This window comes from Centroberyx gerrardi, chromosome 9, assembly GCF_048128805.1.
Source record: "Centroberyx gerrardi isolate f3 chromosome 9, fCenGer3.hap1.cur.20231027, whole genome shotgun sequence".
Taxonomy (NCBI): domain Eukaryota; kingdom Metazoa; phylum Chordata; class Actinopteri; order Beryciformes; family Berycidae; genus Centroberyx; species Centroberyx gerrardi.
In genome coordinates this window covers 23,542,113-23,614,201 of record NC_136005.1, presented here as the reverse complement: position 1 = coordinate 23,614,201, position 72,089 = coordinate 23,542,113, and the positions used below count along the sequence as shown (strand labels likewise).

General features: G+C 42.5%; 2 protein-coding genes across 2 annotated transcripts in view; one reads left to right on the top strand and one right to left on the bottom strand.

Moving 5' to 3' along the window:
* Window positions 1-13,507: 13,507 nt before the first annotated feature.
* Window positions 13,508-44,312, top strand: lepr (leptin receptor). The gene is made up of 21 exons (XM_071905289.2): window positions 13,508-13,757; window positions 16,892-16,948; window positions 17,987-18,039; window positions 20,118-20,351; window positions 22,404-22,533; window positions 23,351-23,541; window positions 25,735-25,883; window positions 28,375-28,516; window positions 31,245-31,405; window positions 31,553-31,652; window positions 32,659-32,758; window positions 33,515-33,729; window positions 34,916-35,070; window positions 35,644-35,797; window positions 36,075-36,157; window positions 36,257-36,470; window positions 39,580-39,786; window positions 39,887-39,970; window positions 40,354-40,447; window positions 40,972-41,047; window positions 41,684-44,312. Exons 2-21 carry the CDS (start codon window positions 16,935-16,937, stop codon window positions 42,569-42,571), a joined length of 3,444 nt encoding a protein of 1,147 aa, XP_071761390.2. The 5' UTR covers window positions 13,508-13,757; window positions 16,892-16,934; the 3' UTR covers window positions 42,572-44,312.
* Window positions 44,313-66,232: 21,920 nt separating this feature from the next.
* lurap1 (leucine rich adaptor protein 1) overlaps window positions 66,233-72,089 on the bottom strand; it is a 13,172-nt gene continuing 7,315 nt past the window's right edge. Inside the window, exons 2-3 of the mRNA XM_071905303.2 lie at window positions 66,812-67,174; window positions 66,233-66,589 (exon numbers count right to left, since the gene is read on the bottom strand). Of these exons, the coding sequence (XP_071761404.2) occupies window positions 66,233-66,589; window positions 66,812-67,174 (720 nt within the window). The remainder of the gene's footprint in view (window positions 66,590-66,811; window positions 67,175-72,089) is intronic.

Here is a 72,089-nt window from a genome sequence, read left to right as displayed (position 1 = left end):
GCTCCTTCACTCACTTTGCTAAAACTCTCCTAACTTTCCTTCTGTCGTAAAGAAACAGCAATTCTCTCTCCCTCTCTCTCTTTCTTTCTAGCAGATGAATTGCCCTGAACTCTTTGTTATGATAAAGTGCTGTCTGTCGGCTGCTCTCTTCTCCATTGTTCCTGCAGCAGCGTCACACATTTCTTCAATTTTTAATGAGTCAGTCTGACAGCAGCCGCAGAAACCAGAACAGCATTGCATCTTTTTTTGTCATCAGAAATCAAAGGTGTAGGGACGGTGAGATTTTTTATTATAGTTGTATTGGTTTAACTTTGAAGCCAATACAAATCCATACTTAAAAGTCTGTACTTTCCCCTAAAATTCCATCTTATACTGTGGATAAGTTAGCTGCATATCTTACTGTATGTTGATGTCAGAAACACTTCGTAACTTACTTACATTAAAGTTGGCGCCAACATTTTTCAGTGTTGCATCTTAGTTCAGAAGAGTCCAGTTGTTGCACAACCGCTGCAGCCATAATCCATTGTAATGCTGCAGTGAAAACACAGCCTCCGTGCACAAACTGGTGTCCAAGGCTCGGCTGATCTCATTGACAGGCAGGAAGCTGTGATCAGGCGCTGTGGCCACTGAGACAGACAAGTCAAGCCCCAGGCAAAACCAGGCTGGACTAGATCAATAATCCAGTGCTAGATTCACACAGAAATCGAAACTCTTGTTTTTAACCCATGTCACAGCTGCAGCTATGGTCATTTTGCTGCCCATTTGACCGTTTGGTTTATTTGAATTGGGGATGCAAAAGGTGAAATCTTGGTCACAGAGATCTCCATGGTGATGGAGAGTTTCTGCACTGTGTTGTTTGCTCAGCCAGACCCCGTTGGCTGAATTTACACAGGAGCAAAAGGAGAAAGTGATTTTTTAACCCTACGCTGTCCCAGTTGATCTCCAAGATCAGATACTGGCTTGGATAAACGGGTCTTCATCCTGTCAAATTCAATTCTTCTGGCATAGAGGAAAGAAGCTTCCATAACTGAGTGCTGTACATGATCCCAAACAACAGCTAGTATTTATTGCCAGTATGCTGGTGCCCATGTGCTACAATCCCCTGTCTGACTCTCTCATGCCTGTCTGCTGTAGTGTGAATCATCAGCTCCACAGCAGCCACAAGAAACACTTACCCTCTTAAAGAGCCTCTGCTACAACTCATCACTGTAGAATTAGCACCAAATGACCAAATGCCCTGAAAATGGAGCTGTGAGCTGAGCAGCAACATTGCCAACGTTGCCTCAGCTGTTGTTGATAATAATGATGCTGTTAGCTGCAGGTCGAAATGTCCAATGGCAAATGTTCCAGGAAGACTTATACTGATTTGCTCTTATTGGTAATTACCTAATTGCTGAATCATGGCATTTCAGTGAAACGAAACATCCTGCTATGACTTGTTTTGTGGCTTTTTCTCCACTTTTTTCCTTTTGTGTCTTTATTGGTGTCTCTTTAATTTCCCCTCTACACATAAGCACATTATCTCTGTCTGTTCTGTCTGTCACAGTTCCTGTTTCTCACACACTTATTCTCTCTCTCTCTCTCTCTCTCTCTCTCTCACTCACCCTCTCTTTCTCACACACCTTTCTGACTGAGTGCTCTTGTGTTTGTCGATGGATCTGTGTAGGTAGTTTGAATGGTCACGGGTTTAAGCTGAGACAAATTGTTTTCATGCCATTAGCATCTGTCTATTTCTCCTTCTTTCTATCCATCTGTCTAGCTGTCTGTCTACCTGCCAGTCCTTCAGTCCCCCAAGTCAATGTTTCAGTAGCTAGCAAACTTTTTCACTGAGAAATCTGAAATGTTCGTGTAGCAACAGCTTGATTAGAAAAAGAAAAAAACACACTACACTGTATTTATGGGCTTGATATGCCAAATAAACAATTCATTCAGAACGCAATCAAACCACATTTTATTCAGGAAACATTAGAATGAAAAAACCCCAAAACAAAACAATATGAGACATCCTATGGCCCGAGCCAGGGGAGTTTGATTCATAAAGTATAAACAGTTTGTGCCGACGGAGCACTTTTAGTCAGAAAACAAAAACAAAAAAACATAGCTTCTAGACACTCAGCTGAATTGAGACGCTGTCGGCATTCATGATTCAAGCCGCTCAAATGACACTTCAGCCTCAGCCTGCGCGACCTGAGGACTTTCATTCAGAAAAATAAAGAGCAGTTGAATGACTCAAGGGGCCTATAATGACACTTTCTCCACTGCTGAGAGAGTGACTCAGGGAGAGAGCTGCCTGTGGATATTGCCAGGTGCTTGACTGATGCAAACTGCGTTATTATGAGTGGGCGGGCGCTGAATGAAAACATCATGAGCTCCTGCGCAGACATGGGAGGGCGGTTGGGGAGCGGTGGTACATTGGGGGGGAAAGTGGTGGGTGGGGATTACCAAGAAATGTGAATGCCTCGGAGCCTTGAAAGAGCTGCATGGTGCTTTTACCCCTTTAATCACCTGCCCCTGTGTGGAACCCATCTCCTGTGGTATCCCTCTGTTCTCCTCACTCTCCCTTATTACCTCCTCCAAGGAGGTTCTGTTTTCGGTGCCGTTTGTTTGTCTGTTAGCAGGATTACGGAAAAACTACTGGCCCGATTTTCATGAAACTTCGAAGGAAGAAGGGTGAAGGGGAAGGGTGTAGCATGGGCCAAGGAAGAACCCATTCAATTTTGGAGCGGATCAGGATCCGACTCACAAACAAGCAATGATAGCACGAACCTTGGCGGAGGTCTGCGCTCTCCGAGTGCCCTTCTAGTTGTGAAAGAGAATTCCCGGCCTCTTACGCTTTGTAAGCATACGGTGTGACCGCATGGTGGTTTTTCTCAATGGACGCCACTCTATCCCTTTTTTATTAATCAGTGCACGTTCTTATGCTGTCATAGTTGTTTATGCATATTTCTGTGTGTTTGCACTATAGGGTTTGGCTAATATGGGTTTTTGAAGGCTGATACCGATGCCAATATTTTTGCATTGAGGCTGTATAATACTGAAGATTATATTTTGTGCTGGAATCTTTAAATTTGATCATTTTCATCCACCAAAAATTTCCCAAAAACATTTCACGAGACACTAAAACTCTCCACTGATACCCATACAAATAGAATTCTTGGCAGCTCATTTGTCCATGTAATCTACTTTTTTTCTTGTGTTTTTCTATCAAAATCACATTATTTGTACTTCCTGGGGGAAAAAAAGTATATTTTTACTTTCTTCATGCCGTACCAGTAGGTGTATATAAAATGTCCAACCAATTACACCCCACAACCCTCCCCTCTGCCTCTCCCATCATATAAAACCTGCAACTTCACAACTCTGGCATGTCATGTTACAGTGGTGCATCTTTGGGTGTTCAACCCTGAAAACCCTGTTTCCTTTTCCCAAGACACCATATTATTGCTTGAATTATGTATTTCCTAACTTGCTACTGACTCCAGGAATAGTGATCAACTCAGTGGGTTGTCTATTAGAACAAATGAACACATGACAAAGAGTCAAGTCAACCATTCCCATACCTTCAAACTGCATGTAGAGGCATAAAAAAGGCATCCATGAGTTTGTCTGGTAAAAACAGCCAAATTCCCCCAAAACCAAACTATCCCTTTAAGTTCATTAATGGGATCAGGGAGGGGCGATTTGTTGAAATTGTTCAAATTTTGTCACACAACCCTGCAATATGTTTCAAAGCAGTTCCACAGCTGTTTCAGTGTGACAGTGTAAACGCAGCCCGGGTCTGTCGTCAGTCCCCTCGACTCCCTAGCTGCTACTTTAATGTGCCGGCTGGATGGGGATGGCTCACTAAGTCGGGACGATAAAACCTGATGACGCAAAAGCTGGGTATGGATCGCTCAAGCACTTTCTCTTCCTCTCTTTCAGCCTCTCTCTCTCTCTCTTTCAGCCTCTCTCTCTGTCTGTCTATCTCTTTCTCTCTCTTTCTGTCTCCCTCCCTCTGATTTGTTCATTCTTTCCATATTTCTTTTCTCCACGGGCTGGGAAGATGGAAAAAGAGAGAGAGAGAGAGAGAGGTACTCCTGTGTTAATTCTACATTTTCTGTACTCCGCTGTCAAGGGAGAGAAGTGAACGAGGGAAATTGTGTGTGTATGTGTGTGTGTGCGCCTGTGTGTGTGTGTGTGTGTATAAACAAGGTGGAGGTTGCGTCCCAGGGAGAGGCCATAATGACTGTGTTTTTATGAGTGACTCCATCATGCTTTAATGGTGCAGTTATGGCAGTGCAGAGAGCAAGCAGACGCTCAATACGGGGTTATCATTTCATCACAGCTTCTTTCACACACTGCTCCGGAGTGTGCTGATGTGTGTTTACAGAGAAAGACAGAGAGAGGGAGAAGGGTGTGAAAAAGAAGCAGAGAGGTAGAAAGACAGTAAAAGAAAGAAAGAAGGGACAGCAGGATGAGTGCTCATGTTGCCCCTCAAGCCCTTTTCTCTGGCCCGTTTCAAGTGTTGCATCACAGGCCTTCAGCCCGCAGCCTTGCGGTTGTCGATACCAGATGTTGTTCACAACACCCACACATCCCAACAAGCCGGCTCTTTGTGTCTTGCAGGACTGTGTTTTGTGCCAGTCGACGAGTCTTGTCCCTAATAACACCCATTAAATCTATTAGCTACCGCTGTCTTGTTAACCGCTCTGAAGCCTCTGGGTTGCACACTCAGACACACACACACACACACACACACACACACACACACTCCGTCTCTCTCTCAGTTGTGTCTTCGGTTGCGTTGGTTGGGTGGGTTTACTGGAGGGCGCTGCGTTGTACGTACGCACATGACCGTTGGCTCAGCTCCACTGGTGTTGCGACACTCAGGCGTTCCTCCATGAGAGAGCGAGAGGGAGGATGGGAAGAGGGAAAGAAGTGAGAGAAAACAATAGAGAGACTAGAAGAGGAGGGAGAAAGAGCAGGATAGTGAGAGGAAGAGTGAGGGAGAGGGCAGAGTGGTGGAGGGTTTGTGTGTCATGTACAGTAATAGGACATTTCTAAATGTCAGTGCATGGGGAAAATGAACTGGACACGTGGCTTTAGTGTTGTTTTACCATATGGTGATTTGAGCACACGCTACCTTGACTCACTCTCTCACTTCTCTCCCTTTTTCTCTCTCTTTCCCTCTGCGTCTCTGGCACTCCCTCCCTCCCTCGTCTTTCTCTCTCTCTCCCAGGAGTTGATATTTGGCAGGTGCTGCGTCTCATCTGCAGCTTTTGAATATGAGAGCGTTTCTGTTAATTTGATTAAGCAGCCATTGAAAAGTGGAAAACTACTACCTGGTTTCCCGAAATTTTGTGGAATGGGTCCAGTGTCTTAAAATGCAAATACGTTGTTTCATGCGCAAAGAAGTGAGAGACGTGTTTTCCCAGCAGGGAAGGATTACTTGGAGGAGACACGACTACAAACAGGTAGTACTTAAATAGCGTGGTGTAAAGTAAGGGTGCATTTGCGACCTGGGTTCCAGTCTCAACTCATGCACAGAACTTTTCTATTGTGAGTGAAGTTTTGATTTTCAGCCATTTTTTCTTATTTAAACCCTAACCTTGACCAAATTGCTTCAATTGCCAAACCTAATCCTAACCTTAAGTAAGGGATAATGCCCGACGAGGTGTCCTTTATCAGGAATTAATGGACGATGGGGAGGCGGGGAGGGGATGCCTCCGCGGAATACTGAATTTAGTAGGTGTCCATTATCAGGAATTAATGGACACCCTGCAGCCAATCAGAATCGAGTATTCACCCAGACCATGGTATAACCAAAGTTGTTTTGCTTGCCTAACCCTGACCGTTAGCCGAGCTTTTCATGAACTTTCATGAAGCTTTTAGTGACAAACAGGTGAAAAAGGTCCAATTCGTGCTTTTACATCTGATTTGTGGTAGAGGAATGAAATGTCCACAACACGTAATCTGCGTTTCAGAGTTCATGCTCATTTCATGAACTTTTATGACACTGTGTTGGATTATCCCAATAACGTTTCACAAATGTCAGCACGGCACACATCAGCAGGTTTTTATTGTTCTCTGGCTCCCAATCCATCGGCCTGTTTCATTTCATAGGTTTGGGCGGCATTAACCGAAATTCATGTCAGCTAGTATTTTAGCAGGCTTGGCTTTTTTGAGGTGACATCTGATCCGGTTGTGCTCTGGAAAAGAGATCAAACTTCATCAGCACACGCTGCTAATATGATTATGTAGTTGATGCACGATATAAACACACATGCACTCAAATTCAGGCTCATCCCCAGGAATTACGTCACCTTTTGTCAAAAAAATTAAAAATTGGAAAGCTGAGATGAGAGAAGCACTTTTGTAAACAGGCAGGCATATTTCCACAGAGTTGCTAGTTTGGTCCACTTTCACACCCATCCACATTAATAAAGTTTTCCCCATGCTCGACAGGCCTTGGTGTGAACAGTTGTTTCAGTGTGGCCGGAGGTTGCTGTAACCGTCTCAGTATGGCCGTGGCACACAGGGATACTCATAGTTGTGACCATGGACACGGCGCCAATGGAAACAAGAAAGATGTCTAGCACACCGACCTTCCACAAACACGAAAACACACAGAAATTACTAATACAAACCTTTTTTTTCGTATTTGCGGGAAACATGATGGAAAAAAAATCAACGTGCATGTGTTTTGAAGTGGAAAGCAGAAAAACGTGACACTCGATCTCTTGCACCTTGGAAAGTAGAAAATGAAGGCAGTAAAACAACAACCGAGCTTAGAGAGCTGTGAGGCTTATGTGGGTCAGTGTCTCACCTGCCACAACACATCCAACAAGTCTGAGGAACTCTGTAGCTTGTTCAGCCTGATAGAAGACTGCCAAGAGACTGCCAAGAGTCTGAGCGGTCAGTTTCACTAAAAGACATAAGTGGAGGGTCATTTGACTGAAGTTACACCATGAGACACAAAAGACCTACAGTATACAGAAGCGTATTGGTCCTCTCTTGCGTGTGGAAGTTGGGCTATCAGTGGGAAACTGTGGCAAACAGTCAGGTGCCGTCTACTTGAGGTGAGGAAGAACCGGGAAAAAAAACAAAGCTAGCTTAATACAGACTTGGTTTTGATTCAAGTAGTTTAGCTAGCAAGCTAGAAATATTAACGGAAACATCTTGAATCTATCAGAAGTATAAATATCCTAGTTTTAAAACGATATCACACAACTCATCCATGTTCATACTGGGTAAAAGGTGGAAACTGATCATGATGAATTCTGTCCTGGCTGTGCTACAGCATTTTTAGCTAGGTCAGCTATATAAAGACAGCTTCAAAGTCAGAAAAATATCTCTGAAATGTGATGCTCTCCATTTGTTATATCTGTTTCAGTTCAAGTACGGTTAGGTTTGATTTAAGGTAGGGTTAGGTTTGTTGTCTTTTTATTTATTTTTTTTGGTGAGGAGTTTTGGCATTTCATCCTGGCCAGGAGGTGACAACCTTTTATAGCCACACCTGCTGTCTCTCCATCACAGGTGTTGGAGCAGAGAGGTGTAGTTCTGAAATAACACACATCTACTAGCTACTTGCACAGATTTATAGCTGTGCAAACTCATGGATGCCAGAGGACAGTCTGCCTCTGGTCAGGTGGTAAATCTTCTGTGTTGTGTCTCACAGAAACCTCTTTTGACAACTAATAATTTTCCCACCTCTATGGAAGGTTTTCACCCATGGTCCATAACTAACCATTAGTCATGCATTCTGATGTCAAAATGCATGGGTGTTGAAGCAAAATGTGCTTTTCCTCCTTTTCTCCTTTGCTGAAAAGGAGAAAAGGAAACAAGATTTTTGTAGAGCAATGGTACTAATATGTTTTAATTTTTTGTTTTGTTTTTGTTTTTAAATCATGGTTGTAATATAATAAACTGTAAGAGCATATGTGTCATTGCAACAAAACCTAATGACCATCACCAGCCATAATGTCTCATCACATTATGGCCATTACTTGACATCAAAATTCAAAGCTGCTGCAGAATGTGGGCAGGGTCAAGGCAGCGATACCAAAAGAAAGTCTGATATACACGATGATGATATACAGTAAGTGTGTACTGTGTTGCCAGCACAGTAAAAGTGTTTGCCCTTTTTCAGAGGAACATCATGTATGAGGCATCCCAGGCTAAGATGTGTATCATACAATTGAGACAAGGGTTGAAATCTAGGTCAGAACCTCGCTTGAGTCGTCTTCACTCTCCCATCTCTCCTGACACTCTTCACTAGAAAAAACAATTCCATGTTTTTTCAGAGGGACTATTGAGCCAGGAGATTGAAATTCCTTTAAAATCAATCATTGTTTTCTACCTCTTGTTTGCAGTTCTCTGCCCAGTAGCATCATGATGTTATCTGCAGATGTATTCTATCATGACTTTCAACCACTGCCCTTGCTGTGCTTTCTTCTGTGTGTTGTCTTGCTTGTGGTGTCCAGTAATGAAGGAAGACAGAGACATGCATCCTTACACACTGCTGTGATAGCACAGTGTTCTACAAGCAGCCGTGTTCAGTCACATGCTGAAGGCTATGTCTCTCAATTTCCTCCCAGACAATATTCATAGGATTCATAGGATTATTTTTTTTGTGGGCTATGTCCTCATTGCCTAGAGAGATAATGTGACAGCTTGGCTATCACCTTAACTAACTGAATCAAGCTTTTGTTTCTGTATCAACATTGTGAGTAGGCTCTTTCTGAGAAATCCCCCTGGGCCCTGCCGTGTAAAAATGGCTCTCCTTGGCTCTGCACTTCAAACGGGGGAAGCCGCTCATGAATAATTAATCAGATCATGTGTGCACCCACCATCCTCATGGGAGGATTACATACCAAGAGGATGATGTCATCCTCGCAGACAGGGTGGGGTGATGTCAGCGGAGGGAATGATGTCACCTCTTCATTTTAAATGCATGGCTGATGCCGCTGCAATGTGCTTCACCTCTCTGATCACTGGAGCGTGCATTTTAACCTGAGTTCAGGCGGTGCATCTCACGTTTTCCCATCTCTTCAGTGTTGTGCTGTACAGGAGTGGGTCATATTTAGTGAGGGGGGTTTTAAGAGGAGATGAAGGAGCATTGTTGAAGGCCATGGATTGCAGGAATTTCCTTATGAGCCTTGAGTACCGGTTTTAAGTGCACATTAGTGTTTTCAAAAGACCTTTTTTAGAATCCACAGTATGTTGACTTTGTGAGTAAGGTCGGTTATTAGTGTGAGTGAAAGTGTCTGCCTGCTGAGTTTTTACACTGTAAAAAAATAAATAGCTCCTATCAAAAAATATGACATCAATGATTTTCTGCAGGTTTTTCAGTAAATCCAACATTATGTTTTGTGATTGGACTAGATGATAATTATTTGTTTTTTTCTCATCATCCCACAAAAATCTTATATTTCAAGTGTCCATCATTCATGCTGGCATAGCCTATGTCCTAGTTTTCAAAAGCAAAATAGATGACCATTCTACCAACTGAGAGAATTCAAAAGCATGGTCTTGAATTAGAGCGTAGCGTTTCTACCATTAGTCTTTTACAAGACGGGATGTTAGAAAAAGCTTTTAAATGCTGACGCAAATGGTTTTTCATTTGACTGAAGTGAGCATTCTTGCTGGCATCACACCTTTCTGAGTGTACCTGTCCCTCGCCTGGCTGTGTGTGCACACCTACACACTGCAGACCTTGGGAGGTTGTGTGGGATAGCTGATTACCCATAGAAAAGGAGAGATATATCCATTCAAAGATATAATACTTAATTGTCATGTCATCAGAGGTGATTCAGTGTAGACAAAGTTAAAAGCCGACATTTGTCACACAATAACATTCACTACATACAGTCCCACACTCCTCAATCATGCTTGATCGTCTCTTTTGCGGTTGCCCTCTGTTCCTGTGAAGAGATTCTGGATGTGATTGAATCAAACGAATGGCCAAATGCTAATAAACCCCAACAGTCACTGCGGCATACTCAGAGGATGCCATGCCAGGCTGCTGACAATAAGGAGCCAAATCCATCACTATAAAAACCAGTGGGCTGTGGAAGTGTAACGATGTGCCTCCATGATGACGCAGGTGAGGGAATCTATATGGAAATAAATCTCCTCCTTCTCCACGCACGCAAAGACGCAAATCCTTTCTACGTCATAAAGTTTGGTAGTGACGGTGAACATTCTCTCTCTCTCTCTCTCTCTCTCTCTCTCTCTCTCTCTCTCACACACACACACACACAGACATAGTTTAAATGTGACACACACAAAAATGTTTTGGGTGCAAGATCAAACTCAGGCAGTGTAAGTAGGCATTTGCGGCTAAATCAGCGATTCTATTACACTACATTATGTACTTTAAGGAATATAGCCTTTGTAAACATTAAGTAATGCTTAGGGGCGATCTGTGGAGCTTAGGGAAAAGACACATACACTATAACAAACACTTCCAATGGCATGAGACAAAGACCTATATCACGTTGGCTTGTTGGCCCGTCATTCGTTTCCATTTTTCCTGTCACTTTACACTGTGTATTATCCGATGATAGCATAAAAATAAAGCAGTAAGCAGAATTAGATATGTGGGATATTATATTGCTGCTAGAGTAAATTAACACCCCCAGTTAATTAAGATTCACACCCACAGATAGACTAGTCACTTACTTGTCATCATGATATTCACTCACATTAACGCTCATTCACTGTGAGAAAGAGAGGTAGAGAGAGAGAGAGAGATAGAGAGAGAGAGCAAATTGTCAATATCCCCATCTGAATTTTGCAGTTTAGCTTTGTTGCAATGCTAAAAATGTCAAGTGGTTCCAGTCCTTCAACATCTTTCATCAAGGTGATGAGAATTGTGCTCCTCTGAAAGGCTTCTCTTTTCCTAACCGGTGGCTAAAACTGTACTTTTTACTGTATTTTTTCTCAACCATTATTTACCAAGGCTAGGTCTAATGAGCTTACTCTCTCCACCATGCTAGCACAGAAATGAACCGTGTCTATTTCATACTGACATTCCCAGGAGCTTAGACGAGTATGAGGCTCTTATATTAAGGATGAAGAACTATTGTGTCACTATTGTGTATTGTTAACTGTCCACAAATTGAACAGAATAATCTGAAAGAAAACATTGGAGGAATGTAAAGGAATCCAGCCAAGATTAATAAAGCATGCATTTTTGGAGGAAAAGAATTGTCTGTCAGTGTTTATCATGCAACTTTCTTCAATGGTCTTTCCCAAACAGCACATCTTGGACCAAGCCAGCCTTGCTAGGATTAATGTTATCGTAATTGCAGTTTGTGCCGCCCACTGAAACACTCTCACCCCAATACTGGCTTTGTTTACATAGGGATTTATTGGCTTGAAGAGAGTTTTTCACTGATTAATGTATTGTCTGAGCTTTTGATTAATTATACAAGCAAACATGAGTTTGAGGATGTAAAAGGTTTGTTTTTATGTGTTATGTTTGTATACCCTGGTTCACAATATACCTGTGTTTTGAGTTATGATGGATGGGGCTTATTTTTGATATACTGTTCAGTATGAGCAAAACCCTTCTAGAACATGTAAATATACCCAAAATGTTGATGATCAAATAAATTGCAGATTGTATCTTTAATTCTGTTTTAATTCTGATTGGTGACTCACACTGGTGCAGGAAGCAAAGACACATTCAGCTTCTAGATGCACTTGACGACAGGGGCTGACAGGCTGAATGTATTTATTTATATGTATCAGCCGTTACATGTCAGCACTGCACATTCTGTTGCCGCAGTCTTCATTCAAATAACTGATTAATAGCCCGAGTAACTGTTTGCATTTGGAAAAGGAGGAAAGGAGGTAGGCTCGGCGGCATGGGCAGGGATCCATCATCTGGAATGAGCCAATTAGTTTTGTTCAGGACTGGAACATTTAGGTGAACTTTCATTTGGCAAAAAACAAACAAACACAGCCGTCTCTGACTTGAATGTCAGCAGTAGCCTGAGTGAGATCGGTAGACTCGTGTGTGTAGCCTACCTACAGACTCCAGTTTGCCATATGTTTGGCAAGGAATGTTTATGTGATGGACTTCTGGAACATTACTGTGTGGCTGAAGTGGGTTTCTCACAGATAATGGCATTTCCGTAGTTCCTCAGTAGTCAGCTTTTTTTTAGCACTATGGAGAGACAGAGAGAGGAGGAGAGAGAAAAACAGCCTGACGGAGAGAGAGGATGTATGTAAGAGAGGGGCTTGGAGCTTTTACTATCGTGTTGTTTTTCCTGATTCAGCATTCTTGCCAGCATTCTATTTACCATCAACAGAGAGCATGAGAGCCAACCCCCAAGAGTAATGTAAAAGAAATGATAGGTAAACAGCACATTTACATCAGCCTGTTTTTTAAAAAGTACATACCAGTGACTCTTTAGTGTATGTGTAAGTGACATAAGTGTAATGTAAGTGGATATGTGTAATTAGGCTAGGTGTCCTTACATCACTACATCAGTGATTCTGTGAGCCACTTATCCATGTGACTGTACATGTCTATAAATGTTCTGTCATGCTCTCTCTGTGCACTTATTGCATTACATGACATCATTGTTGGTGAGATCACTGCCTCCGCTTCGTGTTAGATAGCCTCGCATCATGACTATCATAATCAATACATTAAGTAAGACTCCTGAAATGGTGAAATATATAAAGGGGAAAAGAGACTCAAAAATTCGGCTTCAATACCAATAATGTAAAATTCTTGAGTAGCCGAATTTATATTGTCGGTGCCATTTTTAAAGTGATTCAGACCATAGAATATGTTATAGGCTACTAGAGAGTGCACGTGTAGCAAGGAGAGGTTAATCTTACTTGAAATGGAAGAACAGGTAACAAACCTGACGAGCTCGGGGTCACACTAGTCGACTGTCACGCTGATATTATGCTGCGTTCAAGTGCTGTTGAACATCTCGCAATTACAAGTTGTGCGCACGAGGGACCTATCAATGGTAAGTACGATTGAGAAAGTGGGAATTTCCTGATACACAAGTTCCCGAGATGTGACATTGAGGGGGTAAATAGCATGGAAGCCGTACTGATGGTAAAATCAGCGTATTTTATTATTATGTTATTATTATGCATTCTCTGTAAATAATCAGCATTATTGTATGTTTCTGTAAATTTTAGTTGTCACGTATATAACCTACTTTTGGCTAATAAATAATCAGTTACTTGCCCGATAGGCTACTTGTTTTGTCCCTTTCATTCTGCCGCTGTAAAGTAGCCTTGTGCCTATGGATTTTTTTTTTATATTGTGGAATGTTGAATGCTGGGACAAGAAGTGGCATTATATCAAGTAGGCTACGACTTGCACATTAAGGAGTAGGAGTTTACGAGGAGTCCTTGAATGCAGCATTAGCGCCTGGTGGGCTGGTCGCTGTCTGCGGAGCGGACACTCCCTCCCTCCCCATTCAGCTCTGTACTCAGCCTCAGTTCCCATGCCGAGAGCCTCACACGAGCTGAGCTTTACGTCAGGGAAACTGCAGTAACGTGTGCGTGTGTGACAGGAAAAACAACTTATTTCAGTGAGAACAGATCTCTCCGATATCACTATACCGGTAGAGCCTCAGCCATGGACACGCTTCCCTGAGAAAAGCGCGCGCGCGCACACACACACACACACCCACCCAAAGGAGTATTCAATGAGGATTCAAACTTACCTGAACTGTGTAGTTGCGCGACTTGGACAAAAGAGCTGGGACAGAAAACCACAGGAGACCTGCCGGAGCGAAGTAAGGATGCAGTCATATTCCAGATCAGTCTGTTCCCTGTTCTCGTAGTTAATCTTACCTTGTGTAATATTCTCAGATGAAGCGCTGCCAAGCTCAGGGGGCAGCATTCCTTAGATATTTCTTACAGAGGTGCGAAATGACCCTGTCCTGACGGGCTGGCAGCTTGAATGTTTTTCTTGGTACTGATAGTTTCCTTCATTTTTTTTATTTGGGTGCCACAAATGAGTTTCTATCTCACTTTACATGTTTGTTCTGTAACTGGTTCTTCTCCTTTCAGTCAAATTTTCCTGCCGCTTACTGTGCATCAACTGTAATATTCATATAGGGACTTATAGTGTGTCTGTGGTACTCATAGTGAGTTTATAGTGGTCATCTTACTTAATGGTATTTTCCGTGTCTAATGCTTTCATTATAATAATCCTATAACATTCTTATAGGGAAATGTCGTTCTGCGTTTTGATATTTGTAGGCTATAACAGCCATTCTAATTTATTATAGCATTTCTTCTTTTCATGGGGACACTTTCCCCTCACTTCTTGAAAGTGAAACTTGTCACGATGGGGATCCCCACTGGTGGGTTAAGTCATCAAACGACATGTCTCGCATTTTTGCTGTTTCTCCGTGCAGAAACTAGTGAAAAACAACTAAGAGAGCAACTAGTCAGACGTCAGGAGTATCCTGCAGCTGCAAGCCCCGGCGCGCCTGCAGTGTAGCGGGGCTGGCAGAGAGTGAGTCAGACCGGGATGAATAGTTGGGCTGGAGTCCCGTGGGCCACAGTAGAGGGGCAGAGCTTCCCCTGTACATGGAAAAACAATGGAGTTTAAGATAGTTCAGCTGATCAAGGATGTTATTGTTTCCAAAGGAGACAAGGAAATAGGGGCCAATAAGGCAGTCACACAGACATTAGCCATTCCAAAAATGCAGCACTTTAAATAGGAGACAGAAAGGTTCTTTCTGGGAAGAGCAGATCTGAGACATTTCAAACACTTGACATCCCAGCTGGCAAAGCTGTTATTGAGGCTGGTGAAATCTATCATTATAGCTCAACAAGCCTGCACCCTGATGACACTTTGAATACAAAATATCAAAATCCTAGCACTGTAGGAAATTGGATCATCATTAAAAAAATAATTAAAGATATAAGCTACACATCTTGGTTAAACCCATCTTTGGAGCTGCTGTTTCTGATAGGAATTCAACATCCAACTGGCTAACTTAATACTCTTGTGTTAACTGGGATGGTAAACATTAGATTGGTTACATCCATACATACTGTCAGCAGACAAAGAAAAATAACCTATTAGGATACAATACTGATTATAGGCTATGTAGCTAGACTTGGCTAGCTAGTGCCAGCTATAGCGCATCAGAAAGCTAATCTCGCAAGTTGGATTTTAATATTACCATATTCATATTAAATTATTTTTTATTAAATCCTGGCTTCACTCTGGGTTATGAGAATGTCGGAAAGCTAATGATTTAGTTGGTAAACCAGCAAGTAGCCTAAGCCTATAATCCTAACCTAACCATTATTATCATGAAAAAGTGGAGTGATATTATCAAAATAACACCTCACAAGCATAAAGTAACATTATATATAGATAATTCTTGATTTAAAAAAAAAAAAAAAATGTCAGATAGAACCTTTCCATTCCAAGCTCATGATGATGCTTTACAGTCGCTTAATCATAAATGTTCCTGTTCCAGTTAATGGGCATCACAGATGTTTTCTATCATTTTTCTCCCCTTTGAATATTTCTAGAGAAGTGATACACATGGCACCCTTGCTGCACAATGGGTCATCATTACGTCTCTGTGTGTTCTGTCATGGAGAGAGGGTAAATCAGTAAGGCTTGTTTTGCACACCTGGATTTGAGGACAGGTGTGTATGTGGGAAAAGACTTCATGCCCTCACCCATGCAGTCAGTCCTCATGCTGATATGGCTGCTTGACATGATGTTGTTGTTTCCAGTGGATATGCCATGGGTCACACACACACACACACACACACTACACACCACATTCACATGCATGCACACATCTACACGTGCTCACCTCACACACTCACTGACACACACACACACACACACACACACACACACACACACACTACTCAGCACATTCACATGCATGTACATGTTCGGATGTACACACACTGCAGGTGTCACCATGGCAGCGGTCCATCGTTCTGTTTTTCACTGCATGCTGTGTTTGTTGTGATCCAGCATATCAATTAATTAATAGCTGTGGTCACTGGCCTGTTTTAAACTGCAACACATCCACTACTGGGCCTTTCTGCTCTTGTTCTTTGGTGAAAATCAGAAAAACATTATCAACAGTAGTTAATACTCTTAATTGAGGCACCTTTCTAAACAACAATAGAAAAAAAGAGAAAGCACTTCACAGTGAATAAAAACATGGGCAGGAAAAGCTAGATGGAAAAAATATAATGAAGAACAATCAAGTGTAAAACAAACAAAAAAAGAAAAAAGAAGGGCAATGTTACCAAAATAAAGCGCACAATCTCTTAATTAAAGAAATGCTGGTTGGTTGGATCAGACATTCATGGTCAGACATGTTCTAGAAGAAAATACATGGTGCGTCTTTGAAGTAGCGGTGCCTCTCAGGTGGGAGAACAAAGCAAATAGCTTGTTGTTATCTAACTGAAGGCCTTGGAAATGACACACATGGTGCTGACCTGCAGACAGCAGAGGCATGGAGGAGATGGAGAAGTGATTTCACTACGATATTCCAAAGTCCCATCGCTGTGCTGCGCGCCAGAATTTGGTTTCCTTAGCCATGAATGAACAGCTGGAGTATTTTACCAGTGAAAGGATGAGAGAGTGGGAGGCGCTCTTATCAGTGAAGGACCTGCCTCTGAAATACAATTCGTCTGAGAAACCCTTTGTTGTCTAATAATGTCTCTGCTGGAAAATTGCCTCTGCCACCCTTTTATTTCCTTGCAGGTTTTAGATGGAGCGCTGTAAGTCCTCACTCCTGCTGGGGTCAGAACACAATATTGCCTCAAATCCTTGTGTGTCATCATCTCAAGCATTCCCTGAAGGCTTTTTTTTGCTTCTCTCTCTCTCTCTCTCTCTCTCTCTCTCTCTCTCTCTCTCTCTCTCTCTCCTCAGTGAGATTCATCCCAGCCAAGCCCCAGGCCATGCTCACTAAGCCATGAACACTATAATGTAAGTACTGCAGTACAACTTAAGATAAATAAGGCACAAGCCTGAATTGGCATGTATAGCTTGTAGTTATACACCACCAGTCAAAAGTTTGGACACATTTTTTCTTTATTTTTACTATTTTTCACGTTAGAATAATAGTAAAGACATCAAAACTATGTGTTGAACAAAAAGTGTTAAATCAAAACCGTCTTCTATTTTTTATTCTTTTTTAGATTCTTTAAAGTAGCCGCCCTTTGCCTTGATAGAAAGTCAAAGGCTTTGGAAAGAAATTCATACATAGACGTCAACTTTACTATTTATATTTGTCTAAGAAACAAATTTCAAGCATTTAAACATAAGCCTTTAGATCAAAATGGCTTTAAGATAATGAAAAACATAGTACATTCAATCAGGTGTGTCCAAACTTTTGACTGGTAGTGTACCTGAAAGTGTATATACATGTATGTGTGTGTGTGTGTGTGTGTGTGTGTGTTTTACAGCCCATTAGCACATGAAGACTGGTGTCAATGCAAACTAGTGTCTTCTGTCCTGTGTTGCAACGCTTCACAGGGGACATTGTATGGCAGATGAGTCATTAGGCCTGTAAAGAAGTTGGTCCACCAGTTCTTCCACTGTACTGTGGAACTGTGACTAAAGTCCCTGGCACTGGATCGCTGACAGTGGCATGTGTACCGACCGCAACTTCCACCGCTGCTTTCCCACCATATCAGCTCTCTGCAGCTCTTTAATTCACTCGACTGAAAAAATGGAGAGAGTGAGTGATTGAGAGAAAAGAGAGACAGTATCAGACAATAGCTGAGGGAGTCAAATGTTGAGGGAAGGAGTGATGGTGGGAGAGAGTGAGAGAGAGTTTGTGCTTTATACTTTTCTGTCTATGCCTACTTACTCTTTCTGTTTTTCTGTCCTTCTGTCTTTACATTTTTCTTTTGCCTCTCTCTTTCTCTCCTCTCCCTCCTCTTTTCCTCTCTCCCTGTCCATCCCTCCATATCCTGTCCTCTCTCTCTCTCTCTCTCTCTCTCTCTCTCTCTCTCTCTCCAGGGTTCGGTCCACAATGCTGACATTCCTGGTGCATATTTTCCTCGTTTCCCATGGTGAGTCCCAGCTCCGACACAGCAACCTCTATCATCTCTCAGCCGTCTGCGATGGCTTCCCCCAGGCTCTGCTAGTTTTCCGGCCTTTATAGATTAAAAAAAAAAAAAAAAACTCATTCACTGCTGCAAATAATAGATAAGCTTTCCTTACGTGGGTTTGCTTCAAAAAAACTTTCCCTTTTTTGGTGAAAATGACCATGATAGAACATAATTCTAAGAGTGAACTAAAAGCAGCATGGGGCAAATGTCCAACTCCTCTAATTTGAACAGCTCAGTGTGATATAATAAGCCTCCAATGCTCTTTCAGTTATTGTTTATTAAATGCGGTCGTGAACTGACATTTCATTACATGACATTTATTTGATACTAGGGTTTTGAAGAGGTGATACTGTACATGATGTGTAAGTCCATATAATCTCCCAGTACTGTAGAGTGAAGACCAACATGACGCATACAACAAATACCAGCTTGATTCCTTGAGATCATATAGACACACCTTATAGTAGATAGTAAAGTATATAGTAGACAGATTTTCCCTGTGTACAGCTCAGGAGGCGATAGCTGCCAATATAACAACCACAGTACACTTTAATGACAATATGGTTTATCCACCGCCAAATGTCAAACATGCAAGATGCTTCTCAGCTGGGATCAAGTCAGTAAACATCACCCATGCACAACAATGTCTTTCTGTGTCTGCCTCCCTCCCACTCTGACTCCTGTAGACAGATACAGATAGACTGTCAGCGCCTTTCAGATTGCAGCTTAACGTCTCTCAAACAGTCGTTGACATTGTGAAACTGTTTTAGGGAACAGAAAATACACATATAAAGGAGAAAGCAGAATTTTACTATCAGTGACTGGGTTCACACCACAATCATTCATCATTCTCTGGGAGTACAGGATGTCCCAACAGCCTTCATCTAAACCTTGTTCCTTCCTTTAACTCTATGAATTCACCTGGGTGTAGTAATTCAGGATTCATCTTTGATTCATGATAGAACATTGAGTGACATGTTAATAAGGGGATTGAGACATTTTTTTTACCAATTTAGGAGGAGCTGAGACAAAAAAAAGTTTCATATTTTGATTTAATTTACAACACATTTCTACTAACAGGTTTTTGTAGCATACTGTATACCAGACTGTATGGTAGAATTGGACTGAAGCTGAACATAACTCATATCTCCAAAACTAATTTAATCTCAAAGCATCATCCTTGCCATGGCTTTGTCCCAAAAACATTCTACAGAAATTTTCCTCATGTGGGACGCAATTTCGGCAATCAATCACGCCTTGCAGAAACACGTTGACATTGAACACAATTGAAGTGCTTGCAGAACAACATTCAGTATTCAAATCCACAGTGTTCTGAGTGAAAGGAGGTTGTGATACAAAGGCTGTAGGAGAGAGAAGACTTTGCTTCAGCGACCTCAGTTTAATAGGAAAGTTATTGTTGTTGCTCATCAAACATCAAACACTGATAGATCTTGCCAGCAGGATGGACTCAAACACGGCTTCAACAGCTGAAATATGTTTAGTGTAATAAGTAAGGAAACTGATGCCCTTGTTTGTGTCTGCTACATTATGTTTTTGCTTGTTCATTTTTCTCGTGTTGATCGTAAGTCAAATTATGTCAAACCTCTTTCATGCCAGTTTTTCAGACTAAATGCAAAAATAATATTATGGAGATGCAGCCAAATATTGCAGCCGGGGTTATTGCTCAAAATCCACTCCCTGGATGTTCCATTCCTGAATTTACATATGAATATACTGTATATGTGATCGACTGTAGAGCTATGGTTTCAGTGATTTCATCAAAAAGCCATCCAAATTGGTTTCTATGCTGGCACAAAGGGAGACCTTGGCATCTTGAAATTTAAGTATTTTTGTTCAACTGACACTTGTTACAATCTGGGGAAATAGTTTTTGTATCAGTTCTTCAGTCAAATCAAAACATATTTCCCATAATGTGACTATGCCTGGTGAAGAGAAATAAAACACAGAATTCAAGATGTAAAGATACCCTGTCAATATGTGTAAAGCCTAAGTTAACTTCCCTGCGTCTGTGTGACCAGGTACTGTGTGTTCGGAGCCTGTGGATGGAGGCTCTCTCCAAGGAGGCGGCCTGGACGTCCCATGGCAGGATGAGCTGTGCTGTGACTCACCTACAGCCCACCTTACTGTGGAGGGAGACGGCACACGCAGACTGGAGAGGAACCGCTCTGAATCAGACCACCCACACCCTCACTGCACCTTCAGGAGCTTGACAAGCGCATCACATTCTCATATAATTGATGAGCCCTCTGGCGGTAAGTGTCTAATTAAGTTTCACCTTATTCATTTTCTCCAACTACAACAGTGTGGATTTGAACCAAGATAATCTGGAGTGAATAGATGGTAAAATAACAGTCTACTCAATACCGAGCCTCACAAGCCAGACTATCTTGCAGCTATATTGACTTGAACAGTCAGACACTTTGACCTGCTGGTCCCTTCTAGTGGTTTAATCCTTGCCATTGTTGCCTTACAGATGATCAGTGTCTCATCCCTCCAAGATGAACATTGTAAAAAAAAAGTAAAAAAAGAAATAAACTTAAATAAACTAGACCAGCTTGTACATGTCAGTCAAAGATTCTTACCATATTTGCAAGAAGGATCTATGTGTCCATTTGTCATTTTTTGTGATGCATTAAGACTTCCGCTTCTCCCATAACAGATACTATGGCAGTAGTGACACTTCTACTGTAACAGTAATGTAAAAGCTCACCAGGAGCTCCATAGCAGCCATTGTTAATAATATAGGCTCATTCGTACTAGTGGAACACATCCGCATCAGTCCATTACTGTCCGCAAATGGTAAGCTGGATGCATCCAGTAGAATGTTTATCTCTATATTAACTATAGTTTAAAAAAATCAACACCTTTGGCCCATTTTCAAATCGCAACTAATGCTGAAAGGGGTTGTGCAAGGATTGACAAAGAAACCCTCATATTACATGAGATTTGGGGGGAGGAAACCATTCAGAAACAGCTGAGAGGTTGTGTGAAAAACAGGCACATATGCAGCTCAGTTGGTTACATAGTGCAGGTCAAGCCCATGGTTTCTGCAATTCAAGTGATAAGCCTCCTATGTGGAATTCACCAGGAACATAGTGTGACTGAGCCTTATGATTCTGCCTGCAGCACCTGTCACTTGTCACCGATAGAGACACCTACCAAGCTTATGAGACTTTAATGGCTTCTCATCTGGCCCCCCTTCCTCCAAGCCTCCAATCAGACAGGATGACCGTACGAGTCTCGTACTGCGATCAATCCACAAGATAGTCTGGCTCCTGAGGAATACCCCGCTCCATTTATCACTCCACCAGAATCAAACCAGGTGGTCTAGGAAACACCACTGTGTGTTTTGATTTAACACACAGCATCCCAGTCAAACAGCGCAGCACCACTTAATTCTAGCAAGGCTGGAAGCAGTGAAAGAAAGAGAGAAGAAGAGTTTAAAAAGCGAACGGGGGCCAGTTACAGTGAGCTACAGTCATAGTTATGAAGCGCTCACTTGATGTCAGTGTGGAGGTGGGCCGTGTTGAGGCAGCAGGGAGGAGAGGAAGATGTGTTTGTTGGATCAATTTGCAAGGCACTATGACGCATCCTAATCAATGGTCATTAGCTGAGCCCTTCCAGGTTCACATCTACACTGATAATTAACCAGGGAGGCTAAGGGGCTGCTCTGGCCCTGCTGATCTATGTGCTCTATGTGGCATTAGACAGACAGAGGTGTGACTCAGCTCTCTGTTACACACACGCACCAGGGTTGAATGGGCTAAATTTGAACAAATCACTTACTGAGTACATGAATACTGATGTAGGATCAGTGGAAGTTTCAAATGTCTTTATGAGTTTTACCCAGATTTGATATGCAAACTGGTCTCAAATCAGCACTTCTAAGGCACTTTATAGGAGTGCAAACCCTGTAGTGTGTGTAGAGATTAGTGTAAACATACAGTCCAAAGTATAAGGGAAGAGACAGTGTGCTACATTTGCCATTTGTTTAACATGACAGCCAGAATGAACAAGATGACAAGATGTTCTTTTGCCTTAAAGTGATTTTTTTATGGGAACTCCATTAAAACATTGTACATGAGCTAAAAGCAAAATGCTGACTTTGGCTCAGTGTCCCACTTCCTTTTTTTTTTTTATTCATTCTGTGTAATTCATTCACAGTTTGCAAGCAAGGCTTTTAGTTCTCAGAATATCCAGACAGGGCGTTTTCTCAGAAGTCCTCATTATGTGTGTAGGTGATAGTCGCTGGTGTAAATGAGTGCAGCTGGCACTGCTAACATGCAAACTGAATTTCTTTCCAGGCACCTGTTTGGACATCCTGTGCAGAATTGATGAGAATTGGGAAAATGTAATTTGCGATCTTAAGTCTCGCACCACGCCGTCAGACATGTTGGATGCTGGCTTGATGGCAATTAGCTTGCAGCGCCTGGTGTGAGTATGAAGCTATACTCTGGCTCTGTTTGAAGTCTCTCTCATGTCTCATCATCCTGCTTGTTATGCCTAGCTTTTTTTTCCCAAGAGACATGCTTCAGGCACCAAGGGCAAAGATGGGAGTGTGTGAGTGAGTCAGTGTGTGTGTGCACTCCGTCCTTGTTTGTGTGTGTGTGTGTGTGTGTGTGTGTGTGATCTGAATGGCAACCCTTTCATTCTGCACAGCGGGGTTTAGTGTGTGTTAGTACATGGTTCAGCAGAGGGGAGGCTGTGTGATAACACACTGACAGACAAACTGACTCCAGGCCCACCGTGTCAGGGATAAAGAGGCCAATTCACAGCTCATCTAACACACACTTCATAACAGACACAAGGACAGTCACACATTAGTTGCCGTTTTTAGGTAAATGTAATAATTCTCAACTACAGTAAGATACTAACATCATCATTTTAATGGGTAATTGTCTTGATGGAAAATGGCAACTATTACAAAATTGACACCTAAAGCCTAGCCAACTGAAAAAATGTGTTAAATATTTTCCATCAAATATGACACTCAAAATAAATTCAACAGGTACACATTACAATTACATGATCTTATTTCATACTCACTGTAATATAATAAAACGTAATACATTAATACATTATCTGCCAAAAGATTATTATGTTATGAGTCCAGCTTTTACTACATTATGGACACTTAATTACATTATGAGTTTTGATTACATTGTTTTTTATCCCGATATTACAAGTTGCAATACACTTTATATCCACTGAGAGGTCAGAGTGAGTGAAGTCTTTCCCCATCCACTCTCAGGTCTCAGAAAGAGAACACAGATGTGAACGATGGAGATGCTGCGGCTGATAATCCTGTTGTGTGCGCAGCAGAAGATTCCCTCATGTGTTCTGTCGCTCTCGACGGTACCACAAGCTCTGTCGCCGTGGTAACCGTCAGCATCTCCAACGCCACGTCGCCACCCGTCCTGCTCAGCATTCCTGCCCGACCTGGTGAGAGACGGGTGTTTTCACTCATTCTTTGTTTTTTATTCATTATGCTGTCCTATTTAAAGTTCTTAATTGTACTAGTGGCTGGTTTCTTTAACTAAGAGTATGTGTCCCAGGGCAAAACCAAAATTTGTCATTTCTTGGTTCCAAGGTGGAAAAATATGTTCAATATGCCAGGAACATTACATCAAAGTTGGTAATTGCTTTAGAGATAACATTTTCATTCATTGACTTATTGGCTACATTATCTGTCTAAAGGCCTCCAGATTTCTAGTTTTAGCAATTTGTTTGAATTTTTAAATGCTGACACATACAGGCACGGCAACACCCACACATACGTATTGTAAAGACATACTTACTTTCTTTGGGAAAACAGGATAGTTAGCGTTTCAGTTCCAGTCCAGTAGGTCAAGACCTAAGTTACTGGCATTCACTTTTTTCTAAAGTTATTCAATTACTGGCATTAGAGCCCTAAGAGTAAAGTCAGCCCTGTATGCTTTGAAGATGATGTAGGGCTCCTCAATTTTTAATTTTTCATGTTTAAATCCAGATATTTTCCAAGGTCCAATGCTATAGTGATGGATCTGGACAGATAAAGTGATAGTGGTACATTCACTTCTCTAACTCTTAGTCTTATTCAGCTGACAAGGGCAGGCGTGACTGGAGTACAGCTGAGAGCAGTTGGGCTATGGCCTGATGTGTGTGTGTGTGTGTCTGTGTGTGTGTGTGTGTGTGTTTGTGTCTGTGTGTGTGTGTTGGTGTGCACGCAAGCACATCCAAGCTGTGAGATCTCCACAGTGATAGAGAAGGACTTTCCATACTGTGCTGTTTGCTCAACCAAACCTCTGGCTGCATTGACACAAGAGCGGAAGCTGATCTGTAACCCTGTGTTACCCAAATATGTTTCCCCTTGTTCACTCTGCAACTACAATCCAGATCTTTTGTTCCTATGTAAATCCAGTACTGGCCTTCATCATTCCAAATGTAAAGCTTCCACAACTTTTTTCCCTGTGTGAATCCAACCTTCCTAATGAAGGATAATACTAAATAGCTTTGATGAATTTTGCAGCACTTCCCAATCATCCTAATAATTTTTTAATCAAAGGAGGTTACAGCATAGTGCAACTTGCTACCACTTGCATGCTGAATTGCCTTCTGCTATATCATGTTAGGAATGCAATCACTGTTGTCTCTCCTCTCTCTCAGAACTGAATTAAAAGCCTTTCTTTTCCATGGAGTAATCTCTAAGGCTTTGTTAAAGAATTACTGATAATGCTTATTAATCTCCTCTCGCCCAGCAGACAATGTTGATGTTATTATGAGACTCAGTTATCTCTTGCTGTCTCCACCATAACTAAGTACCATAATGAGACATCTCTGTTTATTTTCTGGGCTACCAAACTAAGCATGTCTCATTTCAGTGAATGACAGTAAATATAAAGACGCTTCATAGAAAAATGAAAAACTCCAAGCTACACGGCATGATGCAAAAGTCACTCAGTTCATTGACATTTCAGTGCAGAGACTTCATATAAATCTAAAGACCAACAGGTAAAGTGAATTTGGCTATACAGCCAGCAGAGAAATGGGATTATGTGCCCCTTATGCTATTCATCAACTGTATGCTCAAGGTGTGATTGATTCAGTTATGAAATATTGATGATCCTGGCATGAGGGCCAGACAAATATTGATCTTCATTGCATCATGACAAGCTTAACGACAACAACTGTCACTATTAGATGTACTGTTATGTCATATATTGAGGCAGTAAATCACTGGCCCTGCTGTAAATACTAACAGAGAACAAACAGAAGGGTTTGATGAGTGACCTCAAGGCCACACAATGGATCTTCAAATCCCACATACTGTAGATGGAGCCTTCATCAACTATTGTAAATGAATGGGTCTTACAGTAAGCTTAATCCTCTGATCCTTTTGCGGCTGTTGTAATATTCCATAGGATTCAGCAACCTTTTGAAAATACTAACCGATATTACAGCAGGCTCAAGATATGGAGTGGCTTTATGATTGTTATGACGTGTATTGTGTGTAATTTGTCTGATGCCACTTGTATATTGATTTGGCTGTGGGATATGTTTGTGTATGCATGTGTTTTTATGTTTGTGCGTTTGTTTTTGAGAGTATCTTTACTTAATCTATGTTTTTGTGCATGTGTCTGTGTGTGTATTCTGCAGTGAAACCAGGTCCTCCAGTCAATCTGACACACACCCAGACCATTGAGGCTGAGCTGATTGTAAACTGGAATGACCCATCAGAGTCTGGCACTGGTCCGCTGAGCTATGAGGTCCGATACTCTTCCAACAGCACTCATCCAGTCTGGCAGGTAAATACTAACCAGTTAAAAACTAAGCAGTAATAGGAGATGATGCATCGTAGGATTCTCACTTGCCACTACACCCACTGGCAGTCACGTAATTTGATGTTCTTTAGATATCTAATTCTAGCTACAATCTAAAAAGTGAGTCATATTGTACAAACAGTAGCCTCAATAATGCGCTTCATGCTTTTGTTTGGTCTATAGTTTGCCTAGAAAGCCTTTCCACTAGATGCAAATTATGCGTAGAAAGTAACGAGGGGAAATAATGCAATCCGCTGAGAAACAGAAAGCACCTCAAACGTGCTACAGAATATAAGTTTGTTATGACATTCATAAATATTATAGAGAATTCTACACAGATTATGTTTAATCATGTCACATTCAATATTTACCTCTCCCAGTAGAAGTATTCCTTTGACGCAATACAGTTGGTAAGGATTTTATAGTCTCATTCAGCTTCATGATGCAACCAGAAGTAAGACTATAGACCAGGGGTCTCAAACTCAATTTACCTGGGGGCCGCTGGAGGCAGAGTCTGGGTGAGGCTGGGCCGCATCAGGTATTCCACAAGAAAAGCTTTGTTAAAAAAATTCCAATCTTCTCAAATGTCTTTATTTTTATTTTTTAACACAAAATAAGATTTAAACGTCTTTATTAACAGTTCTTTGACCTCAATGGGTTCTTCTGAATATGAATTGTCCTGAACATGAATGGAACATTGAAGAACATGAACTGTTCTTCTGAACATGGCTTCTCTTGCCTACTCCTTGCTGCTAGAGACCTGGCAGTAGTCATAGAAACAAAAAAAACAAATGACATCATATAGAAATATATGTAGTGTTCATCGTGTGAGGCAATGCAAATAGCGCGATGCAAATAAAAAATAATGACCCACAAATAACGGTGCGACCCTATAATTGGTCCGGGTTACCGGGGATTGTTATCGCCGACGGACAGGTGTCGCTATGTGACTGCAGACTACATTAGGCTACATTGAGTTCCTTACTTTTCTTTTATCCCGCCGCGTACGCATCACTTTGATTTATTTTGTCAGAGAGAGACATATATACGTATAATGTCCCGCTGGGCAGCAACTTTAAAAACTTTTTTTTGGAAGTGTTGTGAACGCAGCGCGCTGGGACGAATGTCCGCGTGTGCCCAATAGAAACGAGGCAGCCAGCCAGGCACGGAAGAAAACTCTCCATGGCAACGCTGCTGTAACTTTCACTCATTGAGAAATGTTTCTCTGCTTGCATCAAGCCCGGTCGATGTCCCACCCCCGAGAGCCATATACCCCACCGTGATTGGTAGGTTCGTTCAGCTCCGCACACAATACTGTAAAGTGCCATCCATATAAAACTCGCGGGCCGCACTAACATTAAACTTTCATATTAAGGTGGGGACCACAAAATATCGTCTCGCGGGCCGCAATTGGCCCGCGGGCCGCGAGTTTGAGACCCATGCTATAGACCTATAGAATCTACAAGACACCTATCTAACTATTAATTAGAACCTTATTAATCACAATTCCTTGGGAAACAAGACTATTTGACTGAAATATTTAGATTGATTATTCAGTGAGAGAAGATCCTGCAGCAACCAATAAATAAATAAATAAATATAAATATATATATGTATATATAAGTTGGGGTGCTCACCCGAAGAACGAAGAAGTCACTAGATGTATCAGGTTTCGGCAAAAGCTGTAGATGAATTATTCAAAATATGAAACATGCTGTAGACAGGCAGATATTCCATACATATCTGTTTATTATGGGTTGCCATGTACAGTTTGTTATGTCTATTCAATTAGTTTGAATGTGAAGTTTGGAATAGTGAGATTCTACTGTATATCATTCATCTGTTTTTAACAATTTTTAAACTTATTGTTATCCACATCCACTGTCTCCTTCAGGAACATCATCCAAGTAACACTGACAACACCACTAGTGTAGCTGAACATTTACTGTATATGCATTTAAGGTGGGATCACAGTTTTACTCACCTCTGCTGAGCAGAACAGAAACACCCTCATCTAGCACTACATCACTGCACCATGTATCACTGCCCTTGTATGGCCAAAGAATCAGCTTTTGTATACGATGCCTGTAAGGGGTTTTGAATGATTTTCCCAAGGGTCATTTAACTTTCTCAAAAAACCTACGCTTTTTGCCAAAAACTGAAATCACGACAGCAGTAATATTCAGTTAGTGTGCACATAGTGTATTAGAAGTAGATAAAGATTATGGCTGGAGGCTGGTTTTGAACTGAGGCCATCAAGGTGTCAGTTATGGCTGCAGAGACAAGAGGCCAAACCACCGCAGCGTCCTCCGTCAGCCACACTCATGCGGCGATGATGGATTTCAATTGAGTCATCTTTTCCAGGCTCATAACAACTTGCCCAATTATCCTCAAGTCAATATGATGTATTTGTGTGTGTGTTTGTTTGTTTGTGTCTGTGTGTGCCTGTGTGTGTGTGCCTCTCTGCTTTCCTCAGATTGTGTCTGTGTCTGGAGAACCCAGGGTGTCTCTGGACCTGAAGCCCAGGCTGAACTACACCATCCAGGCCCGCTGCTCTGGCCCCGGCCAGCCTCCTCTCTGGAGCGCCTGGAGCCAACCGCACCACATCTACCTGGACAGTAAGAACATTTCCCTTCCAACTGCTTACACAGAGATAGATGTATGGTAATATTAAAGTTTTGTCTGTTGTTCTCCAGGAGTGTGGAGGACAGAATAGGCCATAATTAAAAGTAAATTAATAAATAAACAAATCTATTAATAACTACAAAGGACATACAAGAGCGGCTGGATTTTTTCATTCTTTCAGTTCTTTCTGTTTCATGCACCTTGGAGGAGCTGCAAGGTTGCGACAGATTTTTTTACTCCCTTACATAGAGATATGAAAGTCCCACTTGTTGTACTGCTACTGCGCTACAGACAAGGATTGAATATATACAGAACCAAAGGCAGTAACAGGGTAACTGTGCCCATAGTGCTGCCTCAGCATTATGGCTTCAGTCCCATTGAAACATCTCGTTGCCAAGAAACATTTGAACAGGTTTTTACTGTGTCTCACTTTGATGTCTGTATCTGGGAGCATTACCCATCCAGAAATTGTCTTGTGTATCAACCACCCTGATATGCTAAGGGCAACTCCTTTGTAATATAAACGTCATGTGCAATTGCGCAGTAATTGCAATTGCAATAGTAAAATTGTCGACAGCACACTTGCTGTGATAAAAGTGACCGATGATGAGTACGGGATAATGTACAGTGAGCCGGACATTATTGCAAAATAAGCCCCAGTAGGGTGAATCAAGTAAAGCCACTGAAGGAGCTTATTTTGCAATAATGAGCATCTCCCTGTACATTGTCCTGCTTATTCCACAGCTACACACAGCTGTTTACATAGAGGAGTCTGCTGTAATTGATTCTTAAGTGAATGCAGCTTTTTTGGTCAGTGGGTTTAGGCTTTTCACTGGCTGAGATGTGAAGGCCCTTGGTGAATAGAAGACAACAGTACTTGTAGTTCAGTTTATTAACTTGCCTGAGTACAGATTCACTCTCAAAATGTGTCGTGTCTGGCTAACATAGCCTACTTCAACAGTCCCAACTGCTACCAGTGTAGTACCATTTTATCTGAATCAGTCTGCAGACAAGATTTATTTACTGACTGTGGCGGATTCAACCATTGACCTCTATTACCTCCCAGGTAGATTTAATGGGGTGTCGGTGCTAAACTATGAAACAGGCCCTACCAGCCCACACACATTAGCCTGAGCCATTAACAAAAAACTCATTCCAGCATGGCTGACCTCAATAGAGTCTGAATCAGGGGTCAGTCTCAAGGTTAATGACCACCTACAAATTATAAAACACAATGGCTTCAAAGCAGAGGAGCCTGTCATCAGCAGCGTATCTGTCCATGGAGCCAGGCTCTTTAAGTAGAAATTCCTCTGCAGCGGCAAACAAAGCAACCGTCCATACAGACATCAGACCTTAACAGCAGTGTTTAAAAATAATGAGACCGGTGAGACTGAGACTGAGAATCATTATCACACACGTTCCCACACGTGACCCTTTTTAACACCATTCGAGACTTGTTCATGTAGACTGGTTGTTAGGCTGCTTTGGAACACCAGACTGTTTTCTGGCTGACTTATCACCTCATGTCAGCCTCAGGGCTTTCAAACAACAGAAGGGAGTATCCCTGTCTGTGGGTCTCTGACGCAGGACTGATTGGCATCCTGCCTTGATTTGTGTTTGCCGTTACAATAGGGGTGTGTGTGTGTGGGTGTGTGTGGGTGTGTGAGTGTTCATGTGTTGTATGTGTGTAAGTACATCTGTGTTTCTGTATTTTGCAGATACTTGTTTATATAAAGTATATCTGCATCGTATGAGGAACCTTTTAACTCATGGAATTTGTAAAGGAACAGTCTTGATCACGTTGAGTCACCCTGGGGCAAATGGCAGTGTGTGTTTGTGTGTGTGTGTGTGTGTGTGTGTGTGTGTCATGATGACTAATCAATGCAGAGGTTGCGATCTTACTGAGGTGAGACACAGCTTCACTGAGTCTACTGCCTCATTTGATGGTAGCAAGCCTTCCAAAGACAGCAAAGCTAATTAATGTTATGTGGGAAAGATAAAAATAATAATATGAGAGTGTTTTTTAATGGTGTGTTTTTGGCTGGGAAGTGTTTAGTTGTTGTTAAGTTTGTCCAATGAGGCAACATGAAAAGGCATTTCACTTTCTTTGAATGTTTTCTCTTCTTGAAAGTGATTCATAGAATTTCTCCCATGACATTGAGTTTTTCCCCGTTTTGCTGATTAGTCATATTCCTTTTCATGGTGCAGACTCTGCGCTGATGTTTCTATGGCAACCAATTGGTGGGCTACAGGTTGACGAGGTGGTGAGGCGTCGGCCCTCGCGTTCAAACCGTTTGACAATCTGACAGCAGTCAAACCGCACGATAAACAATAGCAAAATAGACGGATTAGTCACCCAAAATCCCTGGCAAAGTTCCCTCCAAAAAAACAAAAAACAAACAAAACTTTGTCATCTTTTGTGAAACTTCAGATTGACACTGAGGATGAATGGGAGTGACTCAGGTGCGGTTTGATCGAATGCGTTCGTTTTCTTCCCCTTTTGTTACCATTGTCATTTGGTTGTTTCTTCATCCCTCTCCTGCTTTGTCTTATCTGTAGGCTACATGGAAAGAAATTATGTAAAACTTAATGAAAAAACTGTAGATTTCAAGTTAAAGTATGATTCATAAAAGAACGAGATACTGCCAACTGCAATAAAATATATCAAAAAAAGTTACGTTGCAGTTACATGTCATGACTGGGTTTTGTACTTGTTTGCAGCGGTGAGCTACATCCCTGAGAAAGTGGTGGTGCGCCCCGGGGAGAACGTAACGGTGTATTGCGTGTTCAACAACCGCAGCACCAACGCCAGCACCGCCGTCTGGATGCTCAACTTCAACCACCAGCTGCACCACAGCCAGTACAGGCCCGTCAACCAATGGGTAAAATAGCACTCCTTCCAGGGCTTTGCTCAGTTCCTCTGTGTGTTCCTCTCTGGGACGTCTTAGAAAAAGCACGGTACATGTACATGAGCGCACAGTTGCAGTACACAGCATGTGGATCAGACCAGTTCCTTTCAAACCCACCAGGTGAGCCAGATCACGGTGCGTCCATCAGAGAAGAGGATGTATGATCTGCTGCAGTGCACCCAGGAGTGGAACATCCCCTACAGCCAGATCTATGTGGAAGGTGAGGTCTGATGCACCAGTGATGGTGTATTATATATCTAAATATTATACACTGATGGTTATATGTCAGGTTGGGAGAAAAGAAAACAATGTTCACTTCAAAATGTAATGTACGGTTTGACTTTATATTTATTTGACTTTGTTACTTGTAATTTTATTTTGAGCCATACATTTTTTTTTACATTGTGCATTGATGATGGTTACCCATTTTAACTGAAGTTGTTTTGAACCATGTTGTTTTATATTTTGTCAGAGGAGTGACCAAGTCAACGTTTCTTGAGTCCCAAGTCAGTCTCAAGTCTTGAGGCACAAGTCTCAAGTCAAGTCTAAATGTAGATTACCAAGTCAAGTCAGAACAAATCAAAAGTCCAGTATCAATTTAATATCTTAAAGAAAACTAGATATCTAGGACTTTTCAATGCAATATGATTTTAATAGGATAAAAACTTGGTAAGAGCATCATGAGTTGATTTCTATAATGAGTTTCAACTTCTTTAAATTCAGTCATCTGGTGGAACAAATCTCATCACTTTCAAGTCATTTACACAAACACAAGATCTTTTGTCAAGACTTTAGAAACCTTTTCAAGTCAAAGTCAAGTCCCAAGTCACCAGAACCCAAGTCAAGTCTCAAGTCTTCTCTTCATGCATCAAGTCAAGTCTCAAGCAATTAGTCTGATTTGAGTCTAAGTCATGTGACTCGAGTTCCCACCACTGTATTTTGTTCATAGTGCATCATATCATATCATGCTCTATACTAGTGGTCGTCAAACATCAGTGCTGGAGTTCTGATTTTCTTGCAGGAAGCAGCTTGAAGTCCACCTCCCATTTTTGTATTTGCATACATTTTTAGCACACTACAGTGGAGAAACGCAGGAAAGAGAGGAGAGATGTGGCACAGCAACAGTCACAATGTGAACCAAAATAATCCCAGCACAAGTAAACTCAGGAACCCCATGCTGTGGTTGTGTTTTCCTGACCGTGGGTGTTTGTCACTCTGTCTTCCAGGAGCTGCCATTGATATAAGCTGCAAGACCAATGGAGACATTAACGCTATGGCCTGCAGCTGGAGAAACATGCAGTGGACTAAGCTCAATTTCTTATCCAGGTAAACACACCTTACAGAAATATTTTACTTAGATACCCCGTTTGGTACAGCTTATTTCAATTCACTCAACACACTGAAAACTTTGAATTAACTGAACATACCAGTGAACACATTCATTGGACACACCCAGGAAACCGTAGTATCCAGCGCAGCAGTGTTGAAGTGATGCCAGAAAATGTCTAACCTAAGTTTAATTGAAAATTGAACTATATAAGTGAGTGTGATATATTTATATGACTGTATGTTTGTGATATTTTTTCTGTAAGGATTTCACAAAGGACAAAATATGGCGCTGGAACTTGGAACTTATTTTGTATAAAACTCTTTTGCCAGTCTCTTAATCATCTTTGAAGGGCATTACTTCTACTTTTCCAGGCCTCATTATCATTGTTTGCCTGTCTCTGTTTGCTTTTGTTCAAAAAATGGGATGATTCATACATCTTTCTGCTCCTTGAACAATAGAAATTTAAACCCCCGCTTGAAAATCTTGAATTAAATAACACACTGATGACCAAACTGTAAGGCAGAGAAGGAATGAGATAATGTTTAGACATGTTTGATAGCTCATTTTTACTAAGTGACGTGTCCCGCTGAGGCTTCTTGTGCAACACCCCCCCTTGACATTCTTTCACTCACTCTCCTCCTTCTCTCCCCCTCATTTTTTTCCCTCTTCAAATCTCCATCTCTTGCATAGAGATGGGGAATTTGGCATTTCAACCATATCGATTAGACTTTTCACATTTCTTCTTACCGCAGGTGGGCGGACCTGCCATGCGATGTGATGGAGGCGCGGGAGAGGGCGGGGGAGGAGGTGGGGGAGATGGGGCAGGCGGCATGCCAGTCGGTGGAGAGGGTTTGGACCTGCACCATTCAGCCGCTGAGGATGAACTGCTACAAGCTGTGGCTGGAGGTGCCGTCCCGCCTGGGCCCCATCAAGTCCAGACCCGTCTACCTCTCACCCACGGATCACGGTGAGCCGGGAGGAATCACTGTGTGAAACAGAGAGAGACAGAGAGAGAAACAGAATGTGATGATTTGTCATGCTGATTTCAGTCTGATGGGACGGAGAGCTTGCTGAAATGTGGGAACCCGGCCTTTTGTCTATCCTTTACATAAACATTCAGCAATAGGATTTACAGGGCAGGATGTCCTGGGGGTTGGAGAGACTGTCCCTTAGCTAGAGGGTCATAGACTCAGTTCCCACAAAAGCCAATGTGTCCTGTCAAGTGTACTTGAGCAAGACCCTGAACCCCGGCCTGCTCACTCACTGTAAGTCACTCTAGAATGGAGAATCAGCTTAATGTGTGAAATGAACGGGTTCAGACATTCTCTCCACTACACCATTCTTCAAGAATGGTATTTAAACATATGGGTTTTGTTTTAAAAAAGTCAATATGTCATTCACAATGCATTGATAATTTTAATGTCGCTCAAAAGAAACACTTTCAACTATTGATTGTGAAAATATTGGTTACTTTCCCCACAGAAGTTGAATGGCCAGAAAGGGAAACTGTAGTAATCACCAATGGTGACTGTCATAGAACTGTGATCATGAGTTGCCATGGAAGTTATGATTGCTTCATGTGTGAGTCTTAAAATTAGATTACCACCTGGAGACACCTAAAGAATTTGTTTGCCTAGATCAATTTCCTGCTGTATTCCAAAGGATTTAAGATTTGAGCTGTGAGTTGAGATATTCTGGAGAATCTGTGAAAACTGAATGGTATATTTTGAGAATTGTAATTCTAATGGCCAAAGCGCAATTTTTAAGACAAATGGGTATTGATCTTTAAAAAGAACCATTACCACTTTGTTAGTCATTCATAGGGACAGGCTTGTATGTTTCAAGGGCACCTTCAACTATTGATTGTGAAGATATTGATTACTTTCTTGACGGAAGTCTAATGGGTAGAAAGGACATTTCTGGCACTATCATGATAATCTCCTTTGTTACAACTGTTATGTCTGTCATGCAATTTTCATGATTTGCCATAGAAGTTAGCAGAAAGTTGGGACTTATTTCCATGGTAATGCTCATCTGAAGTTCCACAGCAGCTAACTGTACTGACTAAACTAGTATTTAAGTATGGGGATTTGTGCGATTGTGTGACACTGACTCTAACTCTTTGGTTTTCTCCGATGCTGTTTCCCCTTTAGTGAAACCCCACCCACCGACTAATGTGAAGGCAGTGAGCCAGACCAGTGGGGTCCTGCTGGTGACATGGGAGCGTCCGGATCTGCCCATCGAAGGACTCCAGTGTCAGTTTCATTACCACTCGCCCTCCACCGTGAGAGCCCAGCCAGAGTGGAAGGTAAGCTTGTCTGTTATTAACAACCAGAGCTTTGATAGGAAGGGTTTGGCCAGATGTCATTTAGCTGACCCTTCTCTAAAACCAAAAAGTGTGGGCTGTAAATACATGATGACCTCCATAATATTGATGGCATGGAATCATTTGTTATTTGACAGTGCAGTGCCAAGTTGAAAGCTTTCTAAAATGTTCCTCTGCCACTGATATTGACCTTTTTAAGAACGAAAGGAACAAACAAGTAAGCGAGCACAAGGGTCCAGGACTCAGCTGCTATAGTTAAATGATTCTCCCGTCTCCTAAATGTACGGAGTATGCTTCGACATGACCTGTTCAGTCTGACATGAGCTGACATGAGCTGGTATGAGATTGCACTTCTATCCTCTGATTAAATCATTTTCTAGGAAATTGGAAGCACACTATCAACAACCTCCTCTTGTCTGTATTTACTCTAAATGATTCCGTTGTGATTGGGTAAATTGGACAGACGGATGGAACAGATGTGTATGCCAATTTTTTTATTTTCCCTCGTCTGATTTGGCCCCAAACGAGATTCTGAGAAAAATGTCATGCTTGCAGGTCCAGAGTCCAACGCGGGATTCCTGGGCGGAGGTTGCGGTGCCGGACATGTGCCGTGTGTATGTGGTGCAAGTCCGCTGCATGCACACCGACGGCACTGGCTACTGGAGTGACTGGAGCGAATCTGTCTACTCCACACCCCAAAACAGCAGAGGTAGACTACCGTTCGTTTCAGTCCAGCACAACCTTTTCACTTGTGAAAAGTCCTTGATTCTATGTGAAAACACTGAGGAGATGCAGGTTACGGCTGATGTAACCTTTTGACGGTGGCTATGATCATATCTGACCTTCTCCTGGCTTTAGCTCTTATGGCAAAGGATACACACATTTATACACACTCTCCCATACCATCACCTCCACCATCGTCTCTAAGGTCAGTTAACACGGAAGTAAAAGCTGTTGTGTAATGTGATTGTGTGTTTCCCCCTCAGTTCCTGAGCATGGTCCCGATTTCTGGAGAGTTCTTCAGGACGATCCGTACAGAAACCAGACCAATGTCACTCTGCTATTTGAGGTACACAAAATGAAATGTGAAATATACATTTTCAGTTTCAGCCATGAATGTCCATAAAAATATTTATAATGTGTTGGTCTCCCCCTTCTTTCCCCAAAGCGTCTCGCAGTAGCGGGGCATTCCTACTGTGTGGATGGATTTGTAGTTCAGCACCAGGCCTCTGGTGGCGCTGTGACCAGGGAGCGGATAGAGCTGGCAACCTCCTACAGCTTTGAGTGGAGCCAGGAAGTCCACACCGTGACCGTGGAGGCCTACAACAGTCTGGGCAGCTCCGCTAACAACATCAACATGACACTGGAGAGGAGGCCCAAGCGTGAGTCAGCTCTTGTAGGATGGGTGGGGGAAAGTGAAGAAACATTATGCATCTCTCTGCAGCATCATCCAAACAATTTCTCTTGGTGCTGGAGCAACAGGGCAGCTGTGCAGCAAGTATGTCCTCAGTCTAATCTCTACAAGAACTACATCTGCAGTAATTAATACAATAGCCAACCATCTGATCTGATCTGTAGCATGTAGACCCAGGGTGGGATGAGACAGTGAGGGGACAATAGTCCACAATAGCACTGTCTAGTTATTTGCCCAGTTTAGGTGGATTATGGCTCAGAGGACACTTTTAAAAATAGTTAGACAGGCTCTAACATCATGTCATTTTCCTAAGAAAGAAAATAAGGTGAACAGTATTAGAGCTGGAGGTAAAATGTGCAAAATATATATATATATATTTTATTAAAGTAGGTGAAACTGCCACTGCACATGTGATAGACATAAGTGAACTGAACTGAACCCCTACATCCGACTGGACATAAAGTTCAAGTTTTTATTTAACACTCATATGGCAGTTTTACATCTAGAAAACTGAAATGCATGACCATTTACAATGCACACGTCAAAATAAAAGCATGGTAATTGAACCTTATTTTATAGTTTTTCTTTTAAGAGTCTTATTAAAAAAGGGATGGGTGACTTCCTGTATCTTTCAGTGCACGTCTTGGGAATCAGTAATTGTGTGCTTTGTCTGGTCTGTCGGTTGGATATTTGGGCTCTGGTGGGGGGGGGGGCAGTTCCTGAAGGAGGAGTCCAGAAGGCTCTGTGCAAAGTCCCTACACAGTGTAGTTCTTCTGTCTTGGAGAGTGGGTAGTGAAAGACCACAAAGTCCACTCATTTTGTGGTCCACTTTTTTCCTTTCTGTCAGTGTCCTCCTATTTCTCAGAAAGGCCTTTTTGGCAAGCATTGTTGAGGTTGATGAACCTCTCCATGTATTAGACTTATTTTTTTTTAACATTTGTCATTTTTTTTAGTTTAGTTTTTAGTCATCATATTAGCCACTGTGAGAAATCTAATGCTACAGTGCCTAATGGAACGAACAGGAGAATATGTGCTTCGAAGGTAGGCTGCCATTCAATGAGAGCCAATAGCAGCCACATATTAAGGCATGACACTAAAAACATGTGTCATGGGCAGCCCATAAAAGCCCAGATAGTAGAGGAGCCATTAGCTTCAGTGCAGTAAGTTGTTAGAAGCACTCTAATAACACTAGCTGAGCTCTTAATGACAGTACTCCATGTAATACACTGAGGTGCTTGTGTGTTTGGGCTGTGTGTGTGTGTGTGTGTGTGTGTGTGTGTGTGTGTGTGCATGCATGTGGGTGTATGTGTGTGTCTCTCTCCCATCACTCATAATGCAGAGATATTTTCATTAAACAGCTAATTGGCAGAGGTAAATTGTTTATGGGTTTTCCATAAAAAGGCCAGTTTTGTCATCTTTTGTCGGGAAAGCTGTTTGTTGAATTAAGGCATTTGATTCTGCCGACCATGAGCTGCTGTTAGGCAGACTCAGTGATGTCGGTATGGGTGACAAGGCTATAGAGTGGTTCAGGAACTACTTTGCAGATAGAACCCAGTGTGTATATACAGATGGTCACAAGCCAAGCTTCATGGAGATATCTAAGGGAGTCCCCCAAGGTTCAATTTTAGCCCCTGTCTTATTTTCTATTTTTACAAATAACATTGGGAAGGACATGCTTACAGCGAAGGTGCATCTTTATGCAGATGATACAATAGTTTACTCAGTTGCCTCTTCTCTGAGTCAGGCTGTTGATGAGCTCCAGACTGCCTTTCAACAGCTGCAGGCCTCATTGTATGGTCTAAAGTTGGTTCTTAATGCTAAGAAAACCAAATTCATGATCTTTTCCAGAGCTCGCTCCCAGATCTCAGATAATGTTGGCATTCATACCTTAGGAGGGGACTCAACTGAAAGAGTATCATCCTTCAAGTACTTGGGTATTTGGGTGGATAACAGGCTCTCTTTTAGAGTGCATATTGAGAACCTAGTGAAGAAACTGAAGGTTAGGCTGGGTTTTTATTATCGAAATAGGGCCTGCCTTAATTTAGCAGTTAGGAAAACACTTGTACAGGCTACGTTCTTAAGTGTTCTAGACTATGGGGACATTATTTACATGCATGCTGCCTCCTCTACACTTCGCTGCCTAGACTCTGTGTATCACAGTTCTCTACGTTTTATATCCAGCTCATTGTCCCGTACACATCACTGTGTATTTTATGATCTGGTCTCCTGGTCTTCATTAAGCCTAAGGAGACAGCAGCATTGGTATATTTTTATTTACAAAGCCATACTGGGTAAACTCCCTTCATATCTGTGTAATCTCCTATCACTCACCAACAGCTATTATGATTTTCACTCCACTAGATGGCTGCTCTACCAGGTACCCAGGATTTGCTCAGAACTTGGTAGAGCAGCTTTCTCCTATTTTGCGCCCTGGTCATGGAATAACCTTCAGAACACACTACAGCTTAATGATTTTGTCTCCCTGGGAGAGTTCAAAGCTCTGATAAAAAACTGTAACTGAAGAGTGCAATTGCTATTCCTAAACTGGATTTTGTATTATGTATCTGTTGTCCCTTGTCTGTTTTTAACGTGTTCCATTTTTTAATTTTTGTAACCTTGTAATGGTGTGCTATCTTGGCCAGGTCTCCCTCGAAAAAGAGATTTTAATCTCAAGGGACTTCCTGGTTAAATAAAGGTTAAATAAATAAATAAAATAAAAATAAAAATGTTTTTCCATCAATATTGTGAGATTTTTTGGGGGAAGGGAGGGGCTCTCAGTCAGAAAAAAAAGAGATAAAGAAAAGTTCCCCTCTTAACTTTTCTATCTCTCAAATTTGGCACCATGATGGAGGTCCATTGGAGAATTCCCTCTACACAAATAATGACTAAATATATAAACAACCAAAGAGATGAAAAAGATTGTTGTGGTGTGGGTGTCAAATATTTGGCGTAGATGTTTAAAGATGAAGGTTAATGTGACACAATAACCTGAGTTGTAGCTTGAGAAGAGTCTGCTAAGCTACGTAAACAATTCTGGTCTATTCAGTCCACTCTACTCCTTTCCATCTGCACTGCAGGTCACTGTGTGCGGTCGTTCCGTGTGTTGGTCATCAACGGTACCTGTGTGTCTCTGTCCTGGAGCCTGCTGGACAACAGCTCTGTCCCTGTGGCCATGGTGGTCCAGTGGGCGGCCCAGAGGCAGCAGGACCCTGACCGCCGGCAGAGCCAAAGTGGGGAAACCTGGGCCAGGCTTCCCTACACCGACCGCACCGTCTATCTGAGGGGTAACTGGCTCTGAAGTGTCATTCACATCAGCCCCATCTCCTTTCTGTCTTTCCTGAAATGCCATAAAAAGAAATCTTATTCCTTTGTATCATCTCACAGGTGATTTCTTTGGCTCGGAGGAGTATGAGTTCTACTTGTACCCTGTGTTTGCTGATGGAGAAGGGGAGCCAGCGTTCACTATGGGTACGTTTTTCTAACAAAGTTGAGCAACATTGCAGCACTGCCTGTATATTACCTCATATGATTAATTGGAAAAAGTCCAGCAGAAACATTGAATCTCCACAAGGAAATAAGTGTCATGACACTCCAATATATTTTTAATGTTTTTTGTCCTGGTGGTAGGGTTCTGAAAAATGCAAATAAACCAGCAAACATTTCACAGAAAACAATTTTGGCGCTATATTTACGCAGGTTATGTGCACGCTGTCGTATCAATATCTATTCAACATCAAAATGTTTGCTGGCACAATATCAGCATACAGTTGCAATGAATCAACAGAAATGGCTGAATTGGAGATAGTCTTTCTGCAAGACACTTGTTAATGTGTATTCTTCTCTTCTTATAGCCACCAGAGGAGACCCTGCAGCCTACATGCTGCTGATGATCATCACCTTCCTCTCCATCGTTCTGTTCGTCACTCTGGTCCTCTCCCAAAACCAGTAAGAGTACACAGAATGATGCTCATTAAAGTTATATCATGTGTTTGAATGGGTTTCATGAGCAGTAAGGTCAGAAAACTTGGTCAGCTCAGAAAACCATGTAAACCTTCAATTCAGGTGAATATACAAATATCTTAGTAACAGTAGTAATAAGGGTACTTACAAGGGATACGTTCTGACATGCAGATGTGTAATATGTAGTGTTCTTTCAAATTCAAAAATGTCATCTGTCCCTGATAGAAATTCTGTCAGTGTATAGTAAAATTATTTTTTACCCCGACACCTGCAAGAGATGATAAATGATGTTAATCACTGAGGTGGATCGTGACGATCTAATTTAGGGAACAGGGAGATATTGACCATGCAAAATTAGGAGTGTGACATTTAACAAGCCACAAGGGTCTAATTACACTTGACCTCGGCTGATGGGAGACGAGGAGATAAGAGGAGAAAGAAAAGGGAAAAGAAGAGGAGCTTTAAGATGGAGGGATGCAAACTGAAAATCTGCTGTGTCTGGTTCCCAGGATGAAGAAGTTTGTGTGGAAGGATGTTCCCAACCCCAACAACTGCTCCTGGGCCAAAGGGCTGGACTTCAAAAAGGTACAACACAGTGACACTACAGAGAGCCTTCTTACATTATGGATCAGGGTCAACTACATTTCTGATTTGCCCTTGAGTTTGAGTAAAATACAATATTCACTCAATTCATTCAGATTTGCTATTTAATGTGATTGATTTAATTTGAGTGAAACTTTACAGCATATGCCTATTCATATTAGACCTAGAGTAATTTTACAGAATATATAATAATATAATAAGTTACCTTTTAATATTTTATGTCTGCCAATTTGCTCATTATTGAGATGGAATCCTAATGTACAAACTCTTCTCTGTGCCTACACAACATGCTGTAGTCCAGCAAATATGTAAATATGTAAATCTAGCAAGCATTTCCTTATCTACATCTGTATAATGCAAGCAGTTTGCAATGCTGCCCTCAGGTGGTAATAGCATAAAATTGGCAGTTCATCCTTTGAGGGGAAAAAAGGGGAGAATGTCAGTTTACCTGCCAACCATCCCTCTTGCCAGGTTTTAGCAAAATGGACACAGTGATGATTACAGACATTACTGAAATCTGTCCTGTTGTTGATATCTTATTGAATCTTTTATCAGTACACAGACTGCACACTCCTGTTAGGACTTGCCCTTTACATGTGTGTTTGTGTCTCTCTCTAGGCCGATGCCTTTGACCACCTGTTCAGACTCCCAGAGGGCCTGCCAGCCTGGCCGCTGCTGCTGCCCTCTGAGAACATTTCAGAAGCCGTCATAGTGGACAAGGCTGACCTCCCAGCTCTGACCACCGCCTTGGTCCAAACCCCAGCCGTGTCCCTAGCTCCAGACCCGGCCACCGCCTTAGCCGTCTCCCTAGCTCCAGGCCAGTCCAGGGACAGCGAGGGGCTCCTGGGTGGGGACACCTTGGCAGCCTCAGACCCAGAGCTAGGTGAGGTACAGCCGGTCGATCCCCCACCTGGCACCGCCGACAGCTCTGCCCAGTCATCGGTCACCTACGCCACTGTGCTGCTCTCCGATCCAGAGCGGGACCAGCAGCCCGTTCGCCTCCGCTACAAGGACGGCAGCGGCAGCAGCTCCAGCGACGAGGGAAACTTCTCCGCCAACAACTCGGACATTTCCGGATCTTTCCCCGGAGGCCTGTGGGAGCTGGACAGTTGCCGGGGCGGGGAGGCGGACGACCCGCGGCGCTCCTGCTCCTACAACTCTGTGGAGGAGTTCTCCGAAACGTCCGAACAAGAGGAGGACGAGGGGGTGCGAGAAGAGAAGGACTTGTATTATCTAGGGATGGACTATCCGGCAGAGGATGGGGAGAGCGACGGAGAGGAGGAGGAGACAGAAGAGGAAACGACGACTGAGCTGCTTAAAAATGTGGTTGTGAACAGAGAGGACTGTTCTGTGGAATCGCACCCTTTACTTGGGCCTGGGGACTCGAGCGAGCCGCTGCCAGCGTCAGCATGTGGCTTTTCCCCGTTGTACATGCCTCAGTTCAGAACTGCTCCGTGCACGAGGCAACTCACAGCTAAGCTACACGAAAGCGCCCCCCAGCTGTGAGCTTTGGCACTGCCGCACAAAACGACAGATACATAGACAGATATAGATAGTTGCGGATTATGCCGTGATTCAGTTGACAGAACGGGTTCCTTCAGTTTGAGGTGTAACGCCAAAAAATGTTAAATACCCCGACTGATTTATATGACTCCAACTGTAGCTATTCAATGATGCTGCTATTTTGTTCTATGGGAAGGGGAGAGCAAGGAAGACAGGAGGGCACAAGCCTATATCATGTATAGGCATTTATTTATTTCTTTACGGGGCTTTAAAGACCCAGTTTCTACTGTGCCTCACTGCTCCTCTGGAATAGTGTAGCAGTGGTTGAGAAGGTGAGTGTAGCTGCTGACAGGGTGTGAGAAAAATGAGCTTACACTTCTGTATATTTCAGTGGAGAATCTGCTGATATATATATATACTCTGTCAATACTTTTAATGTCCATAGAAAGCAGAAGGCGTACTCTGTATACAAGTGGTGTAATGGTGGTGAAGGAAGCAGCTATACTGTTGAGGGGAGCTAAGCATCCTGTGACCTCAAACATCCTACACATATATTTCAAAAGGACTGATAGGTGGGCATATCTTAGATACACAAAGCTTTTGGGATGCTCAGTATACAGTATACGACCTGCGTTTACCCATCACCACCCTGCTGCTCCAACTTAGAGCTGAAAACAAGCCTCCATTAATGCTGAACTCTCCCAGGAACGTGTCAGCCTAAACATGAAAGAAGAGGTTCAAAAAGAATAAATGAAAACGGAGAAAGAGAGAAAAGGCCTATCAGCTGGACAGGTTTGTTTTTCTCAGCGCACATTAGACTGAAGTTGAGGCTCACCTGGGGTTTCACTTCAAAGCCACCGGTGTGACTGACTGATTGAAACATAAACCGACGGACAAATGGCAGGTGCTTTTTGGACACTTTATTTACTGCATCTGTGGAGGAGAGCTTACACATCGGCATTTACATCGACGAACTCACCCACCAAACCCAAAGAATGTTTTCTTTTCCATTGTGCTGTACTGTATTTGAAACTTTGTTACAATTTGTGAGAAATGTGCTAATCTATTTTTCTGTGTCTGCCATTTTCAATGGAAAGCTGTTGAACAGTGTAAACAAAAGACGGACGAATGTACATTTGAATCCAGTGGATGACAGACATTAAAAAGTTCTGAGAATATTGAAATATGGATCGACAAATTGTTATTGTATATTGAGATCTCGTCTATTTTTCATGGTGAAATAAAGTATTTATTGTGAGTGGTTGTGATTTGTAGAGCAGGGACCAATGTTACCAGTGAGCTGATTTACTGTATGTAGTAGTGTATTTGACAGTGACCATGCGCAGCAAAGCATCGCACCAGACTTTGGTAAAACTAATGGAGCAGATGTGTAAAGATGGCGGCCACCTTGTGTGATGTCAGTATATTTTTCATTTTCAGAATGACATCACTCCCAGAGGCTGCCATCTTTATATGTTTGGTCAATTTTGAGTATCAAGGCGTTCCTTCATTTAAGTTCATTGTAGCTTTTCTTGACCAAGTATAATGTGTTTTTTTATCATTCTTAAAACAGACATATGGAAAGAAGAGAAAGAGTGATAAGAAAATTTTGTGCCTAGTCGTTCTGGTGTTATGAGAAAATAAGTACGCCTGATGAAACTCTGACGACCAAAACGTCATATTAAAAGTTTTAACTGCAAATCTGAAGCCGTGTGCGGGAGTCTCTTCATCAAAAAAATAAATAGTGCATATACAGCGTACTTCTCTTAATGTGTGTGTGTGTGTGTGTGTGAGAATGTGTCTGTTTGTGTGCCAGCCTGTCATCAAACTACTGACATCACACAAGTGATTTTTGAAAATGCAATAACTTTAAATTTAACCACTCGAACACATTCAAATTTTAACAATGTCTTCATTAACCCTCTTTGATCATACGTGTAAATAAATAGAGAAATTTGGAATTTCTATAAAATGGGACATTCAAAAGACTGGCTCAACAATAAAACATAAAACAATTTACAGATGAGTTCAAAATATATTTTTATTGGATTTTTACTCAGGAGCTCCACCTCCTCTCTCCCTCCTCGCTGATGTAATTCACAAGCTGAACGAAGGAAATCTGAGTTGCTTGCACAGAAAAAAACTGAAAAAAACAGTGTAGAATTTCTTAACATTTTGATCACAAACTTGGATACGCCTCGGTGTTTGTACGAATGTAAAGAATCAAACTTTGTTGTGTTCAACAACTGTCACATGAAGTGTTGTTTACCTTGTTGTTTAGCTCTGCCAGGCCACTAAGAATCATCTTCCCAGCTACAGTGAGGTAGTTGGTGAGCCTGGCATCCTCTCCCTGGGAGGAGAAGACAACAGCATTACTTTTAGAAGATCCTATTTCAATCAAAGAAGAAACAATGAGTAGGAGATATGAAAGAATTACAACTCCTTTATCTGGAATGCAAAGTGCAAAGCAGCAACTTTGGCAGCGAGGTTAATGGTCCCTCTGTACTGTTGGTGCGCACTGTAATAGATGAGATTTAGTTAAGAGCTCAGTCATCTGGAAGTAAATGCAAATCCACTGATTGGAGAGAAGTTTCAGTTATTTTGAGGTTGTAGTTTGATTGAGCTGAAGCCATGAAGGAGACTTACTGGATCTCAGGAAGCTCAGCAACCACAGCCGCCTCTGCAGCCCTCGCCCTCTCAAGCGCTCGCCACTGTACAACAAAAGTAATCATTAGTCAAATAAATCCTTGACTATGTGCAAACTAAATATAGACAATAATGAGGTAGACAGGTGATGTGAGGCTAGAGAGCCATATACCTGTCCAGGTGGAGGTGGAGGAGAAGGGCCTGAAGGAGGACAGGGAACCGTGAATGCAGATCGATCAGGCTTCGGCTGATCCTCTGCACCGACTGGTAGCTATCTGGCCAGTTGTCAAAGTCCAGGTGCATCCCAGACTGCTCCAATCCCCAGAACATCTGCTAGCTGTTAACATACAGCACGTCAGCACAGCACAAGACAAGGTAACAGGTAGTAAAAGGGAGGTACTCAAAGTCAGTCCTCATCTCACAGCGGAAGCACTTCAGCTTCTGGACGGCATTGTTACGCATCTACACAGAACAGTAGAACAAATCATTGTGAATAACACATTAACAGATAACATCAAAATGAAAAAAAAAAATGAGGCACTATGAACAACAACATGTCACCTAACTGGTTGAATGAGTATAAAGTTGTTGTAAGTTTAAAAATGTAAAGGAGGTAAAGGTCCAGCCTGCTGCTGCACTGACAGGGCCGGATTCACCAAGGTCTTCTTACAGTAAGATAGATCTTAAGAAATGACATAAGAGGACATTTTAGGAAGTTCTTAAGAAGGAGTTCCTCAATATTTTCTTAGTAAAAGTCTAATTTCTTACGAATTTCTTTAATTTTCCTACTTCCAACTTCTCAAAATAGGGCCTGAATTAATTATGGTTAATAGACTTTAGGCTTACTACCATTGAGGCTAGGAGGCAACACAAAGTGCTTCCATCGACAAAACAATTGGGGAAAAACCAATTTAGGGCAACTACAACTGATGAAGTATATGAAAAGATTTAAACATTGGTTGCTGTTGGTAACTGTAAAATTTGCTAGCTTATTTTCAATAAACATGAGACAGAGGCCTACTTGGCCCTACACTAAATAAAGCTTTACAATGAATGTTAATCTTAATGTTAATTGTAAGGGAACCTACGGAGACTTTGAACTATAACCTAATTGTCTAAAATTAGTTTAAAAGTATGAAATTAGAAGCTTACCTTTTCACTGTAGGAATTTTAAGACAGGTGAAGGGTTGTCTTACAGTTAAGAAAAAAATCAAGAACAAATTTGAGAACATTCATCTCAAGAATACCATTTATTCGTAAGTGTTTTCTTATGAAGAAACATAAGATGAAAGTTAAGAAAATTTCTAAGAACTGCTTTTGAGAATATCATTTTTTCCTATTTTTTTTAATTAAGACTAAAGTTAAGAAAAAAATGGCACTTGAGAAGATTTTTTTTCTGAAGGTTTTGTGAATCCGGCCCCTGAATCCCAGTCACGTCCTCTAACATTATCGATGCCAGAAGAGCCGGTGAAGGGAAAACATTTAACAAGAGGAAGATTAACAACTTCTGGGAAGGCTGACAAGACAATCAAAGAGCCATTTTACATTAGAAGACACACTACATTAAATGGAATGAGATAAATAAAACACACAGACACTCACATTGGCTCCCAACAGTTCCAGGTGAATGACATGGCTTCACTTGTAAGAGAGGACAGCTACTGGCCTGAGTTTGTAGCAAGGAAGCAGGGTCTCAATCTAAAAACACAGCTAGAGAGGGAGACAGACAGACAGACAGACAGACGGACAGACAGGCAGACAGATAGAGAGAGAGAGCTTTTAAAACATGCGTTTTACAACCAACATAAACTTTGAGTAACTCACTTGTGAGAGAGGACAGCTACTGGCCTGAGTTTGCAGCAAGGAAGCAGGGTCTCAATCTAAAAACACAGCTAGAGAGGGAGACAGACAGACAGACAGACAGACAGACAGACAAACAGACAGACAGGCAGGCAGGCAGGCAGACAGACAGGGTTTAAAACGTGCGTCTTACAACCAACATAAACTTTGAGTAACTCACTTGTGAGAGAGGACAGCTACTGGCCTGAGTTTGCAGCAAGGAAGCAGGGTCTCAATCTAAAAACACAGCTAGAGAGGGAGACAGACAGACAGACAGACAGACAGACAGACAGACAGACAACAGGCAGACAGACAGACAGGCAGACAGACAGAGAGATAGACAGGCAGACAGAGAGAGAGAGAGAGAGAGAGAGAGAGAGAGAGAGAGAGAGAGAGAGAGAGAGAGCTTTTAAAACGTGCGTCTTACAACCAACATAAAATTTGAGTAACTCACTTGTGAGAGAGGACAGCTACTGGCCTGAGTTTGCAGCAAGGAAGCAGGGTCTCAATCTAAAAAGGTAGCTAGAGGGGGAGACAGACAGACAGACAGACAGACAGACAGACAGACAGACAGACAGGCAGACAGACAAACAAACGGACAGGCAGGCAGGCAGACAGACAGGGTTTAAAACGTGCGTCTTACAACCAACAAACTTTGAGTAACTCACTTGTGAGAGAGGACAGCTACTGGCCTGATTTTGCAGCAAGGAAGCAGGGTCTCAATCTAAAAAGGTAGCTAGAGGGGGAGACAGACAGACAGACAGACAGACAGACAGACAGACAGACAGACAGACAGACAGACAAACGGACAGACAGACAGAGAGACAGAGAGACAGACAGGCAGACAGGGAGACAGGGAGATAGAGAGAGAGAGAGAGAGCTTTTAAAAAGTGCGTTTTACAACCAACATAAACTTTGAGTAACTCACTTGTAAGAGAGGACAGCTACTGGCCTGATTTTGCAGCAAGGAAGCAGGGTCTCAATCTAAAACACAGCTAGAGAGGGAGACAGACAGACAGACAGACAGACAGACAGACAACAGGCAGACAGGCAGACAGACAGAGAGACAGACAGGCAGACAGAGAGAGAGAGAGAGAGAGAGCTTTTAAAACGTGCGTCTTACAACCAACATAAAATTTGAGTAACTCACTTGTGAGAGAGGACAGCTACTGGCCTGAGTTTGCAGCAAGGAAGCAGGGTCTCAATCTAAAAAGGTAGCTAGAGGGGGAGACAGACAGACAGACAGACAGACAGAGACACAGACAGAGAGACAGAGAGCTTTTAAAACGTGCGTTTTACAACCAACATATAAACTTTGAGTAAATCACTTGTAAGAGAGGACAGCTACTGGCCTGATTTTGCAGCAAGGAAGCAGGGTCTCAATCTAAAACACAGCTAGAGAGGGAGACAGACAGACAGACAGACAGACAGACAGACAACAGGCAGACAGACAGAGAGAGAGAGAGAGAGAGAGAGAGAGAGAGAGAGAGAGAGAGAGAGAGAGAGAGAGAGAGAGCTTTTAAAACGTGTGTCTTACAACCAACATAAACTTTGAGTAACTCACTTGTAAGAGAGGACAGCTACTGGCCTGAGTTTGCAGCAAGGAAGCAGGGTCTCAATCTAAAAAGGTAGCTAGAGGGGGAGACAGACAGACAGACAGACAGACAGACAGAAAGACAAACAAACGGACAGACAGACAGACAGAGAGACAGACAGGCAGACAGGGAGAGAGACAGACAGGCAGATAGAGAGAGAGAGCTTTTAAAACGTGCGTCTTACAACCAACATAAACTTTGAGTAACTCACTTGTAAGAGAGGACAGCTACTGGCCTGATTTTGCAGCAAGGAAGCAGGGTCTCAATCTAAAAAGGTAGCTAGAGGGGGAGACAGACAGACAGACAGACAGAGAGAGAGAGAGAGAGAGAGAGAGAGAGAGAGAGAGAGAGAGAGAGAGAGAGCTTTTAAAACGTGCGTTTTACAACCAACATAAACTTGGGGTAACTCACTTGTAAGAGAGGACAGCTACTGGCCTGAGTTTGCAGCAAGGAAGACAGGCAGACAGGCAGACAGGCAGGGTTTAAATCTTATGTCTTACAACCAACTAGAATTCGCTGACTTGTGCGACCAAAATTTGTACTTGAATCTAACCTAGCTAGCTCAAACCAATATCCAAGTTAGCCAACGATAGCTCGAATTATAACAAATTGATACAGAACACGATAATTTAGCAGTTGGTCCAGCGTCGGTTTGGCCAAATGTAGTAACGTTAGTAGTGGTAACGTTAGCTAGTAGTAGTAGTAATAGTAGTAGTAGTTTTTGTAGTAGAAGTAGTAGTAATAGTAGTAGTAGTAGTAGTAACAGTAGTCTGACATATTGAACCAAATGAAGTTGAAGCTCACCATCATGACTGTCCTGTCTGCTCCAGTCTGCTGCTGCTCTCTGTAAAATCTGTTAGACCACCGAGGCCGATCCTACGCAAAGCAGCGGTCGCTCCCGAATAAAATGTACCGGGGCTAGTAGGCTATCAAGACATTTCCAGGTGTTCATTTTACTCTACTTTCTCTGTACAGTGTAGGTCTCCAGCTAGCTGAAACCGCAACCGCAAACTGTCTCACCTGGACAACATTCTGTCTTCTAGAATGATCCGTCTTATGACGGTATAAAGCCATGCAGGCTGGTGGAGATTGATTATCTTTTTTGTTTTTGTTTTTAATATGCAAAATATTGCAAAATATAAATACGACATACAACATATAACAATACAGATTGGCTAAGTAATACAAACAGGAATGAACAGGAACCTGTAAATCTGCCCTTTTTATCCTTGGTGTCCTTTTCAGATTGAAACACCGAGATAGTCTACAGTACATCTAATGGGCCATCACTTACACTGTGAATACCTGAGGAGCTATATGCTGAAATGAGGCAGATGACCCCCCCAAACCACCACCACCACCCCAATTTAAACCACAATAACACTTCTACCATAATGCTGTATCAAAAGTACCCAGTCAAAGTATTGCAATCTACAGCAGCAAACTCATTTGCACTTTTGGGAATGTGTGTGTAAATTGCCTAATGCTAATGCTGGCATGTATAGTAAACATGCCTTACCTCTCTTCAACATTCATTACAGTTACAACCCTATGCCTAAACAACAGTGACGCTTCTGTCACCTTGTGGCTGTGAGAAGCAAATACATCTGAATGACATGTGACTCTAGGTATGTACCAGGTAGGTACATACCAGGTACAAAGCAATATGAACATAAGTCAAAAAAAATAATCAGAAAACCCTTAATTTATGTTTGTTTTTCTCTCATAGTAACATAACTTACATCAGTTTGATACTCCTTACTATGATTTTATAGCCTACAATGAATTTACATCAGCCTGAAAAGGTGGATAAAACTGTACTGTATGCATGTGTGTATTAATGTGCCATTCAGATGTATTAGCATCTTTCAGCCACAAGGTGACAGACAAGCAGCAGTCCTGGCTGTTGGAGCTTGTTGGGCTGGTTGTATGAGTGATGTCAGGGACGTTGTATCCTCAAAGGCCCTCTGTGCTTGGACTCTTATGCTTGCCATAGAAGGGCATGGTGGTGCACAGTGCTGCTGGCCATGGCACAGAGGTTTGAAAAGCGCAGAGGCCTGTCGCCATGCCAGGTTCAGATATGGTAATGAAAGGAAAGGGAAAGACGGAGAGAGAGGGAGAAGTTATTTTTATGGTCATAAGGGATTACGTTTGGAAACTGAAGCTTGACTTTACTGAACTTTGCTGAAAGTGCTACACAGAGTGATGATGATTTGGGGGTTCCCAGGATAAAACGGTCACACTTTGCTAGACATCTGACACAAATCTGTTAAATGAAAGCAAAATGATAGCCCACATATGAGGAAAAAAAGAGATGAAAACAAAAACAAGCTTTCCAGAGTGATGCGACCTGGATTTCCCAGCAGCCCTCAGCACTAGACCTCAGTACCTGTCTCCTGGTGTATAAACTGCCGGCTTAGCGAAGGGTCGTGAGATAAGGCAGGCCCGCAGAAGAAATGCTGCACATGTGAAAGCTCTTTGGTGCTTTGCAGATATAGAGCTTTCAGCTGTGACAAATTAGCATCCACTGACGTCAATATATATCCACTAAGGCCATGCTGAGTTTAAATCTAAAAAGCCATTTGAAGAGTGTCAGTCGCCTTCCTAGAGAGATACACTACCGATTAGAAGGAATTAAAGTTTTTTTTTACGCAAAATGTGTGTTCTTTATTGTTACTTTAGCTTGGTTTGGAACATGAAAGAAAGAAAGGGGATTTAGTGAGCTGATTAGGTTTTTAAAATCCTTACCACACTTTGCCAGTTGGGAAGTGTAAACAAATGAAGTATCTGTGAAATGCAGTAATCTTGTTCTTGAGACCAGGATTGTGTTCATTATTGCAAACTGACTCCAGTGATGATGAAAAATCAGATTATACATATTAACTTGGATTTCCCTTTTGAAGACATTATGAACTATTCAATGCTCTCTGTTCCTCCCTCCTTCAAAAATAGTTTTTTGTTTTTTTTTAAATTTTAAAATACTAACATATGAAATATATGAATATGAAACTGGTTCCAATTAGAGATTTTTCCTGTTGTAAATCTATTTTCTTTAGTGGCCAAACATGATTGGATTCTGTTTGTCTAATGAATCAATATCAAGCTGGGAAACAGCAACAACACACACACACACGCACACACGCACGCACGCACACACACACGCACACACACACACACACACACACACCTTGTTGTGAGATGTCATTTATGAACATCAAAACGTCAAGTCTCCCTCCCCACACACTGTCAATTTCTCTCTCTCTCTCCCTCTCTCTCTCTCTCTCTCTCCCTCTGTCCTCTTCGCTGACCTCATCTCTGTCTCTGCCTGGATCCATCCATCTGGAAATTCGCCCCCACGGACCCGGAGCGGCGCAGCCTTGGCCTGCACAAACATTTCCACAGAAGGCATCCTCACCTCCCAGGAAATATCTCTCTAGGTATTGCAACAATCTCAAAAAACAAACCTAGGTATCCTATCTGATAAATCTTTTGGGCTGGATGTTATTGTCATCTGGAAGTGATTGAATGACCTCTAACTTGAAGGGAAAAAAAGGAAGAGGAAGAGGAGGAGACAACGGGAGGTGGAAAAAGAGGAGGCGGTTGTAGAGGAGGAAAGGAAAATAGACACATCTTTGCTCTGGTGACTGAGAGTGAGCCAGAGGTTAAAGGTAAAACTTGGGACCAGTTCCCCAAGCCATTTTAACATTAAGGTTTTCTTTTTTTCATTGGTTTTAAGTAGAATCAGGATGGTAGCACAGTAAGTTGGGTAACCCAGCCAAGGGGAAAGTGGTACTCCCTTGAAAAATACATGTGCTATTATGTCAACAGTGGTTAGCCACCACAGCTGGAGAGAATGCAAAATTAAATTAACAGTATAATTTAGCTAAATCCTCTCCAAAACACAAACAAGTTTGGACCCAGTGTTTAGAATTAGTGAATTTGCATGAAAGCGTCCAAATCAGAGTTTTGGAACCAAGACTGTGGCGTAAAAATGGATGTGGGACCGAAACCAAAATGATTCCCAACCACCGCTGCTCCAAACAACATGACAGAGGAAAAGCTGACACACACGTTTAGCTTCTTCATATCAAAATATACTTAATGGTACTCATTTGCAATCACGTCATTAAATTCACTGGTGAAGTTTGCGTGATGAAATCTCAGCACAGGTCAAACTTGAAAGTCAGGGCTCTGTGTATCTGTGCGTTGACGTCACGTGTGTGTGTGTGTGTGTTCATGCATTGGCTGTTGCCATCAAGCCTGTTAATGGGAATCAGGAGAAAGATTTAGCAGCTTGACATTGTAAATCCTGCATTGATCGCCCGGCATTAATTCGTGCAGCAATCGTGAGGGGCTTTAGCTACTGCCGTTTACCCGTGTTGGCTTTGAGGGCCTTACATCTGGGCCAAAGGTCCGATTGTGGCAAGTCGACTACAAAACCCTGTGTCCACAAAGGAAATGAAATGAAAATCTGCCTTTGCTGCATGGTTCGGAGCTATGTGCAAGCTGCTTTGGCTGCGCTCTCCCTTTCAGTCCATGTAAACAGGGGTTAAAAAACTGTCCGGTTCGGTTGCCAGGCACCACAGCGCTGCAAGTCGGATAGATTTTGGTTCACTGGGGAATGTAAAGCCTCTCTCTCTCTCCCTCTAATCTGTAATCTTAGCTTGACTGCAGCCCCGAGCTCTGTTCTAGAGAGATTGACGTCAACAACACTCACAGGGGAGAGACAGAGAGAGAGAAGGAGAAAGAGAGAGGTGGGAAATCATGGAGTTCGAGAAGCGTCGGAACGAAGCAGAGCAGATCGGGGAGAGGGAGTGTGTGAGGTGGAGGGTGGGATCTCTGGGAGAAACAGGGTGTAGACAGAAGCTGTGCTGACCCCTGGGACCCTCTGTTGGGGCCCTTTCTGAGCCGGAGGTCCCTGACAGGATTTGAGAGGACACGCATGTTGCACTCTCACCCCCATCGCTCGCAGACAGGGTTGTAAATATATGAGCTATGTGATGCTTGTATGACACTTGGCAATATTTCACTGTAGTGCAATAATGTTAATTTTCCGGTGACATTACTTTGTACATTGTAACTCCATAAATAGTCAGCTTCAGGTGTTCCTGGAATGTGAATTGACATTACTAAGAACAAACCTACACTGAATGCACAAAATATTAAAGGAGTACACTGATGAGGTGAATCCAGGTAAAAGCCATTATCCCTTATTGATTTCCCTTATTAAATCTATACCAATCACAAAGGAGGAGATGTAAAGAGAAGCAGACAAGTTAGAGAAGGATTTTTAAGCTTTGAGACAATTGAGATGTGGATTGTGCAAAAGGGGCTGCAGCTCAATATCAGGAAGATGTCCCTAATATTTTGTACATTCAGTGTATATTGTTCTATATTCTTCTGAATGTGTGTGTTCTGCTTAAAATGTACTTTGAATGGAAAAATCTGATTTTCATTTGATTTGATCAACTGACAACAGCCAATATTGGTGGCTGACTATTTGTGAATTTAGACAATCTCAGAAGTGGGCACACTGAGGCCACACCTCTCTTTAACCTTTTCCCTCTCTCTCACACACACACATACACACTCGCGTATACATTCATGCAAACACACAGGCACACACTCTCACACACACAGACCCAAACAAACCCCACAAGAATAATCTCAATGCAATTAAATAACCCAGACTCAGCAGTTATGTTCAACCCAGTAATGAAAGCCCATCACCTCACCTCCCTCAACCCCTCTCCATTGTTGTTTCATGTAGATTGCAGGATGGGACAACTAGGTCACCCGGGCACGATGGTGCCAAACAACCTCCATGCTGCCAGTATTGAAACAGGCCATCAAAGAGCTCATCCTCATCAATTCTGATCCATTACTTTGCCTGATTGTGGGGGGAAAAAAACATTACCCCACATATTTATAGGGCACAAGCTATTATTCAACCAGAACCATTAGCCCAATCATTTGCGTGGCGAAGACCATTAGTCCACTTGTGTGTGGGGGAAAGCGTGAGATGCACATGCCATGCTGAGGCTTTGAAAATGACCCGGGGCAGGCCTTTTTGCCCGGCCACGTCTGTTGTAAGTGGGTCGGATGAACGAAATGCCGACAGATCAGTCAGAGCGTGTGTCACAAAGCATGCTTGTCTCTGGCTAACAGGGTGAAAGAGGTGCAGCTGAATGGCCCCCATTCACTCTGACATTCAATTAAGGCCTAATTGGTTCGAGGTCCGCTTCAGGCATGTGGCTGGGCAACATCCAAGGCTTCTTTGCACATGTTTCCCCCCGTATTTTCTGAATCCCCCTCCGCAAAAATGTATTCCTTTGATCCGAACCGGTAAACAACCGAAATCGTTTTTGAGCCAAGGGGTTGATGGCTTCTTGTCTCTTCTTCTTTGGTTATCTTTTGAGCATGTGCAGTAGATTCAAGGACCAGAGAGCCTGCCTGAAAGACATTATTTGAGTATTTGTTTTTGAGCGCAGATACAGCAGGAATGCCACAGTGCAGAATGGCGTATGGTTTAGTTTAGACACCAATCCACATGTGTGTGGAGTGTGGAATGTGTGTGTATGTACGAAAGAGAGAAAGAGAGAAGAAGAGAGAGTATGTGTGTGTGTGTGTGTGTGTGTGTGTGTGTGTAACTCCACAAGCTGTGTCAGCAGTGCAGAGGGCCATCTCTTTATGGAGTGTTGCACTCCTTTAATGCATTACTGGAAAGCTCCATCACTCCAGTGCTCTCTGGAGGCCCGTACAGCCATATAACAACCATATCACCACTGTCATAATGTAGGAGGGTTTTTTTCTCTCTTTTACCCCCCAAACTCAATTGCATGCTATATACTGTAGGTCTGGTCATGTGAGGGACATTTTCCACAAGCGTGTCGAAGTCACTTCCTCATGTCACAGAACAAGAGAAAGCTGAAAGCTGGGATTCAGCTTTCAATACAGAGGTTCAACATCTGCTTCATTTAAGTGAAACAATAGTGAGTTTATAATCACAAAGTCACAAAGTCAATTCAGTTTTGGTGAAGTTTAGCTAATTAATAAATTAATTCCAAATGATCATAATCAATCATAAATAATTTTAAATGCACTTCAATATGAGAAGAATTTAAAGAAGCTCTAGCATTATGAAAGTTCTTATGCCATAATACCAAGTTTTGAGAAAAATCCCAATTTTTTTTCAGAACCTCATAATGGAAGTTCATGGTAGCTCTGTGTTAGAGACATAAAATGTCAGCAGTTGATTCCACACTCCACCAATTTCTCATCTGGTTAATAAAGCTATAAATATTAATAGATGAATCAATAAGAACTTGTTATTCATAATGGAGTGGAGATTTGGCTTGACCTTCCTCACTTAAAATGACAGAGAAGTTTCCCATTGCTTAGAAACTATGAACCCTTTACACGTTAGCTTCAATTATTTATATGACATCATATGATGATAATAAAAAGCTTTGTTTGACATTTTTCACCTATGAGTGATTTGGTTTTATAAGCCTTGGAATATGGTTTTATTTCATAAGTGTGTCTCGGTATCAAATAGACTGAGAATGACTGATCTGAGTGCCAAGCCTCTTTTTAGTACTAACCCCTAACCCACTAGCATTGAAATAAAGATGATTACTGTACTGTTTGGAGAAAGTGCAGCTTGGGAAAGTCTAAACATGGCAGGGGCTTCAAAGAGGAATGAACTGTTTGTGCCTGCTGAACCGTTCCTCCAGCCCCTTCCACACTGTATTCTGTAACAGACGTGTTTGATCTGATGAGCCAAGGACCTCAGAGTGATATCGACCTTCCAAGAGACCTTGAAATGAAATAGAATGAGGGATGAATCTGGGAGCCTCAGTCTGCAGCCGGGGCTCATGTGATCAATACTCCATTCAGTCTTCAAACAAAATGGATGTGATATAACCTTGGGGCGTCTTGTCAGTCTCATATCTGATCCTCTTCTTCCCTTACTTCAATATGTTCTCCCCTCCGTCTGTCTGTTTGCTGCTTAAACACTGACAGCAGTGGTGTGTGTCTCTGATTTGTTTACATTTTGCAAGCACTTTCATTGGGAACACAGAACAACCTGTACTGTATGCTGGGCTTGCCTACTGACACACACACACACACACACACACACACACATAAACACACAGATATACACCCAGTCATACTAACGCAAAACAGATGGCTTTATTGCGAACCATGTCATTGGTTGCTTTACCACAGAGTCAATGGGTAGCCATTGGAGATTCCACAACAACTCCCCAAAAGCCTGGCCTCCGCCGACCTTGACCCACGTTAGGTGACGTCACTCGGTGGGAACTCCGTGGCCTAGGTCTGCCCCTTTGTCCGTTTCCCTCTCTGCATCCCATAGAGCCAGGGGGACCCCCAGCAGTAAAAACACAGTGGCAACCGGCTCTTGGGACGACTACACACATTCCATTCCATCTGGGAACGTCCTCACAAACTGCCAGTGGGTCGGAGTAGTGGTAAATGTTGTGATAATGACACTGAGAGAGAGAGAGAGAGAGAGAGAGAGAGAGAGAGAGAGAGAGAGAGAGAGAGAGAAAGAGAGTGTATGTGTGTGCAGTGTGTGTGTTGTGTGTGTGTTTGCTCGGAAGTACGCAATTGTGACTAAGCATTTTTGACCTTGGTTGAATGATGTACAGTGCTTTAGTCTCTACAGCAGCTGCTGAACAATTTACAACAATGCTGAACAATTTTTGGGCGAGAGAAAAATGTGAAATGACTTTTCTTATCTTGCTAGAGAGCTGTTGCAGAAGAGATGCCTCTTTCAGAATGCCTATGTTTTTGTAGTAAATAATCTGGCCAGTCCGCTGCCTCTGGAAATCGTGGGCCAAAGCTTGATTCAAAGTCGGATTTTGCCTCTTCTCTCAACTATATTTCTCTTTAGCTCAAGCTTTCTTTGCAGACACAACACAAAACCAAATCTCAAAATGTCAACTTTTCAGTAACTAAGAAAAACTGTGTTGTTTTCAGTTTGACCACCATACATTTTTGAGTCTGTCCAATTGGTTTTGAAAGGGTTTCAAAAGACAAAGGGTGGTAGGATGTTCCTTCAACTGGAGTAAAACTTGAAAATCACCAAAATTTGAGTTATGAGGTCTTCACAGGACAACAGCGATATGAGAAAACCATTATACAAAAACCACTACAGGGTTAGACAAGTAAACCCAAGTAAAACACAAGTAACTTGTGGCCCAATATAATGTGTGGTCTTTGCTTTGCATGTGCACAGAGATGCATTGTGATTATTGTGTGTCTATGTTTGCCTGTATTAGTGTATGTGTGTGTGTGTGTGTGTGTGTGTTTACATGTATCCATCCACCGAGATCTCTCAACCGTTCAAGACAGAAAACGAAACTGCTGAGTGACTTTGACCTAAAGGGGCTTAGTTATTGGCTGTATATGTGAGATGTTACACTCCTCTGTCTGACATATTTTGCATTTTGTTGCAAACCACAATGATCTGTCAACAGGACTATATTTTAAGATGAAATCACCAGTGCTTTTGATCTTCGCCTATGAATATTTTTTAGCTGGCTTTGTCCCTGAAAAGTACTGTTTGTCCCTGTGTAATCTTAGGTCAAAAGATGATCTTAAAAGTGCCAAGACACTTTAGGGAAAAGAAGCCCTGATGTGTGGTTTCCTCTCTCCTGCCATACCGAGGCCTGTGGTGTTTTTCTCTCCAGATCTGGAGGACTCAAACTATTTGGAATGGTTGTTGTCATGACATTGAGGGGTGCTTGAGGAGATTAGCGGTACTGTGTGGCTGGTCTCCGTGGGTCATTATAGGCATTATCCTTAACCTGAATGGACGGCTGACAGAGTGAAGAAAGCAGTAAGCAGATCTGGACTGTGATGAAAGCATAGTGGTATGTGCATACATGTATATGTGTGTGTGTTTTGTACGGTGTGTGCACAGCAAGAGTTCACATGGATCTTCAGAGGGTTATTTTTTACTATATTTGACAGCTGACATTGTCTCCCACATGAACAAAATGTTTCATAATCCATGGGCCATTGATATTTCATTTATACCAACAGGAAAGTCAACCACTTATATTTTTAAATGACTTTTTGGAGATACAAGGTTACTGCATGAGACTGGTATTACACAGTGCAGTTCTCTCTGTGCAAACTCTCACACTTTTTCTCATCTGTTGTTGATTTGTGCTAATTTGCCGACATTTTGATGTGTTTTAATGTGTTTTCTCCATCAGCCCCCTGCTGTTCTGTGTCTCTCCCAGCTCCTCCACCCTGTCTGTTGTTGTCTCCCCCAGCAGTTAACTCTCATCCTTCCCACTGTTTCACTGTGCTTTTACAGCCTCCCCACAAGCCTCATGTACAAACACTTACCACCCACAGTGGAATATACTGTATATTATGTTCAAGTGAAAGTCAAAATACCCTCATAGGGCCGTGAATAGAACACTGGTAGAAGCAGTGACATAAAAGTAATCGGTCAAGTAAACTAGAATTACCTCAAAACTGTTAATTTCACTGTTTGAGTAATTACTGTTTTGTTACTTTCCACCCAGCTTACCATCAGTGGGTCTGATGGCTTCTTGTGGTTGAACTGTAAAAGGAGAGTCTTTGCTGACACAGGCGTCGACACAATCCGCAAACACTTAGCCTGCTCAATTAGTGAAGCTATGCATTACCAGACAAAACCACTGTCTCCTGCACACTGAAAATCAATGGCTGATACTGATACCAGCCAGCGTCAAGCACGTCAGTCCATCATCTCAACACTGCTGTGCTTTGGCAGCAACGGTTTGGTTTCCACTACAAGTACAAAGGGCTTGCTTGGACTTTATTACTCATTATGGACGTGTTAATCTGCAAGATTTTTTTGTTCTTGTTTTTTTGGCAACATCTTTCATTATCAGTAGTCATTGCTGTGGTGTCTCTGCACTGCACTTCCCAGAGATCACCTGTCAATCAAACAGTGTGTCCACTACTGTGACGTCTTTTTCCTTGGATTTTCTGTTGATGCAGTTTCTGTAGGTGGCGCTCTTTTCTTTGTCTGTTCAGCCATGGTGGCTATTGCTGCTCATGCTAACTACCCAGTTCTTCTATTTATTCCAATCAAACTGCTGTTACTGCTGGAAACATAAAACGCATCACTTCCTGTGAGCCAGAGGATTTTTCCCAGGAAAAACCTACCTGGCACCGCAAATGTAAAAGCTTTCATGAACTGGGCAAGGGTTGAATCACTATTGTCTTATATCAATCGGCGATATAGAATTGCAAAACAGTCATTTACTGATATGAAAGTGCATCCATACAGTTACCTTAATGTCATTCAATTTGCATAACACATTACATCACATACATAACAGTTTTGCCAGCTGGGATGTCAAATCTTTGATTCTTAATATCTCAGAACTGCACTCCACCCAAATACAACCTTATAATTCCAAGCTCACAATTTGTCACCTGGGTTATGAAAATGAATTGTATGCCTAATCCTATATTGTAGACATTAGTCGGCCCAGACAAGCCACACTTAACTGTCCTCACTAATCCACAGCCGCGGCTTGACAGCTGGATGTCCTGGTTCTCACCCCAGTTTGTTGTGTCTGCCCAGAGGGCGTCCTCTCACCCACCTTATTCCCCTCAACCCCACCTTCTCACCACACACACACACACACACACACACACACACACACACACACACACACACACACACACACACACACACACCACCATCAACCCAATCCGTCACCCCGGACAGTTTATAATCAAATCCACAGAAAACATGACTGCACCTCATCCCCACCATCTTCCCCTCCTTTGTAGCCTACGGTAATCCCCCACACCAGTGCAAATATCATTTATCAGCAGACAGACAAAGGGGCTGATACTGTCTGTCCACATTAAAGCAGATAAAACAGTGGTACTGCTGAGCTGTAACCAACAGTGGTGGGGGGCATGGCTATTGCTGTATTTATACACGTGCACACACTCAACACACACATAGGGTGATGGAAGCTGGATTTAAGGATTTTCAACCATATGTGACCCAGATGAGTCAGATGGATACTAGAATCAAATACCACAACATCAACCTTCATGACTTGTGACCCCAAAAAACAATAGTTTTGCCCATCCTGCATCGCAAGTGTGAAAGCGCAGAATGGTGAACTATGAAAAAAAACAACTATATTTATTATTTATATTTAAGTATTTGTTCTATAATGTATTATTTATATCCCTTTTTTCATGCTATTTTACTTGATTAACAAGTAGAAGAACCCTAGAGGCTGCAAATATTCATTATCTCATTTGTTCTCACAGAGAAAAAACATTGATTTTAAAAACAATATTGTATAAATGGGACAATATACTTATTTGGGACAATATACTTATTTGTAATTCCAATATTTACTTTTTATCATTCCATATATCATTTTGTACCCCATACCCCTCCCCCCACCCTCCAAACGTCTTCAAGACCTTCTTCATGACAAATGGAGCAGGCTGGTATTTGTGTTTTCTCCTTACCTAAGACACCTGGGCAGTGATGCTCACTGTATTTGCATCAGACAGCAGACTGTCTTTGAAGATATTTGGTAAATGGCCATGATGATATACTATTGAGTGCTAATGGATCTGCACTGGTAAGGTGTGTAGGAAGAATGGGGCCAAGTATTGATCAGAGCGTCTATATGAGGTTCAGTGAAAGCACTCTGAGTAGCCTTCATTAGGAAGTCAGGAGAGAAAAACAGCTGCTGAGCAAGGCAAGGGAGGGGGATATTGGTTTTGAATTTCTTATTTGCTTTCTCTGGTGGGAAGTATTTGATACAGTGCCAGAGTATCCCCAAACTAATCCCAAGGGGCGGAGAGGTCGAACCACTGAAGACTCTGAATGGGATGTTTTCATGAATAACATCGCTGTGATCTCCCATTTTCCTGCTTGATCAGGGAACAAAGACACAAGCACAACATTTAAAATATCTTTAATCATTGGATAAGCTTGTATATTTTGCATACTGCATAATATAATTCTCCACATCACATCAACATCTCCACTTTACAAAGAAAAATAACATTTCTCTCCGGACACATTGCATAACAAAATCATAAAAATGTGTTGAAATAACAACATCCTTTCCACTCACACAAGCAAGATATTGATAGATAGGTCAGCTGATCCAGTGCATTGCAGTCGGTCTCAATGGCTTATCTCCAATTCCTCTCCCCTTTGTGTAGCCTAAGTTAAGTTTTGGACCCGATTCAGTGCACAGTGTGCACACAGTGGGTCTATTTCAATTCACTTCCATTTCTTTGAGCAACATGAGTTTGGGATCTGAACAAAACACACACACAGGGGGAATGGCATAAATAAGAGTCAATGAAAGGAAAAGCTGGTCTTAATGGCGGTCTTTGAGGAGCTGTCAGGTGCCTAGAGACCCCCGTCAGTCGTCAGCGCTGGGATAAAGTGTGTGTGTGTGTGTGTGTCTGGGAGGAAGGGGAGAAAACAGCAGGACACCGGGAGCGGAAGCTTCCTTTCAACTCTGTGCTGCGTGCCACACCGCTCAGCTCTCTGTTTATCCCCCTGTTCTGCCTCTCAAATCCAGGGAGACGCAATTAGGCGCTCTCCTTGAGCTACTCAAACACGGCCAGAGCTTTCGCCACCAGCAGGCAAAAGCCTCTCTACAGCGTCTACAGAGGGTGACTGAGCTTTCTACTAATGCTGAACGGGGCAGCGGGGAGTGTGAGAAAAAGGTAGCCGGATCAGCACAATACTCCCTGACATCATGTACAGTGAGTTACTGTGGAGAAATAAAAGCGAAAAGTCACCCCAAAGCCCTAAATTAATAGGATCTTGGGCAACTTAATTAAGTCAATATGAACACCTTGCCACATGTAATCTGAGCTGATTACAAATTACCTAAAAAACTGTTACTGATTATTCTAGCAGTGATTATTCTGATTCTGACAGTAATCAGATTACACACTTGTTAAAATGTATCAAAGACCGATTATAGCTATTTTATATCATCTGTCATCTCTCTGTCATCATCCAAACACTTCAGCTACAGCTACTACCCACCACTGCAGTCTACATTGTTTAATGCAGGCCACCAGTGCTGAAGCCTGGTTGGTCTCATTGTCATGGCAACTGAGTGGATATCCGCTCTTCTGTGTAATCATGCTGTGTTTGTCCAGTGCCCAGAATAGCTGGGCGCCTGGCACCTGCAGCCGAGGCAAACATGTCACACACCGGGCATCTGATAAATCCTGGACATACAGGGACGGAATATTAAGGATTTGAGGAGCTAACCTACCGGGTTTGGTTGACTGGCACCTCCATACCTCCTGCAAGCCCCAACGCAAATTCTGGAAAGTGACGAGCCTGGACTGAAAAGCATTTCCCACAGGCTTGCCAGCTAGTAACACTTCCCATCCTTGATCATGCACACAGCAATTACTATCGGTCTTTCAAACACAATCAGGCCGCGAGCAATGCTGGCACATAAATTGGCAACTGAGGCACTGATTCTCTGCTAAGGAGTGGTTAAAAACAATGTTCATATTCCCATTGCAGGCTCACTCTATGAAGACATGGATTCGCCCAGTGAAAATGCATGACAACATCTTGGCTTATATCTGCAGATAATATAGCTTGATCTAATGTGTTTCACAGCTTCGTTCCCTGCACTAAAATGTAGTTTTTTTCCCCCATATGGCTAAGCTAGCTTGGAAAGAAAACCACAAACTAGTGGAGCAGACAGTCTCTTTGGCATGCAATCTTGTTTTACAGCCAACACATATGTTAAAAAGGGGAAGGAGGTTTCAAATGACTTCATGTCTATACTCATGGCCTGGAACACTCATCCAGCGATGGATGGATGCTCTCCTGGTTGTATTCACACAGAGAGAGAGAGAGAGAGAGAGAGAGAGAGAGAGAGAAAGAGCGAAAGAGGGGGTGGATTTGAAAAATGCCCTTGAGTTCAAAGTCCACTTTTAGCACAGTTTTCCCCGCCTGTCTCCAGGACTAACCTACAGTCACTGTTTCTGCGGTGCGGGCTTTATGGTGCTGTCTCCAGCGAGCGGGCATTGTGTTTGCATGATGTGTGTGTTGGCACGGACTGTACGTTTCCATCAAGCCAGCGTGGTGGTGGAAAAGCAGGATGAAAAGAAGGGCAGGAGGAGGAGAGGATCGACATCGCAGCGGCTCACAGTGCAGATTAGATGTGGAGGAACAAAGGGAGGTGCTGGGATTCCCAATGCACCTTAATGTAGTTGCTTAGAAAGACAGAACGTCTTTACAGTGAGATCTAGCAGCAAGCGATTTGATCTACCATTGGTCCAGGAGTGAAATAGCCAAATCAGATCAACAAACATTGGGCTATTCAAAAGTGGGTGCTCCATTCAGAACAAAGTCATTCTCCCCATTACTGACTGATATCTTTCTGTTAAAATGCTTGAAATGCTTGAATGGAAAAAACAGGCCAATGGCTTTTAGTACATAAAGAGCACTGTGATGATTTCAGCGCTGAGTGGCACAGACGCTGAACTATACTGCGATATCACACAGAGAGCACTTAGGAAGAAAATAACTTTAAATGTCAGCTTTTTCAAAAGGTTGTAAAACGTAGGAGGGAATGTAAGCCAAAAAATTTAACGAGGAGCTCCGACTCAAGGGGGGGAAAAGATCCCAGTTGAAATGAAATATGTCCCTTCTGTTTTTTCGTTTTTTTTTCTGACACGGCATATTGTAGCGTATACACTATGTGCTGATTATGTAACAAGCTCTCCTCTGTTTATCAAATGCATTGCACTATTCACGCTGCATAAACATGACTAACGGCAAGTTGGTAGGAGGTGTAGCAACGCCACGATGAATGAGCTGGAAACACTTGAAAACCTTTGGGACCCGTCTATCCTCATCCAAATCGGACAGAGCAGCTGTGCACAGGCAGGCAGTCTGTCTCTCTCTCTGTCTCACACTCTCTCTCTCTCTCTCTCTCTCTCATTCACACACACACATCCTCACGCACCCTCTCCCTGTCAGTAGTCTTGGCAACTCCTGAAGAGCAGATGATATTATTAGCTTTCATTTGCTGTTCCGTGTGAGAAGAGGCTGTTTATATAAGCCAGAACAAAGGCTTCCAGGAATATTGCTTTTCTTCTCTGATTGTATTAGGTCTTCCACACATCTCTCTCACGATTCAACCGATAAAGCTCTCAGCACAGGGCATGCAATATCCACCCGGCCAAAATAACACATTTACCACTCAACACTCACATGGCGACTGTGGGTCTATCCATTTATACGCGCAAGCAGAGGCCAGGAGGAGGCAAAAAAAAGATCAAATAATTCAGTCAGAAAACCGAGATTATCATAACAACAGTGCAGTCATCTTGGGAGGGAAAGTACAGGCATATGCAGTTTAGGTTTACACCAATCAGGCACAACATCTGCGTTCAAACTGAAACTAACACAGGTTACCATAATCGTCAGAAAACAACAATAATACTCAGCCATATTCAGGTTTTGCCTACAACCATTCACAACTAGTACCTGATGCACAGAGCAGCTGTATTGCGATTCACTGAATATACAATATTGCAATTGGTGGGTTAAGCACTGTAGGTATTAGCTCCACAAAGACACAAATGCATACAGTGGGTAAATTCTCAATGAGGGAAACTTGCTTTGACTAACCTCAGTGCTTTGTCTACAACATCATTATCATCTACTGTTGTTTAGGTGACTCTAAAAACTTGGGGGAGAAACACTGAGGACACGGTAGCTCACAGATTTTATCATAATACTCTGGTGTTTAATATTTGTATTGCACTTTTTTTTTTCCTAACACTTGATCGAGTAATACTCTCTATACCCACAGTAATTGTTCGGTTATATTGTCAATGAATAGGGATTTATACAATCGGTTTCATTTGTGACTCATCAGTGAGGCTAATAGAGAAAAACTTTGGTCATAAACTACATACAATAGGTTCTATTAATTGATTCTGGATGGATAGGAAAAGGTCAAATCATAATTCAAATTTTCCAATTTATATTGTCAAAAAATCCGAAAACATTGTTTCAGCTCTCTGGCATCTTGTAGAAACAGATCTTCGCACTGTGCTTTATCTCTGAGCGTTGATTCCTTCAACTAATTTAGCACAAAGATTCTGTCCTAGACAAAAAAATAAAACCAAAAAAAAAAACAATCAGGGAATGCCAAGAAAGACCCTGAGAAAAACTATGACACAGGATTTTAAAATAGATTTTCCTAAGTTTGTGTGAGGCAGCCCAGTTTGTCTAAATCTGGTCCAAATCCTGTAATGTGCATCCACCTTAATACTGACATCAATGTTTTGTAGAAAGTTAGTGCAGTCACAGGAGGGAACAACCAAACAAAAATGTTATATTCTCTCTTGCTCATCCGAACCCAGTGTCTTTCACAATGGCAAACCTTACTATGTGCATTTCACAACAGCAGTCCGGTTCTGTCTTAAACCTCTCAGCTATCTGGTCTTTGACATGACAGAGGGAGTGGTCAATAGCGGCTTCAGTCGGTAATTATCCTTCCTACAAAAACGTCACATCCTCTTGCGACTGCACCCACCGCCAGTGCGCGTCGTACTCCAGGTGCATTTTGCCGTTCATTTTGCAAGTCTCCAGGTCGATCTTTCCGTTCTTGTAGGGTTTGAGTTTGGGGCTCTGGCTCATGCCCAGCTTCTCATTCAGGCAGCGCTGGGGCGAGTCGGGGGCGCCTGTTTGCTTGGTTGGTTTCTCCACGACGCCATTAGTCTTAATGGCTTGTGTATGGGTGCTGCCCTTAGAAACCGGGCTTCCCTTACCCATCTCTTGGGCCTTAGTCCAGATGGGAGCGTCTTGCTTGGGGCCCTCAGACTTGGCTTGGGGAGAGCTGCCAGGCGCCGCTGACTTCCCAGACGCTGCTGTTCCAGTCCCAGCAACCCTGCTTCCAGTGACTGCACTGGCCGCCCCAGTCCCAAGTCCAGCTTTCACCTCCGTGCCACTTCCAGACCCAGTCCCATTAGCTGCGGCCCGAATCCCTATTTCGAGTCCAGCCCCAGCACCAATTGTTCCAGATCTCGCCCCAGCTCCAGCTCCAGCTCCAGCTCCAGCTCCAGCTCCGGCTGGGACCGCGGCCCCAGTGCCTCCCCCTGTCCGGCCTCTGCCCACCGCCTCCGAGGCCAGCGGCGTGGAGGAGCAGATGACGGACTCGGAGCTGGAGGGGCAGTACTCGTCCATGTCGTCCGCCAGGGTGTCCAGGTAGCTGCCGATGGAGATGTTGTCCAGCTTGTCGTTGGGGTCCTGCAGGCTGCTCCAGGAGCCCCTCCAGGACGTGTCGGGGCCCTCGCCCAGGCTGTACTGGCTGCTGGTCAGGCTGCTGCAGCGGCTGGTCAGCGTGCTGCGCTCCTCCAGCAGCCACTTCACCGCCTCGATGCCCTCGTGGACGGCCAGCAGCTGCTGCAGGATCTTCACGTCCACCGAGCGCAAGTGGGCCTGCGGAGAAATAAAAAAAAGGAGAGATGGGGAAATTAGATAGAGGAGAGAGTGGATATGCATTTGGAATTTTAAGATGACTTTTATTGCATTTATGATTTGATATTTTGCAGTTGAAAGTAACAGGAAAGAGCGGTTTATATGCGAGAACCAGACTCAACTGCATCTCAGCCTTGGGAGCCACCAGGACACCACAGACATTTATATTTTATTTCAGGCATTTAGCTGAGGCAGTCATCCAGAGTGACTTACAATCAGTGCAAACATCATCATACTGTAATTAAACATGTATTGTATTACCAACACTGCAAATAGCATCACAGAAAAGCAGTTGAAGGGGTGAGTATAGAGTGCAAGCAATGAGGAAAAGATTAAGGTACAAGTAGAAGTAAGGGAATGAAAGAGAGAAGAAAAAGAGAGAAAAAAGGTAAGTAATAGGAAAGGGAAAAGATAGGGAGGTGTGAAGTAGCAGAAGTAGTGGGCGTGAAAGATGAGGGGAAAATATGAAGTGGCATTTTGGAAGGGTGAAGTAGAAAAATGGCAGATTACGGCATTTAGATGTGTTAACAAGAATGGAATATAACCAAAACTAACAGTGTAGGAGAAGCAGTTGAGAGATGGAAGACTGGCTTCGTGGAAAGTATACCACACATTTGGAAAAAAATGGAGAAAAAAAAGCACACTTTCACACTTTAAATTGACTCCTAATCGCTCTGCGGATGGTGCAAACTACTTAAAGTTGTGTTTATTTATGAGTCATCTGGCAGAAATAAATAAAAGTAATGATTAATCGAAAAATAACAGCCGCCGCTGCTTTCTAACGTGATGCGTGTGGGGGAGGTTGAAAAAGCTAAACGGCAAATAAGAGGGGGAAAAAGACGACTGCGGTCATGGAAAATCCCTCCCCAGAATACATTAGCAGAGGTCTGCGGCGAAGAGCAGGGCCAGGAGGTGATATATGGGTCTGACATTCAAAGCTTGGCCTGATGGTATCCATCCCTCTCTGCAGATAACCAGTCTCTCTCTCGCTCTCTCTCTCAGTCTCTTACTCTACCCTCTGCTCTCTCAGTCTCACATAATCTCTCCTTTACTTTCTTACATTCTCTGTCTGTCTCTCACTGCGCCCCCCATGTATTATCTGCAACCCCCAATCAATCAAATCAAATCAATCTCTCTATCTTTCTCTGTCAAACAAAGTGGCCTGGCTGTGTTTTCTGGCCTGGGCCCAAGGGACGGCACCAGCTGCCAACTGGATAAGCCGCACGAAAATTCAATGATCTTCATGATCTGTTTTGTAAAGTGCCAATCTGGGTCCTGCCGCAACGTGTACAGTGGAAGGTAAATAACGATCAAATGAGGTGTGGCAAGGGCCATTGGCAATACACTTCGTCACATAGGCAGCAATCTCCTTTCTATTGGCATATCTATTTTTTTTATGCTTGATTCCCCAAATTTGCAGGGAATCCAGCCAGAGAACTCCCAAACTGGACCACTTGAACAGAAAAAGCGAATCATATGGACTCATTTTTATAGCGATACATTAGTGTAAAAATGGTCACAAACTGCACACATAGCATTTTAAGGATAGCGGGTAGCAGCACACGGACCTCAGGCCACAAAGATGTTTGCTCTCTGACCTTTCGGAGTCTTTGTGTACCTCTCTTATTTCCTGGATGGGGTCCTTACGACCCTCCAGGTCATGTCAATAAAACAGTGGAGAGGAACATATTGATTCTCCCATCCCACCGAGCTACTTATCTCCTGGTCGCTGCATACGTTAGCATTAGTAGTTGCCTGTCTACACATAGACTGTGCCTCCAGAGGAGCGATGCATCATCGTGGATTTAGTTGCTATACATCTCTGTTATACATCAGTATGACTCAAAACAGGGAGCCTCATATTCTTATTATCTACGAGGAAAACACTGTGGATGTACCAGAGAAGACAAATGTTCTGGAGAGCATTATATTAGGCATATTCTTGCCGGTCGTAAAAAAAACAAATACTTCTTATACATCATCTCTATGCGTGGGTGGCGGCTGGCCTTTGTGTGAACCAGTCACCATCCAGAGAAGCTAAAAGCATCTGCCAGCAGCAGGGCGAGACTGCTTTAGCACGTCAGCTCTGGTCCTCTCCTCTCCCATCCAATGTGTCCTCTTTATCTTTCTCACTCTCAGGCTCACCCTGCTTGAAAAAGCCAGAATCTGAGGATGAATTAGAGCGTATTGCATCCTCGGTCTGAATACTGTGCCCTCTTATTTATTCTTACATACTTCCCTATTCGTTTCTATTCTAAAGGGCATAAAACACAGACAACATTTTGAGCTGAGGCAGTTTTGACTTTTATCCAAAATGACTTTGTCCCATTTGCTAATTCTCATCAGTGCTGATGGCAGTATCAGCCATCTCCATTAACTCACAGACCACTATTCAGTCTGAAGGCACTGGACCATTTAAATGAACTTCCTTTGCATTTTCTGCTGAGAAGGTTATAATGGCACACACACACACACACACACACACACACACACACACACACACACACACACACACACACCAAGTACACTGTCCAGTTCTAAAACAAGACCCTGGGAAGCAGGAACGCCACCCAGAACAGGAGATGAGGCAGAAAGTTGGGGCTTTCTCAGCAGAGCTTGTTTAGAGGAGGTGAAAGGCATGAGGCGCCTGGTCAATGAGGTGCAGGAGATCTGCTGATGCCAAAGTCACACTGTACTCTACGGTACAGTGAGTTACACTGGCAGACACAGCTCTAACATCATGAGATGAAAGACAGAGAAAACAAGGCATACTTCTTATTTTAGAGTATAAATGGATGGATATTCCCATCTGCCTAACCATCCTCTACTGTACTTGAAAAACACAAAAACCAAAAAATGTGATTAAGGCAAGCAGGGAGTGACAGACAGAAGAACAACAGGCACAGCTTTGTTTGTGTGTGTGTGTGTGTGTGTGTGTGTGTGTGTGTGTGTGGCTCTAAATTGCCAGGCGTCCTGGGGCGTAGGCATTAGGGGTGGGGTTCAGGGTTGAGGTTTGAGGTTTAGGCTGGCAGACACTGAGTGCTTAATGAGGATGGTAGTAAAAGTAGCTCCATGCCTCAGTCAGCGCTGAGGTGGCACAATGCTGACGAAGCTGCGTGCTCCACTAGTCTGTGTGCACTGCTGCTGATCTGGGCCTGTCAGAGGTTATAGATCCACCAGATCCATTGTAGTTTTCTACTCTACTCAGTCTTCTTAGTGGAGAGGATGCATTTTACTCATGAAACACATGGATCTTCATGGATTCATCCTAAAAGTCTGTGCAAGCAATATTTAGTTTGGCTTGTAATATTTCACATGCTGTACACCAGTGCCTTCCCTATACTCATTTCCACCACTGAGAGTCAACATATATTTGAAAGAAATATATAATTTAGGCTTATTTCCTACCCAAAATACAACCAAGTATAGGGTGAATGTTTGGAATTAATCACAATACAGTATCCAAGTAAGAATAGTTTTAGTGCTGCAACCTACAATAGAATAAAACTGGATACAAAAAAAAAGGGGCAGAACGGGAACCAAAACCAAAATTAGCCGCACCAATAATTTCAAAAAAATATTACTGGGGGAAAACACATGGTGTAGATTTATCTCACCAGTACACATCCTGACCCTGGGCTCGCTAACATGCCTGTGGCCTTATTATCAGCAATAACCCACGGTGTACATCCATCTACAAATCAACACAGTAAAGTTCAGGGACGATATTCCATTGTGTTCCTTGATAGAAATATGTAAATGTATAATTATGTAAATGTATTTCATATCTACTTGTGTGCATGTGCAAATGCCTCCATGCCCATCTTTGTGCCAACAGTGTAATCCATCCAGTTTGCATGCATGCCAACCACGTCCTGCACTGTGCATTATACTGCTGTTACTAGAGGGAATTCTTTTATCTCCATAATGTCAGCCCTTCTAAATTAAAAACAAGATTATTTCCAGAATGACAACATCCTTTAATTATACAATGGGTAAAACATACTTATTATAGAGAGGACCATGTCAAGTCAAAAAGGCCAAACTGGGGCCACAAGGTTTCCATGCAACAGCAGTGAAGGGTGGAAGTGGGGGATGGGAGTCCAGGCCTATAAGGCCTTGAGGACTGAAACACCATTAATCATCTTTTCCCAGTTTTGTGCCAACAATATACAGCCAAACAGATTTCAGTTTTCCTACTCAGGCATAAGGCCAAGCACCTCCTGGCTAATCCATAGGATTCTGGAAAGCTCATTTTCCTGCTTTTTACATCCGGTGCATAATAGCACACTCACACTACAATACTAGTCTATAGCTGCACATGTGTGTACATATGTATGTGCGTGCATGTGTGTGTGTGTGTGTGTGTGTGTGTGTGTGTGTGTGTGTGTGTGAGTGTGTGTGCACTGCAAAACAATATCCATCTTAACAGGAGTCATTTAATATACAGCAGTATTGAGTCTTAGAATCTCATTTTTCTGAACACATGAAAAAATCTTCCGATGGACTGAGATAATTTCACTTGTTTCTGATACGAATCACCTTGGTTCAAGAATGTATTGAATCAAATGACATTTTCTTGATAATAGTGGAGTGATCTGCCTTATTCTGACTTATTTTAAGATAATGACACTTGTTTTTAGAAAATCCCTGAAACAAGTGAAACATTGGAAACAAGTGGAATTATCTCACACCATCAGCAGATTTTTTACTTGTTTAAAGAAAAAGATTTAAAGACTGAATATGAAAATAACTGCCTTGTTAAGATAGACATTTGTGTGTGTGTGTGTGTGTGTATTGCGGTACTCCAGCAACCCGATACTATACGACTGATCTGAGGAAACACCTTCAGCATTGTGAATAGCACCAAGTCTTC

Coding starts and splice junctions, on each gene's coding strand:
- lepr (XM_071905289.2), top strand. Junction 33,730..34,915: donor CCTCTCACCCACGGATCACG/GTGAGCCGGGAG, acceptor TTTCCCCTTTAG/TGAAACCCCACCCACCGACT. Junction 35,071..35,643: donor GAGCCCAGCCAGAGTGGAAG/GTAAGCTTGTCT, acceptor TCATGCTTGCAG/GTCCAGAGTCCAACGCGGGA.